This window comes from Centropristis striata, chromosome 7, assembly GCF_030273125.1.
Source record: "Centropristis striata isolate RG_2023a ecotype Rhode Island chromosome 7, C.striata_1.0, whole genome shotgun sequence".
NCBI classification, from domain to species: domain Eukaryota; kingdom Metazoa; phylum Chordata; class Actinopteri; order Perciformes; family Serranidae; genus Centropristis; species Centropristis striata.
Genome location: NC_081523.1, coordinates 25,278,285 through 25,331,608, shown reverse-complemented (window position 1 = coordinate 25,331,608; position 53,324 = coordinate 25,278,285). Strand labels below are relative to the sequence as shown.

Genomic DNA, 53,324 nt, shown 5'->3' with positions numbered 1-53,324 from the left:
AGAGCGTTTCATGTCTGTGCAGTTGAACACTCAGCAGGACAAAATGGAATCAGAAGCGCAGCAGCATAAAGGCACTGTGTTATTTCTACAAGCCAATAGAGGGAAATCCAAGAGAAACCATGAGCTGACCACTTGTTTTTCAAAGAAGTGTCCAAAGGTCCAAACAAAAAAAGTCCAGGCAGGAAATGGAGGGCTGGTTGACCTCCAAACACCAATCAGACAGTTCATCTATCAGACAGAATCCAGTAGCATCCAGAGGAGTCTGAACTGAGGGGGCAGAACCAAGGGCAAAGGTCACACAGTAGTGAGGGCACTGAGGGCAATCTCGTTAGTTTGTTTGTTCAATGCCCACAGGTTCAAAACACACACACACACACACGCGCGCACACATGCACGCACACACGCACACACACAAGACTCAAGACACAAACAAAAGTGTCTTGATATTTTAAATAAAACAGCAAATTTGGTATGAGGCATTAAAGGGATAGCTTGATTTTTTTTAGGTGGGGTAATATCTGAGTTACTTTTCCGCAGTCAGTGTATTACCTACAGTAGATGGTGGTCAGCACACCTGCAGTCAAGAGCAACAGGCAGGAGTACCAGCAAGCACAGAAGCTAAGCCAAGCCCTCTAAAGACTGAGGCAGCAGCAAAACCTATTTAAGTATTTACAATTTTATAGCATTTAGTATTTATTATTTTAGACCCCCCCAAAAATAAATAAATATCAGTTTAATTTTACACTATATTAAAAAAATGTTCTTTGCTTTACCTTGCTGTCAGACAGCAAGTTTACATGAGGGGGAACTAAAACCATTCTCAATGCTCTCATCAAAGCCACCAGACTCCATTGACAAAAATAGTTATTTAACCATGCAGAACATGGGATCTGCTGGTCTACAACTGCCTAGATCGTTTAGTGAATTTATGTTATTGTGTGATTTTGGTGAACCAGAACTGACCTTTTAAAACACCAAGGTCACACAATAACAAAACAGACCCCTGTGTTCTGAAAGCTAAAATTACTGTTTCTGTCAATGAAGTCTGGTTGCTTTGACAATAGATAACTGCTTCAGTTTCCCCTTCATGCACCTAAACAAGTCTGTTTGACGGCAAGATAAAGGTATGAAAACATTTTTAATATAACGTACACATACAACAGACATACTTTTTTATACCAGCAAAACCTGGTAAAATAGGTTTTGCTGCTGCGCCTGTCCACAATTAAATATTGCTTAGCGTCCGTGTCAACACTACTGTCTGCTTCTTCAAACTGAGGCCGTGCGTACCATCATCTACTGTAGGTAATACACTGACTATGGACAAGTACCTCATGTGATCCCACTTTAAAAAAACCTAAACTATCCCTTGAAGGCAAAAATGAGACAAAACCGATCCACAGGAAGTTGTTACTGAATAAAGCCGTGGATATATTTGTTGAGTGTTTGTAGTGTGCATCGATGGAAACAAACGCCTGAAAGATGGAATTAAGCACATAAACAGTGTCATAGTTTATCAGGATGTGAAATAAAATTGGTAGCAAACTGAATAGAGGAAAACAATGACATGAAGTTTTAAAAAGAAACTTTTTAAATATGATATTTACCAGTGTTGCCACTTTTAGATAAGTATGTTTATGTTGTGCCAAATCTGAAGTTCAGCTGAAAATGAGCCAGCCCTGATACTTTTCCAGCCTTCAGGCACTCACAAAGCATGTGAACAACAATGCTCACATTTCAGCTGCTTGTCAGTTAAAAAAAGAGGGCTAAAAGTGTAAAGGAATGTTTTCTGGCCAACAGCTTCGTCTCCAGATTCAGTGCACACGGACATTCATTCATCCTCACAACAACAAAAAGCCACTCAGTAAAAAAAAAAAAAAAAACAATCTCTGTGCTTGGTTCTGCTTGTTCATTTTGATCCACAACCAGCTAAAAGGTCAAAAAGGTCACTGTCCGAAAAATTAGTTCCATTCAAATCCATTTTATACACATTAAAAATTGTACATAGTTGGTGAAGACCCCACAGGGATGGAAGGATGACCTAGTAGTTGACCTCGTAGACAGTTGCCTTCTTATCTCCTGAGCCCGTCACGATGTACTTATCATCTATGGAGATGTCACAGCTCAGCACTGACGACGACTCCTTCGACTGTAAGAGGAATAAAAGATGTGTGAAAATGTTCAGAATGTACTTGAGACTGAGAAAAAGCAAAGAGAAGACGAAGGCCATTGTGTGTATAGTTACTTTTACTTTTGAAAATCTAACCGTCCTCCATAGAAAAGCTGATAGGTGTTTAATATCTTTCTAAAAAACATTTTCATACAATCAGAAACCTGCTGGCTATCAGACTGTATTGTATTTGTTTATGTTCTCAGTTGTTCGTTCTTCGACACTTACCTGGAATATGCTGGCTCCATATGGGGTTCTCCATGCGTTGAGCAGATTGTCTTTTCCTGTGCTCACAAACCACTTCCCTGGAAGAGATGGCAAACATTAGGCCACATCAAGGAAAAACATCCACCCAAAATTTGTATGTTTTAATTACCTGAGTGATTTAGACCACTGGTGGTTAAGGCAGCTAATCATTATAATTATATATATATATATATATATATATATATATATGTATGTATGTATATATATATATATATATATATATATATATATATATATATATATATGTGTGTATATATATATATATATATATATATATATATATATACATATATATGGTGTTAACACTAATTACAGTCATTAGTAAGTTCACCTGTGAAGTAGATCTATGTCCCCTATGCAACGCCTAGTTTGATACTCAAATACTCATCAGAAATGTTACCCATAATTTCAAAATTAATGCTTAAAACAGCCCAGTAAACATGACTGGGAAATATTCAGGTCATCACATTTATAAACGCACAAAAGGCGCTTTTGTTCCGTGTTTGGAAGAATCATTAAAATGTATATATGATTTTACATTCATCACAAGAAAAGTGATTTTTTTTCCTCACTGTTTTTTTCCAGAGCTTGTAAAAATATACAAGGTGCCAATAAAACTCTGATCTAGCAGCTTGAGGTTCAGTAGCGAAAATAGCATAGTTACAGAAGTCCTGACGGCTCATTTAAAGCCATGGTTTCTGAATATTTCTCATTAAATTATTGGAGAACATTATTTACATAGCACCTAGACCTACTTTAAAATAAAATAAAAATATGGAAACGGCACTTTTTAAAATATGGGAGCGTTTAAATCATCTGTTTGTTCCTACAGATAATTCACATTGACTACTAAAAAGTCATCATTGGTTAGGATTTTCATATCTTGGTCCAGCACGATTTCTGGCAGCACAATGCAATCCTCTCAAAAACCAACTTCATTTAAATTGTAAATTTTGTGATCACGTCTCCTACACAAAGCTGACACATTCAGTCACATTCCCTTATCCTTTACTCACCATGTAGTGCTGTAAACCTGCTGCAAATTGTAATTTCCCCCACTGCAGCATTTCACTCAACACATAATAATTCTCATCAGTTCACACACAATTTGAGCAACAAGTAATTTCCCCCAATACTTGGTACATTTTCTTCCTTTGAGACATTTTGACTGTTTGAGGTAAATTTGCAGATTCTTACCACAGTGAGCGAATCTGAGTGACAGCACGCAGCTTTCATGCAGGTGGAGCTGGTACTTGTCAGGTTTGGTGACGTGTAAAACCTCCACATTATTGTTCTCCATCCCGACTGCCAGCCACTCCCCCGTTGGACAGTATCCCAGTGAAAAGATCTGCAACAAAACCCAGTACATCTCTTATAGTTTATAGAAATATAATACATAATCGTCTCTTATATTAGTCTACTCTTGGATGTTTTCAGAGCATAAAGATTGTGTTTGTCTGCGGGGGTGGCCACTCATATTAGCATATCTATGGATGCTGGCAAAAGTCCACTGTATGCTTTTCTACACCATCATAAGCATTTCATACTAATCTGTCAAAACAGATGGCTGTTTCAGTTTTGGAAATCTTATTAAGTATGCAGCAATCCTGCCAGCAGCAATTATACATCATGAAATAAGGTGGTGGGTGAATGATCTAGTCAGTTTGCTTTTTTTTTTTTAACAAATCAGAAGATTTTTTTTCAGGTGATGACGACACCTGATGGCTGTTTAAACCTGCTAAACACATCAGATTTTTTCTCTGCCAAATCGCTGGTGTTAAAGTTGCTGAAGCTGTTTTTTAGGGGGTGTAGGAAGAGATATTATTGGATAGCATTAGCACTCTCTCCCTGTCTGCCCTGGCCTCTGTGGGCTCTCTTTAATGCACACTCACCTCCTCCTGTGCACACTGAGATTGTGAAATGGGTCTTTTCAGGAAAATTGCAGTAATGGTCTATTATTTCTGCTCTTCTACTCACCTGAAAAAAGCTAAATTCTAACTGTCGGTGTTATTAGTATAAAAGGTATTTGAGCAGAGGGCAGGAAACCAGAGCTCAGTCTGGCCTTTATGGTGGGTTAAATGTTCTGAACCGAGCTTTTAAATTACTGCAATAAAGTGAGGCCAGAGAGTGTCATCACACAAACTGTGAATGACTTGTCCTGAGATGCACAGTTTTTAACAATCTGAGCATTTTACTTTAACCACCAAATAATAATAAAAGCAGTGCAAAAGTAAACCAACTTATTGCTAAATATATATGGTAACCAACAAAATGAAACTAAACAATTATAATTAATGTTATAACGTATGTTATTTTAACATTTTTTTTTGTTGCACACATGGTAATATTTTATATACTATATTCAGCAATTGTTAATAAATACCATGTGCTTTGTAAATCATCTATAAATATTATTTAGATGTTTATTATAAAGTAATAACTGATGATTATAATATGTTGTTAAATGGTTAATAAATATTTTGTAAAGCATCTGTAAACATTATTTAGATTGGAAAAAGTCAATAGCAATAACTCATTTTTATAGGCATTGCAGTTCTATAATGGCACCTAAATACTATTTATAGATGGTTTATAAATGATTTGGTAATCATTACTTAATATAGTGTAAGGATTAATGCCTACTGTGGTGTCCATTATCAGGAATTAAACAATGATGACGAGACCATTAATTCCTGATTATGGACACCTCAAAGGGCATTAATCACCTTATACCATGGTCACTGGCCAAAGAAAAAAAAAAGTTAAGACTTTAAATACACGGTCACCCAGAAAGTTGGGGGAAAAAAATGCTTTCAAACATATTCAGTTAATTGTGATGATCATTGTGATGTTTGGAAGAGACTGATTAATACAGTTTTGAAAAGATATACACTTTATCTTTCAGGAATAAATCACATTGTCATAATCATTTCATGGAAAAAGGTAAAAAATATTTTAAATACATGGAAAATAACACTTTTTAAAATATGGGGTCTTTAAAATCATCTGTTTGTTCTTCAGATAATTCAGAATGACTAATAAAAAGTAATAATTGGTTATTTTATTCCAGCTTGATGGGTGACTGTATACATATTTTCATGCATTTTGCAATCAAAATGTAAAGTTTTTCACAAGCTACATCTCTCATTACCATCCTCAGGCAATGAAAACGTTGAGACGGCAGTGTATGGTATGGATCTTTGGTGTTCAGAGAAAATATCTGCAATAAACTGTAGCCTGAGGCTTGGACGGCGTCCCTTTTGCTATGGCTACTGCGAGCACATATATTTACATCAGACAGTGAACAGATGGTTTTAATTAAACTACTTAGTAGATGTACATTGTCAGGAATGAATGTACACCCTGCAGCCAATCAGAACTAAGTATTCACCCAGACCAAGGTGTAAAAAATGTTATGATGTGTGCAACAAAAAACTGTTAAAATAACATAAATGAATAGCATTATTTATACTTAACAAACATTATTGATTGTCTTTTCATTGTTTGTTAATAGTAAGATAACTAGATAAATAGTAAGATAACAAATCAATATACCTTTTAACAGTGATGGCTATATTAAATCATTACTACAAACTATGATCCACACAGATATTAAGTATGAATACAGTGACAGCAGCAGTCCAGCAGCTGGTTTAGGTGTTGCAGTTGTTATAACAGTGGGAGGTGTGGCTGCAGCACTAATACACAGGGTGTTTGTGTACCTGGGAGGTGAAGTCGTGCTGCTGCAGCTGCCGTCCCTCTCTCAGGTCCCAGGACCGCACGGTGTTGTCCAGCCCTCCAGTCCACAGCTTGGTTCCGTCATTAGAGATGTCTATACAGCTGGCTCCATCGGTGTGGCCCTGGAACTGCCTGCAGAGAGATACAGAGTCAGACGAACACATACGGCCTTCATTAAATCAAATGACGTGTTTGTATCTTGTCTTGTGGAGAAGCTCTTCAGACTGCAAAAGGACAAAGTTACAGATCCGGTATGTATGAATTTAGCCAAGTCAGCACTCTAGTCTTTGATAATGACACTTTCTGACGACTAATTTGTAAAATTTGTAAAATTCTAATGTTTAACTAAAATTCTTTATTCTCTATTTCAAATTCTTTTTATGAGAATATGTCAGATAAAGTCAAGATTTGGGGTTACGCAGTGAGAGCTATTATTTGTCTTTTCACCACACGAACACAAGTAAGGGTTTAAATTAGAGCCAGACAGATTTAACGGACGACCAACTTTATCAGCTTATATTGGCCTATCATAAACGTATCAATCGGTATCGACACCTATGTTGTCCGATATGTGCCAATATAAAAACTTTGTTTTTATATAATGCAGAAGACAATACTTGGGTGATTTAGAAATGGTGTTATTTTATTTGCACTTATTCTGTATTTAAATGGTCAGTTATTGACTGATACTCAACATACAATACTTTCATTTAGCTCCTTTTTAAAAAAAAATCTATTCTTTTTTTTCTCAGTGTTCATTTCTAGAGTTGGTTAATAATGTTATAACATTGTACGTATAAAGTATCATGGTACAGCAATATTCTTACGTTATTATTAAAGTTATTATTTTAAGAAAGCAGCCAAAGTACCTTTGCAGCATCATATCTGTGCAAAATCGCAGCACAATCCACAATGTATTTTAATTCAAGCTCAATAACTCACTATATTGGCCACTATATTGGTGTGTCCAGTGAATAAAAGCAGTACACAAAAGTGATTTTTACTTTTTTTTTTTAAACCATCTGCCATGTCTGGGTATGTTTTCTTTTATGTTTTGGTGGTAGACCGATCATTTGCGGACCTCTGGACCAGACTGTGGATTCAGAAGTTGGCATTCATCGTTGTAGCTATTTTCAGTTTTATTGTATCAGGTTGGGACAACTGGCTTTAAGTTGGTAAGACATCAAAAATTTGGTTTATCGTCCAGCACTTATGAAAACCCTGACAAACCGCCTCCCCAGCTCCGTACCTAACCAGAGTCTGGTTGTGAAGATCCCACACGGCTATGTTTCCATCGGAGCAGCAGGAAAAGCAGACCTTGGAGTCGGGGCTGATGGCCAGAGCGTAGCAGGCAGGTGCTGACGAAGTTAGTTCAGCCTTGATTCGTGGAGTTGGTGTAGCCAGATCCCAGATTGACAGAGTACTTGCCTCGCCCCCGACGATCAGAGTCCGCCCATCCGGAAGTAGCCGACAGGAACGGATGTAGTTATCTCTGTTCTGATGTCACAGACGCACAATTAAAAAAGTAAAGATTAAACTAGTTGCTGTAAGCAGCATGTTTTTACCACTGCATGTAGTATGTAAGATATTTCACTCACAAGGCAGTCGAGCTGGGATACAGGGGTCTTGTTTCCCGGGTGACTGATGTCCCACACCTTGACGCAGCCCTTACCGCCGGTGTAGACATGACGCGTCGGGTTACTGATGGTGACAGCACACACCACCTCCCCATGGCTGAGAGTATTGATCTGTCGTGCGTGGCGCGGGATGCCTGGGCCGATCAGCGCGTCCGGGGGAAAAGGCACAGGCTGCATTTGTCCATCAGCGCTCACATGAAAGGAGTACGCTCTACAGGACAGAAGAGAGGTGGCAGTGAGGGTAAAGGTACATGTCAATCGGACAAAGAAGAGGAAATAAAGAGCGATCTATTAAAGAGAGAAGAGACATACGGTTTTCCACCAGGAATGCCTGACAGGTTGGGAGGAAGGCCAGGGACACGTATGTGATGGTGAGGATCGAATCCCACCTGGAGAATATGAGAAATAGTTTAAAATAAGATTTAAACATGAAAAATATACAAAAAAAACTAGAGATGATAATTTTCTGTGTCTCTGTTACTCAGTGGAAGAAAATGTCATGAACTGGCTGCTGTTTTATATATTAAGTGCACCATAAACAATAAAGTACCAGGGTTATACTAGATGTCTAGGCATCTATGATAGTGCCAGGCAACATAAAAGTAAGATTTTTAGACATCTAAGTTATAAATGTTGCTGCATTTTTCAATGTGAGGCAGGTTTTAACCACTACAATATGGTCAACTGAAATTTTGTCCAGTTTTAATTTGATTGTTTTTGACCTGAAAATCACCAAATAAATGCTGACTGAGCATCCAACCAAATAGGTGATATTTCTGCCAGCTACCTAATAAAATAATACTCTTTCACTAAAGGCACCTTTTTCCATATGTTAAGGACAGTTTTTAAACCGTTTAAATAATTAACACACATATGGTGCCAACAGTTGTAAATTATAATATTTAAAAGATACATAGTATGATCATTTTCAGGTTCAAATTTGTATTTTGGGTTCCTGTGTGTGTGTTTGGGTACCACTTGTGTGCGTCCATAGGCTGCCACTGCAGCAGCAGCCACCGCGCTCATCTGTGGAGAGATGTTATGCAGGCCGGTGTAGGCTGCTCCAGCTCCACTCAGCTCTCCGTTCATACCTGGGTGGGGAACCATTGCAAATGGGCTGGGGTATGAGCAGGGCACTGCCAGCGGCGTGCGGAGACCAGGAGCTGCAAGACAAAACAGCTGTGACATTAGAGGTCCTATTTTTATCTCATAGAAGCTCCAAAAACAGGTACTTTAATCAAACTTCTTACTGATTCATAATCAATATGTCAGTGGTGCACACAGAGAAGGTTTGCAGCACTCACCCAGCACCTCGACTCCTGGCGGTTTACCAGGTGCAGACCTCAGGCCCGGGGTGGCGGTGCTGCTGGGTGTCGGGGCGTCAGAGCGGGATGTTGGGGTGCTGGACTTGGATACCGGTGTTGTGGATTTCTCGTTCTACAACACAAAAAAATCACGAATGTAAACAGCAGCTTCAGATGGAGCAGCTTTCTCTCTGCAGAAGAGTTTTAGAGCTAAAAGACACAAGCAGCATAACAACGAGCACAAACATTTATGACTCATAAAAATGCCTTTCTACAAACAGATATGTAGTTCCTGCTCCTGATAAAATCCAAGGTTTTTATACCATACTTACAATAATAACATTTTTCTGAATGCCTAAAAATAGAAAACCACCCTGAGAAATGATGGAAAAGAAGATCAGAGGGCTATAATTACCCCAAATGACTCACCAAATTAATCTCTTTGGATTTGGATGAAGGTGTGCTGCTGGAGGAGGCGATGGAGGACGGACTCAGCGGAGCGTCCTTCTTCAACAGGCGACTCTTGTCCAATCCGTTCTCCCGAGGCGAGTGGGCAGGACTTCCTCTCGGAGACGCTGGATCCTGTGGGGGGTGAGCACAGCCAGAAGAGATGAGATGAGAGAGATTTATTTTTTAACACAAATGATGCTGTGCTGCTCAACTGTGCCGTACCTCGTTGGAGACGTCCACAACCAAGTTGTCATCGCTCTTCTCTCCATCACTTTCCTGGGAGGACACACAGAAGTCACAAACTTGACTTTTACTCTGTGGTGAAAACATCTTTTATCAGAATTTGTGCTAGATTTACACAAAACAGGGTATAGTTTATGCATAATGTTCATCAGCCGATATTAGATTATGAGAAATATATCTGTGAGATATCAGATATATCATGTTATATCATGTTTCCGATATGCACCAATAAGGAAACTTCTTTTTGTAATATAATGCAGGAAAAAGACATTTATGTTAATGTAGATGCATATAGTATCTATATCTATATATGTATGAGCATTTCATGCGCTCAGTATTTTGTTTTATTTTGAATAAAATGGCTGGACTTCAGGGGTTTAAAACTTCTACTGTATGTTCACTTTCTGAGGAGTCATAGGAAAAAACATTAACCCAAATTCTCCATCAGTAAAAATAAAGATAATCAGTTCTTTCATCAAATGAAATATCCCTTTTATTTGATAGTATAAAAAATCGAAATGACACAGTCATTAAAAAGGGTGATCATAAAATCGAGGTTTTAATTAATGCTTTTAACGAAGGCCATAAAGACTATTTTAATCATTCCTCTGAAATATCTCCTGTTATATATAAGTTTTAATTATATGATAATGAGGTAAAAAAAAAAATCCACTGTGGATCATCCAGATGGCTCATCTGGCTAAAGCACAAGTCATAAACTGCAACACACTGAGTTCAAATCTGAGCTATGACCTTTGACATGACAGGTCTCTGATTTAATGGCAAACTGTCCAAAAAGAAAAAAAGTGTGGGTCTGAATGTTTCTCATGTGACATAACTTCACATACTGTCATTCAAGCTAACTTTTTGGATTTGTATAAAAAGTTGTCACTCCTTTTCTTTCTTCGAGTCGAGACTCAATATGGCCATGACTTTGATACCAAAACATTCAAATCAAGAAAATCTGCCTTTTCTTCAGAAATAACACATTAAAATAAAAATAAAAATGCACTCACTGAGTCAGAAAAGAAAACTTAATATTGACTCACATAGCGCGTAGAGGCCAGCTCCTTATCGTCGGTCTTCTGTTTCTTGCTCTCGGAGGAGTAATCGCTTGAACTCCTGTGCTTCTCTCGGGTCCGAAAACTGGCCGAAGGAGACACAGAAGAGCTCTGGAAGAAACAAGAACCAAACACTTAAAAAGGAGGTGAAAAAACATTAATCATCATTTTAAAACACGAGTGTTGGAAAATGTCTCATTCATGCTGCGTGTACATTATGATATACTGTAACCATCTTTATCTTTTTATTATGACCATGAGGGATGAGAAAGCCATAAACTGTATAATCACCATATAACAAGAAATATATGAATAAATCATAACTAAAACAATAGTACTAATAATAATAAATCCCAATTGACGATAAAATAAAAGGAGACCAATCCAAATACATCACACAATCAGGTATTCACAGATGGTCTGACATCTGTGATTGGGGTTAGGTTTATTAAAGGGACATAATCCGGAAATTTGACAGCTTTTCTTGTATTTTGGCCTTCTACTAGAACATGTTCTGTATTTTTCTCACTTTGTCTGTCTGAATATCTGAATATTAAAGGCACAGGCAAAAAAACACATGAAGATCTTGCTTTTTAATTACAAGTACTCCAAAAAATGAGTGTCCTTTCATCACAAAGTGGACTGAAAAGGGAACATTACAAACACAAAAAAAGCAAACCTCACTGGTACCAACAGTTAGCTTAATCAAATTAGCGTCCTTGAACGCACCATGACTACATAATAGACTGTCTATATCGACATTCAGTACAGTCAATCAAAGGAAATTAGACACAGGAGTTTCAAGGCAAATCATTATTTATTTTAATTAACACAGGCACACATTGGGTCTACTTTAGAGAAAAAATAGGTTTAAGTTGTGCAATAAAATCTACTGATTGGATACCTAAATAGCCTCTCAAATAAATGCAATGTGGGAAAAAAAGCTGAAGTGAGTCTACCAAGCAAATAACAGGGACTTCTTATTCCTTTCTAAAGTCTGTGATAGGTTGAGGAAAATGACGGACATCTTAAGCCCAGGACAGAGTGAAAAGCACAGAGTAAGCTACAACTTAAATGCTACAAATCCTGGGAATGTGTCAAGACTTCTTCTTTGAGCTAAATTAAGACAAATCTGGCCCCAGCGTGCATCCAGACAGCAATGCAAACAGCACAGACACAGAATGACTGTGATCCACTCCACGGCTGGATATCCACATCACTATACCCCTTCCTGTCAAAACCATTTCATCTCGACTGTATCACACAACACCAAAGCCGGGCTGCATCCTCGACAGTTTGACGACACCCTCATGGCTCCAACTCAGCAGCATTATTTTTTGAAATATAGAAAAAGGGGGGGAGTTGATCCATTGATGTCTCTCTTTTCTTAATCAAATATGGCATCCTTTAAATACCATTAGTGAAGGATTAATCCTCTTTGAGAGGCAAAGATCAAAATAAGGTCAACTAAACATTTCCCCTCTTGCTCGGCCTGTCCCTGCTGATCTCTCGCTCTCTCATTGGGAGGCTCTCCTTACCCGGCACACGACGGACAGAGAGAAGAAAAATAAAGCAGGACCTTTAACTCGACCTTTCCACTAACTCACGCTTGTAACCTTTCCACTGCCCTTTGCCGTGCTGCAAGTGTTGATGACAAAGATTCTGTGGGGGAGGAGTGAGGTTTCGGTGTGTGTGTGTGTGTGTGTGTGTGTGTGTGTGTGTGTGTGTGTGGTCGGCCAGCACTCGTACCTGTTTACATTTTAGTACTCCGTATGTGCAAACAATGTTGAGATTTGAGATGTCAGTGTGTGCACAGGTGTCTCTTCTTGAGTGAGACAGAGCAGGTTGAGCTTCCTCTCTCTCTCCCTCTCTCTCTCTCTCTCTCTCTCTCTCTCTCTCTCTCTCTCTCTCTCTCTCTTTCCAGACTGATTAGATTAATTAGCCTGCAAATTAGCTCTTTGAAAAACATCAAGGCAAATTAATTTCGCTGCAGAGACAAATGAAGGCTCCGCTGGCAGTACAAGCACTGCGAGTGTGAAGAAGCGTGCGGTGTGACTGGGTGAAAGTATTAATTTACCAGCACAACATAATTATATTTGCCTCCCATTTCAAATTGATTTTGCAAGTCCTGATAATGATACCTGTAACCTTCACTGTTTTGCTTAATTTTCAGTTTTGCTAAAACTTTTTGGTGTCTTTCTTGTAATGAGAGGCCCAGAATGACCAAGTGTCTCCTTATATAGTATTGTTGTTCAGTACCATAAAGTGAAGGCAATCCTTTAAGGAGGATGTTTGGGCTGCATTACAGAATAAAAAGTGAAGTATAAACAGTGGTGGAATGTAACTAAGTACATATACTCAAGTACTGTACTTAAGTACAATATTATGGTTTATACTGTACTTTTTACTCCACTACATTTAGCCGACAGCTTTAGGTACTTTTCAGGTTGAGACTTAACATAAAAACATAAAGTGTTTAGAATTGTTTTGTTTTTTTAATTAAACCACATAACAGTATATTAAGTAGTTAAAATAAGCTCTACCTTGAGAAAATTAAAACACTGCTTACATAAATGCATCAATAATTATAACAGAATAATATATCAGGAATATATAAAACAGTGGGTCCATTCTGCATAACGAGTGCTTTTACTTTTGATACTTTGAGTACATTTTGATGCTGAAAGTTTTGTACTTTTCCTTAAGTACATTTTGAATGCAGGACTTTTACTTGTAATGGAGTTATTTCACAGTGTGGTTATAGTGCTTTTACTGAAGTAAAGGATCTGAATACTATTTCACTTGGATAACATTCTGTACCTTTACTGTGTAATTTTGTGTTATTTCTTATATTGCTTTCTGTAGTTCGTTTCATTTGGTCCACTCCAGAGCCACCAGAATACATTTTGGCATTGTATATTTCTGCAGATCATAAAGTTTTGCAATGCAAATCGCATTCCCTCCCATAGCGTTAATAAAGCTTTGAGGGAAAAAACTAAACAAAAATAAAACATACCAATGCACTAGGTCGCCGTTTTAATTCAAACAAAAACTACCTGGTTATGTTTAGGTGACAAAACTACTTGGTTCAGATTAGGAATAAAATCAGGGTTTGGGGTAAAAAAAAAAATTTTTTAAAACTACTGGATGCAGTTACAGTCAATAGGTCACATAGAGTGTGACGTTAGAATGTGACACATTTATGCACAGAACTTTATTTACATGTTTACTTAAAACGTAACAAAATTAACTTCAAATTAACTTTAGGTTTCACACAGGGACACAAACAGGACCTGAACAGTGGTGTGCTGGGTAGTGTCTGGTGTCTGTTTGACTCATCCAACTACTCTGACCTTCATCCACAGACAGAGATGTTATTATACTGTGTCAAATGGTGCTGAAAATGCTTAATGTCAACATATCTGTAGTTTGCAGAAATGTACAATGCACACATTGTTTTTCTGGCGACTGGGCCATGCATTTTAGTTTTGGTCCAACTTTTTACAAATGAACTAAGAAGAGTAAACATGAAGTTAGATCAGAATATAGATCAGCAAGAAACTCAAATGGACAGTTCTGGACATCAGGGCCCACATGGGGAAATCTAATTCTGGTAACTGACAGAAGAACAGCACTTTAAGGCTTCTGATGTCTACGTTTATGTTCTTTGGTGTCGTAAAGAGCTCAGTTTTATTAGACTGCAAATGTTATGAATAATGGCTTACAGGTAGAACCAGGATGGAATAGAGGGGTCTTGTACAGTAATGATTCAGGTTTATTACTGTTGGATTGCTGTTGCACGCTTTTTAATAGAGTTAATGAACTGACAAAGTACACAGATTTGGATAGAAGCATAGCAGATTTAACAGCTTTTCACCTATTAATCAGGGAAAATACCCGCGCTGACATGCATATGAATTACCATGCTACCAAATGATTTGCATAAATAGGTTGTATACACAGCTTTATACATATCAATTATAAGATTGCTTCCTGAAGAGATTTCATGATCAGAGTACATGGATGTATTACTAGTTTAGCTTTTGAAATCAGATATGTAATATCATTAAATTATGAGGTTGGTTTGTTTGCTTTCACACCACAAACAAATGATTGTAATGCACACCTTTTTTCTTCTTCTTAGGAATCTCTTGTTCATAATCACAATTCACATCTGAAGGCTGTCTGATCTGATCTGCTTAGGGCAGCTCCACTGCAGCTGGTGGAGGTTAGGGACTTTGCTCAAGGGCACCTCAGTTGTGGTTGTGAGAGAGTTGCACATTCACTTTCACCCAGCTCTATCCTGGCTGTCTGCTGTCTAAGGATTGAAGCAGCAACTCTCAAATCTCAAACTCGCTTTTCTAACCTTTCTGCTACCAAAAAATGTCAAAATTTACTCTCAGATGTGAAATATGATGCTGTATGTTGTTGTTTCCAAGGTCAGGAATCATCTCTGATTATGAGACTGACCTACCCCAAAGTGTCATTTCTAGGGCTGTGTTTAATAATAATTTTTGCTATCAATTAATCTATTGATACTTTTTCCAATTAAACGATTAATATATCTATTGATTAGTAAAACAATTGAATTTATCCCAAATTAATTAAAACAACTTTGTCATTCATATTTAAATATTAGATTTTTTACAAAAACAAACAAAGTATGCACTGCAGGGCATTATTCTTTGACAGTATAGCCTGGTCTTAACTCGTAATCTGTGTCCAATATACAGTCCAATATAAAGTCTAAAATATATATAAATATATATAATAATAATAATATATAAAATATTTATAAATCTATAAATAAAATTCATGCAAGAGCTTGTTCCATTCACTTAAAATGAATGTAGTGCAATGTTCCCTCGTCTATGTCTATTTGGCAATCAAACAACAAAATATAGAAATTATTTAAAAAAACAAAGTCAAAATTCAAGTCACTTTTGAGAGGAATACAAAAACAAGTTTAGCAGTCTATGAGAAAATCAACAACACTAAACACTAAAAAATAGTGTAATATAAGTAACCCAGAATTTTTTTTAAAACAGGAATAATAAAACTAGTAGTTTAACCAACTCTCAGTAACAAACACAACAAAGCACATACATAGTGTCCCCTTCTTTCTCTCCGCTGTCTCTTTTTTTTTTTTTGCTTTGCCATGCTTCATTACTGTCAATAAAATCTTTACTATCTTCATTCTTTATTCCACCTTCCTGGTTGTCCTTATAAAAAACATCACAAGTTGCTTTTGACACTGTGTGTGAGAAAGAGATGTGTCTACTATTTGGAAATCCTGTATTTGATGTCCTTTGTTTCTCAGCTTCTTTCGTTCACTATCCCACAGAAACTGTGGCTCTGTTCACACCAAAAAACCTTTTGAACGCTGGGTTCAAGTCAGCTGGTTTACTCTACCACCTCTGATCCTTCTGATCGACTCAATTTGTTTCTTATTCTGCAGCCAACACAGCATGGCAAGCAGGACTGCACACTGTACACAAACTTTTTAAAAAGAGCATCCCGACATCAACAAAAGAGACAGACTGCAGCTTAACAGAGAAAAAAAAAAAGTACAAAAAAGAAGAGTGACGGCCACCGCAGCGGCAACGCTAACAACAAGCTGCAGTATGTTTACTTTCAACAAGTGATTCATTCTAAAGGTCAGTCTAACCCTGAAAGCTGCCTCATTAGAAAACCATTCTCAAGCTTTTTTTCTAAACATGCGGTACATAATCAAGGATGCCGACTTTGTTAAAGAGTGATCTTACCTTGAGTGATTAAATTTAAGGTCATTGTGGATTCAAAAAGTCTTATTAATTGCAACTACTCCAAACACAGGTCTCCTTTCATCACACAGTGGACTGAAAAGGGAACATTACAAACACACACAAAAAGCAAACCTCACTGGTACCAACAATTAGCTTCATTAGATTAGTGCGTCTGACAGGCCTGAGGAGGTGCAGTCCTTGAACGCACCATGACTACATAATAGACTGTCTGTAACGGCAACAATAAGTATGCAGACACACATGTACATCTGCACCCACATACCTTTATCAGTGAGCGAGGTGCTAAAGCCAAGGACATTAAGGCACAGATGTTCATGCAATTCACATACACTGTACCCTGTGGACTGTTGCCAAGGCAACTGTAGACCACTGACAAGGGGCTTATTGGTTTCATGAAGTGACTGTTGGCTGTGTGTGTTCTCACAGGGCGCTAATGAAAGGCATTCATCATTCTGGTCTCTCTATCTTTACCAGTGATTTCTGACGACCTCACACACACACACACACACACACACACACACACACGGGCACACTGCTAATCGCTCCCATCATGGTGCCTACAGCTGTGTGTGTGTGGAGGAGGATATACTACATGGGGGGCAGGAGATAACATATTAAACATTCCTCCTGTCTCCACCTCCTCCAAAACACCAGAGAACACCCACAACCTGCTAAACTCATGCATGTGTGTGTGTGTGTGTGTGTGTGTGTGTGTGTGTATGAGCTCGGGCTGCCGGAATAAAGAAATGCTAATCTGCTCATTGAGTATTCAACAAACCAAATGTTTGCCTTGGGAAAAAAGCTCAGCTTAAGGGACTAATTACTACAAGTGCTGGATGTAATGTTGCTCTGTTGAACTGCCTCTTTTAGCCCCCTCCTTCCCTTCACTCAGATGTCGGTGTGCTTTTTTCTTTCTTTTTCTTCAATTTGTCTCTATTTCCACGAATGAAAATGTTTTAAAATACATGATTTTTTTGTTTTTGACGGTTAATGTGGAACACATTAACAAGAAGCAGATCAGAGGATGCTAATCTCCTGAAGCAGAAGTCTACGGAAGCCCTGAGAGGCAAGTGAGAAAAGATATCTGCTAATCCATTTTCTATGTGTGATCTAATTTTTTCTCTTGTGTTTATAACCTAAGAACAGGTGAAAAAAAAAGTTTCGCCAGGATAATATTTCTAAATTCCTTAATGTTTTTCATCCGGGAAATAGGTGGGAAAAAAGTTATGTCAGCATTTTTTTATTTTTATCCCACGATTTTTGTAACCCATTTAATATATCATGATCCTGGGCGCTACCTCATCTCTGTCAGCCTGGGGAGAGCCCTGAACTGATCTCATGCTTCCTCCTAATACATGACAGTTAGCAGACCGCTTCTTGTAACCTGACAGGGGGAGTTTCCCCGGTGGGACGTAGGAGGGTCACGTTATTCCCACCGGTTCCTCTCCCTCCTATCAGGCGCCCCGAACGACCAGATGGAGGTCTGTATAGCGACCAGGATCAATACATGTTTTTGTGAGAGGTCCCTGTAACCTGTAAGAGGTTACTTGGGGGCACAAGGGGAGCACATGCAAACTCCACACAGAAAGGCCCTTTTGCCAACCCCGACCAGCCCTGCAGGCGCTGGAGACATGGAGGTGGCAATGCCCACAGCGTCCCTGGCGGGGATCGAACCCAGGACCTTCTAGTTGTGAGGCGAGCACCACTAACTGTGCCACCGTGTCCCCTTCAGCATTTTTTATTTTTTTTATTTTTATTTTTTTACTTCAGATGCACAAAGTAGCCTTTAGCATAGACTCAACAACTAACGTGATAAAACGAGTGTAAAGGTCCATTTAGAATGGGCAGGGGTGTGGGTGGTAAATTAACTTCCGAATTTAGATACATCCCGTTCTATGTCAGCTACATAACTGTGTCCAGTAGTTATGTGCTTAATTAGTTTTAACCCAAAGTCAGTTCTTTTGATGCCTAAACCTAACAGTACATTTTCTGTGTCAATAAAGTTTATTTTGAAAAGCCTCTATGCATGTAACAAGTGGAAACTGACACACCGTTCCTGACACGTTTATAACTGACGCTGGGCTGGGCACCAAGTGCGCCATTTTTTGAAACGCAAGGCAACTGTTGGGAATGAGAATGTTTTGTTGAAAACAGATAAAAAGAAAAAAAGAAACATATTTTTGCAGGTAATGTTATTTTGGGTCAGGATCATTCAGTGTGTTTGTTTAACTCCCCCAAACAATCAGATTAATGTATTACTTATTATTTAATTATCTTATTATTATCTAAAACTCCTTTATACATAGTAATGGCTTTCCACACCATACTGCTCTTTAATTGTTTTCCCAAAAACATGCTGTAATATCACATAAAAACATTTTTGGTAACATCAGAATTTTATAATGGTAGGCTACTATTAACTTGAAATATAGTATATATATAGTTGACCAAAATATATTTGAATAAATGTTGCAAAATAAATGGCAAGAAATGATATGAACATATTTACAGTAATACCGTAAGTTTGTACTCGCTTTGTGTTAATTTTTCCTTCATAGTTGAAAAAGTTGTGAACCAGGAAGGCAGGTATATATACCAGTCTTACTTCATGTTCTTTGCATATGATATGAAATATTAGCCTTCAGCCACAAGCAAGTATGGTACGAATGAGAATTAATGAAATATCTTGTGGGGAATGTTGATGGTCAGAGAAGAAATGACTAAATTGCAGGTTCTGTCTTCTGGAATTTCAATTTACTTTTTGAACGTTTGAGTGATTAGAATGAGACGGTAGCTAACACATCTGCACATAACAGAGAGAATGAAAGGAAGGACTTACCTTGACCGAGTCTCTGTCTAAAGGAGGAGACAGAAAAAAAAGAACTTAATGTCTCAGTAACAAGCACAATAATGGATTTAGACAAACACACAAAAGAGACAGGTAATGAAAAAATCACACATAAACACGCACATATACAGAGAAAGGTGGTTGTCAATCATTTCTCTTCTGGAGAAACACTGCCAAAGGCTGCTTAAAAGCCACAAGAAGACATTAGGTCACATTAGCTACAGTTTCTTTTTCTTTCACAAAATTACCAATGGAAATTATGTGATCATCAGGCCTGTTTAGATTAGACTGCACATACTACATGATCAGCTGTATACTTTGAAGAGCAACATTGTTTTATTAACACAAGTAAACTTTCCAAATGAAAATCACAAATATGTATATATGCAGTATTAATAATCACAAGTATACACGTTACATAATCATCACAAATGATTGTGTAAAGAAAACATAAAACTGAAGGTAACTAAAGGGCTTAAAATACTGGTTGGGCCTTAACAAATTGCTGACTCATCAAAAAGATAACAGGTAGGGGACGGGTTGAGAAATTGTCGAGCCAGCAAAAAATGGTTTCAGGCAGATTCTCAGAGGGAAAGTCTGGTTTGCAGGAAGCTCCGCCCATAAATCCTTATTTGTGATATGTGAGTGTGAAATTCAGATGATGATACCAACTTAGTATCAAGGCAAAAAGAGCTTATTTTGGAAATCAGGGAAGGTTGTTTTTTTGTTTTTTACCAGAAATGGCAGGGTAAATAAGGATTATGCTATGTAATATTGATATATAAGCAGATGCATAATGTTAAAAAAGATGCGAATTAGGGACGTTTCCATCAACTGGTTTAGTAAACAAAGCTGCATAAAGATACTCCCGTCAGAAGATGGCAGTGTAATGTGTTGCTGTAGGCTAATCCGTCACTAAACAGTAGAAGAAGAGATTGCGTTTCTTCTTCTAATTTTGGGTTTTATTTGGAAAAAAACCTTTCCATCTATCGTTTAGCGCATTAACTATTTTTCGAGAAAGACAAAAAAAAAAACCTCAAGCGATCGTTATAACATTTATGCACATTTTTTGGAGAGTTTTATCGGATGTTGTTTTTCCATCAAGCTTTCCTCATGCAAATCTTCAAAACGCACATAGAAATTTGTTGATTTGTTGATCTCCGACAAATTTTAACACTTATAAACTGCTCACATTCTACATCTGCCTGAACCAGTGTGACGCTAACTTCCTTGATCTACAATAATACGTCATTACTGCAGCACTATTTACTAAAAAGGTGCTCTTTGTTTTTGTAGATTTAGGAGCCCAGGGAGTCAAAATGGCACTATATTTGGTAGCAAAGTGACCTAACTGGCAACAGCATGCACTAAAACAAAGAATTGCACTTAAAAAGAGAAATAGGGAACGCTTATTTCCTACATATCCGCCCATTCACAGGAACTCAGCTTGAGGAATTGGATTATTATTGATTGTGCTCCTAATGGAGGGTAAGTATTACCTGAGTTAGCAGCTGTTAGCTTTAGTGCAGCTGCAGGGCAAGGTTAACTGCTCTACTGCACTGTAAAAACCCTCACAGTCATGCTGCAACAGAGTAATTAAGAGCTGGCACACACTGTTTCTACACACACACACACAAAGACAGTCTCTATGTACTGTAATTAAATGCTTGAGCTCAAAGTCAGCTCACAGAAGAATTAGAGGCGTTCTGCATTTGCAAAAGAAAAGAGGCATCATGGTGGTTGTGTATCGCTCCCTATTAGGGCAATTAAAACAGCATAATGACAAATCAGTTTTTAATTGCTTTAACTGCTGTTCATCCAGAGTACTAACAATTAAGCATCAGCCAGTACAAGTGGTGGTATAATTCATAACTTTGACTGAATATTCCAGACATGTAAAATTAGTTTGGGATCATTAACTGAACAAAAGATAAAAGCTTTAGTATGTATGCCTATGCCTACATGTTTAGCATCTGCTTATGAATGACATTAAACAGCAAGAGTTACGCCATTTTTATTAAATACTGACATTGTAAAGGTTTGTCTCTATTTATTTTTTTTAATATCTGGGATAAACAATAGGATGTTTCAGCCTGGTATGTGCACTTTATTGAGATAAATAATCTGTCAGTGGATGTAAGAATGAAAAATAGACTGAACATTTAAAGATTTATTCAAATCTAATGAAGCTCTTATGTCACATTCTTGCATCATAATAAATAACAGAAATTTCAACAATGAAAAGATAAAATAAAGCACTGAAGATTTATACATGCCCCTCTCATGAGTTTGCATCATTCCGACAAGTGATGTAAAGTAAAATTAAAATTAAATGTTTGCAGTGTAACAAAAACCAAACTTCACATTGTGACTGTTTAACACATAAACATCCAGTAATGCACACTAAGACTTATTACAGACATGAAGACACACACACACACACACACACACACACACGTAAACTCATCAGCAACTGCACACACATGCAGAGCAGGCCTTACCTCTCGGGTGTTCGCTGTTGTTGTTGTCGTGGTGTTTCCTATCGTCTTTGAGCGGCAGCTGGTGGCTCAGGGCGGAAGACAGAGCCAACAGGCTGGCAGTACCGGCCCCGGGGGCCAGGGGGGGCTGGAGGCCCGCAGGGTGTGGTGTGAGCGGGATGGGGATGGCATGGCCGTGGGAGAGGTGCTGGGCCTGGAGCTGCTGCTGCTGAACCACACAGAAATAATGATTACTGTGATGCTACATTTTGACTCGAAACACTTTGCATGGATGAAGACAAAGAAGAAGCTGGGATGGAGAGACAGACAGGAAGGAGCTCCACATGGTGCCTGAAACATCTATTGTCTGACCAGCTGGATAAAAAAATGAAAGTCTTGCTGGTACCTTTCCAAGCATACAGAAAAATAAACAGATGGGAGGGGGGGAGGGATAATAGGGGAAAAGAAAAATACACGGTCACCCATAAAGTTGGAATAATTTTGTTTTCAGATACAATCCTCTGTTAATTGTGGTTTCATTTTCATTTTGATATGTTTGGAAGAGACTGATTTTTAAAAAAGTTTTGAGAAGATATACACTATCTGTCAAGAATAAAATATTCAATTCATGGATAATTCATAGTGAAAAAAGAAAAATGTGAGAGACATTGGTTTCTTGGGAGAGCAAGCTTTTATTATTATTATATTTCACATTTTTCTTTATTTTTAATCACAATTCTATCAAATGTAAAAATTATAATATCAGCCCATATTCCTGTTTTTGTTGTTCTTGTTGTTGTTTGTTTTCCAAAATAAAAGTAAATTACTTTATGAAAGACAACTTTGCCTTTGGTGGACATATAATAATAATAATAATACATTTAATTTATGAAGCGCATTTCTAAACACTAAGAGATGATTATACGATACGATATACAGTATTTCTGGCAGTTCTGTGCTGCAACTTCTTGTTATTTATTTGCACATTTATGCTGATACTCATAATCTGATCAAATAAAACTGGCTGATAACATGCCATGCCGATTTAAATCCGCGTCTCTATACCAGCTGCAGAAAGCAATCAACAGGTGCCTTTTTTGGAAATATCAAAAGCACATGAAACTCTGCTGTGATGAACAAATATTGAATATTTTCACACTGTAAAACTCAAAAGTTGAAGCCTCTTTGCAGCTTAATAATATTGGCCAATTCACTGAACTGTTGTGAACGAATAGGGTAGAAAAATGTTCCTCATCTTTCTTGTTGCATTCATGTGTTTCTCTTCGTAAACAAGCAACTAACTGGTTCACTCATTTAGCATTAGGCGTTAGTGTTTAGATCCAGTATTAAACATTTTCTTTCAATTACTCTCTGTGAAATATTTATCTCTGTTGGATCTGTCTTACAGCATCTTTTATTACTCTGTGTTTGACTTTGTCTGTGTGTGTGCAATACACCCACTCCTATGATGGCGTTGAGTTCAGCCATGGTGACCTGCTTGGCCCGCTCCACCGCCTGCACCACCTGCTGCTGATGCTGGGAGAGACACAGACAGACAGGCAGACAGGGACGATCAGAGAAAGTGAGATATTGAAGCAGCAGTTTAGAGGGAGAAAAAAAGATCTGTTAAATTCAGACATCTGGATTTTATGGTGGGGATTATGGAGATTATGACCTGTATGGGCAAAGAGAAAGGGACCGCAACAACACATTTATTCCTCCTACACAATTCCCTGGAATAAATGAGGATGGTGATATATACTGTCTGCACATGTGACATCAAAGTGATGCTTTCTCCATCCAAAGGCATCAGTTTGCTTTTATATCAAACCTGAATCACAGCTAAATGGCAGCTGTCATTTAGTCACACACTGGAACATTACTCAGCCCAACACTTATTAGGCTTGGGCGGTATCCATTTTTTCATACTGTCATACCGTCCTGACATTTCACCGAGGTATACGATATGTGACCGAGCAGCAACCTCCAGGGCTAAAAAGTAAAGCCAATGCGGAGTGCATTATGAGTGGGGTCACTTTGAGAGAAAGGTGGGTGCCCTCACAGGTGGCTCACCGCTAATTTCCCACACCTCAGCTCATCCAACCTCCACCTCTTTGTCCCTTCTTTGCATTAGCTGGCAGTTTGGAGTCTGCAAGAAGGCAATGTCCGGAGACACAGGAGCCACCCACTTTGAGCTCCATTTTGAGTCTTCAAAATCGTATGGGTGACTTCACAGACACTATACTTGGCCTTTTTCTGGTTTACTCAATATTGGTAGAGACACAGAATGAAAGGGAGAGACATGCAGAAAAGAGCTTTCAACCTGAGCCACTGTGTTGCACTCAGTCTTAATAGTATGTGCTCTACTGGTGAGCCACCAGGACAAAGCCTATCAACATTTTATACAGTTTATGACGGTATTGAAGTATAAAAAATAAAAAAAAACAGCTGAGGTGATAAAGTCATTGTAGTTGACAAGCTGTATAGAATACACACATCTTGTATAGAAAGTTTTGTTGGGTCTAAAAACTTGTAGGGAAACTTTGCCATTATCCACACAGCTCTATGTCACTTACATGCTGCTGCTAGCTAAAGCTCCATATCAGTCAGTGTAGCATGAAGCTTGCATCTTTATTTTTTTTTAAATCATACTGTTGGGGTTCCTAAATACCCTGCTATACTGTAACACTGTGATACTTCCCAGGCCGAACAGCATGCACTGAATATAAAACCTGACAAACATCTCATTAAACCAGCCAAAAATGTGCAGTAACAGAGTGAGCTCCAGGATTTTATTGTACCAGATCCAGTTTAAATGCCATCAGTTATCAAAGCTCTTTATTTGGGAAATAAATGCCCCTCCTCACAATCTGATTCTTACCAGTGCATTCATTAAAACTCGCTGGATAAAAAACATGAGCAAGTAATTGGGGTGTACCAGCTAGTTGGTCAAGTGTAACTTGCACAGGCTAGTTAATTCTGTCTCTGGGGAGTAGAATTTGAAAACCAAACAAGTGGAAGTCCAAGGGGGCAAATTTAGATTCATGTTTACTAAAGGGTCCAAGATATACTGTAGCACAAGTGGCCAAACATACTGATACAAACAACTAAAGTATCTTAAGGAGCGCAGTATATAATTATGTACTGTATGCTGGAGATGATGTTTCACTTTTAAGAGTAGTGAAACATTAATCATCCATCAGTTTTATAATTAAAATGTTTATGGCACAGCATTTATAACCATACATTCTATGCAGTTCTGTTGTCTATTTTCTGCCCACACATCTCAACAGTTACACAAACCAGTATAACTGCAAAAATCTCAACACACAGAAAACAGAAATATTTGTAGAGAGAAAGAGACAGATACCCAGAGAGACAGACAGCTAACAGGGCAAAGTCATCCAAAGGGTACAGAGCGAGAAACACAGATCCAGACGGTGAGAGAGAGCAGCAAAGACTCATCCAGGAGCGCAAAACATCAAAGTAGGGCAGAGATGAAAGAGTTTATCCGGTGTGGAAATGAACCTGACCATCAAGCTCAGCTTCACCTCTGCAGACTCCAGTCCAACCTGCCTGATCGTGACTCACCCACATGAAAAGATCCATCACTCTGATGAATATTGGCAAATAGGCTTTAATTTTCCATTGTTAACAATAATCTTAATAATTATAAAACTGGGATGACACCTGATATTCAATAACCAACTGTTTACTTTGACATTTCATCCAAATCCGATGCTTTTCTTTTAATCATATTGCCATTTTAGTCCGTCACATGACAGTTGACGCAGGAACAAATGTCTGCAAAAAAAATTAAAACAAAAAATAGGCAATATTACTTCTGTCATAACTTAGTTTAACTTATTTGCTGTTTTGTTTATTTCTAAAGTGGGTGGATCACTGAGGCTTCCATGTAAAGTACTGACTGAAACACTTTTACACTGTTGCATAGAAAAAACAAGAATGTAAATCATTTCAGAAATGTTTAGAAATTCATATTCAGAAATATATTAAATTGATACATTTAATAATTGGCTAGTAATTGTCACTTCTTAAGTCTTAAGTCTAGCAGAAACAGTGCCAATTGAAAAAAACCTGAAAATAAATACAAAATAATAATAAATAGAAACACTAGAAACTTGCTGCGGAAGAAAAAATGTGCTGCAGGAAAAAAAAAATCAGTAATAACACGCTGCAAATATAGAAACAATGCAAAGTTAAAACCACACTAAGGAGAGAAACTGCTGCATATGGAGTCAACTCAGAATCAGTTCTCCAGGCCTCCAGAGGGAGTGAAACAACTTGATATTTTAATTTTTATTTCTTTTGTTTTCTGAGGGAGAGGGTAAGGATGCGACAGTAGCATGGATATATTATAGAACATTATAGATCCAAAATTGTTCATGTCATCATCGACATCCTCGTTGCATTTGTTTTTGGGATTGTGTGTTTTTGACTTTGCATAATTTCTCTATTTGTTTGGTATTATTTATACAGTCTGTGGTGTGAATGTATTTGTTTTGACTTTCTGGAGCACATTTTTTCCATTTGCAGCACATATATCTGTTGCTGTACAACCTTGATTCGACATGTTTAAAAAGGTGACCATTACATTTAGGTATGAGGACGTGTTCTTCTCCTGCCACCGGTAAGGGCACATAGTTTGGAACGCTGCTGTGGGTTTTATTAGAGGGTAGGAACAAACAACATATATGATCATACGGTTTGGAGGACTTGTTTCGGGTCGTTGTGTACTGCATTTTCTTCAGGCAACATTATTATGATTTAAGTCAAGACGAACTAGACTGGATTTTACTGGATTTAGTGCCATTATTTAATAATAATTTTAGTTATTTAAGCTGTGAAACCCAACGCTTTATATATAGTATTTACAGCATTGACAATTATATGTATTAGGCATGATTCTGGTTAGGGTAAAATATTTGTGAGCAGTTATTGAACTCAAAACAGTAGGTTGACTGATGCATCATCCTATTAATGACAACAAAGCTGCTGTCAAACAAATTCCCAAACTGTGAAAAGGAACAAAATCAGAAAATGACAAAAATAAAAATAATAACAAAGAGCTTTCACAAACACACGCACAAACACAGTCGACGTGATTTGCTGCACAATAATAATATGATTGTGCTAAATTTCATATGCACACCCAGTAAAACGAGGCTGTGCATCAAAACAAAGCAGTGAAAGCCGTTTCCTCTCCCTGCCTCCCCTCTCTGCGGGCCTCAGGGCTGTGTAGCAGCACCACAGTCTAATGCCATTATTCCTAATCCACCCTAAACCCTCCTAATCCATGGCTAATCTGGAGGAGAGCTTTGGAGTCCACACTCGCTTCTTCCTGCTGTTCCCACCCCTCAATGCACGCACGCGCACACACACACACACACACACACACACACACACATTTTAAACTCCTCCAGAGAAAGGATTTACCAGCAACACACACACACACACACACACCTAGAGATTCCATAATAAACATACGGTATGAAACACACCTCTCACACCCACTACTGTACGTGCACACACTTACAGTGTGCATGCAGGTGGACAAATACACACACACAAAGAATCTTCTCACACACACACTTGGCTGCTGGCTCCTGCATATGTTAGTGGGAGACATTTAATAACTTCAGAGCATATCTGCCTATCCCGAGCAGGGAGGATTAGCCCAGGATAATCTGTGTGTGAGTGTGTGTGTACATGGCAGTGTGTGTTCGTATCTGTCTGTTTTGCCTCACAATCCACCACACACACTTCTCCTCCTTCTATGGGTGCTATCTGTCTTCCTTCCTCCGTCTCTCTCTCTCTCTCTCTTTTTCTCACCCACCTCCTTCTTAACTCGCAGCGACAGGCATTTTGGAGTCTTACCTCTTGAGAGAGGAAGGGGATGACTTGGGCGCAGATTGCGTTCAGCCGTTTGACGATCTCCGCCTGCAAGAGAGGTGGGCGCAGACAACACAATCATTTTTAAATTCAGCAACAGACAAGAAGGCGTCGTCTTCTTCACACAACCTACAAATGCTCCCAACCAGTCAGTGTAATGTGTGTTAAATTAAAGTAATAGGAATATGAAACAATAGTAATTTGATGCATTCTGAGTTGTTCAGAGCTTTTAGATTTCCAGTTAGAAAGACAATCTTTTGGGTAACAGCCAGTCGGGCCTATAAATGTACTTGACATGTTTGTTAGACTTCTAGAGTACAGACAATGTGTTTTAATGAGAAACATTAAACAGAACTTTTGTTTGTTGACAAGAAAACTCCACAGGGCTTCTTTGAGTTAATGACAAAAAAAGAAAGAAAAAGAAGAAATGGGACTATGAGCAGTATTGGTCATGAAAACAGCAAAACCACCAAAAACTCAAACTTCATCTGCAGAAAAATGCAAGATAAAAGACATCAAAGTGCCACCCACACTGTGTGTTTTAAAGATGATCTCTGGAAAGTGCAGCACAGTAATGAGCGCTTAGCACCGATGTCATCAAAACAGATAAAAAACAAACCCCACAGAGAGAGGTAGCGCTCTCTGAAACTTTATTATTGAGTGTTCAAAGTAAGGCAGATTGTCATCAAAGAAATCTGACTAGAGAGAAATGATTTAGAGTTAGAGATAGTTAGTAAGGCTTTATGGCCTGTTTAACCTTTTCAGGTTACTGATAAAAAAAATAATTAGACAAGAAGTAAATTAATTCATTGGAAGGAAATTAATCTGCATCTATTTTGACAATCAATTAAGTCAAATTATTCATCAAACACAACTGTCAAATATTACCTGGTTTCTGCCTGTCAGATGTGAGAATTTGCTGACAAAATAGGAAATCCGGAGAAATTTGTGCTCTGGTATTTTTAATTACTACTTGCTTTTGGAAGAACAATCAGAATAATCAATAGGAAAAAATCATTAGTTACTGCCATGGTTGAGGGTGATCTTTAATTTGATTACGAGTAAGATAGACAAACACTCCTCGATGGTAGTTACCTAATCAGTCCATCAACTGATTTTGTCAATACATCCCATTTTCACAGACACATTTACAATGCAAACTAGATTATTGTCAATTATCATATTACAGTGATCATCACTGTTGATGTAGACCATTGCATGCGTGGTGATTAAATAATGCTGATATTTTTGTCTCTGTTATCGATCAGTTCACACACCGAGTAGCATAAACACACAGAAGCAAAATCAGCTGACTCAAAATTCACAGGTTTTTAAAAGAGATGTCAACATTCTTTAAAACTGTCCCCCTTTACAACAAGGAAGTGATTTTGTTTAATCATTATTAAAAAAATACTGCTCCATGCTGTCAATATCATTCAGTGCTGTAGAAGTCCTGTGCACCCTGGGGTCTAAACCATTCACGACAGAATAATGGAATAGAAAAAATTGACACATTGCTAAGTCCCACCCTGCCTTACTGTTGCTTGGCTTTCACACCCAGTACGCCAATATGGCCTTTTCAACAATATCAGTCAGAGACATTCACATATTTAAAACCTGTAAAAATGTTCTGAAATAATAGCTCTGAAATGTCAGAGAAAAGTAAACAGAAAATACTACAAAATTAGAAGTATTTCAGAGCTACATTGTTAATGAATATTACATTAAAACTGCTCAGAAAAGCCCACCAATCCCAATGCAACTACCAAGCACCGACCAAACTTAGTTGTGAGTCCCTTTAGCGTTAGAAAACTTTTAGCCTTACACCGTTCACAACATGTGCTGAGGATAACGCAACAAGTGGATTGGCATTTTAACAAATGAAACACCAGGATCACGTCCAGCTACAACAGCAACGGAGAGAGAGTTGTATATAAGACAAGGTCAGTGCATCAGCACTGTGCCACTGGTGTCGAGTATGTGAATAAAAAACACATCCAACATGCTAACACACATTCCACAACACAACACAGACGAGGATAAAGCAAACCAGAGCCCAACTACTTATCTCCACTGCATTCAACTGACTCCAAGTGACTCCCTTTCTGAGTATTTTCTGAAATGTGTAGTGCATTCCAAGACCTTCACTGTTTCACAAAACATAGAACAACATTTAACCTTACAACACAACCATACTGCAAACATCATCCATCCATCCATGTTATTCCAGTTATCTGGGGCTGGGTCACAGGGGCAACAGGCTAACCAAGGTATTCCACAGGTCCCTCTCTCGAGCAATGTTTTCAGCTCCTCCTGGAGGACCCAGCGGCGTTTCAAGGCCCAATATTCCGGGGTTACCAAGGGGACTCTCATCACCCTCCAACAAGAGGCGCCCAGGAGGCATCCTGATCAGATACCTTTAATGTAACTCTCTTTGGATGTCTGACCTCATCAACTAATCTCTATGGGTGAGCCCAACCACTCTACAGGAGAAACTGATTTCAGCCACTTGTATCTGCAATCACATCAGAAATTATTTCACAATTTAATTTAAATCAAACCTCTTAAATTTTAGCAAGTGAATACAGAACCATCTAAATGATGTGTGAATGTATTTGTGAAGTTATTTCAGAGGCATTTTTGCAGGAAAATATCAATATCAGACTCAAAAATCCAGTCTGGGTCTGTACCACTTATCCTTCAGTATCTCTGAAAGTTATTCTACCGCTGCACTCTCTGAACATCAATCAACATCAGCCTAATGGGTGATTTGTAAATATAAACCCAGGATTTTATCCTCTTGAGAATTTGGAGGACTACAGAGAGAGGAGTCCACTTGAGCAGACAGCTGAAGGAAATCTTGTCAACTTAATCATCTAAATTAAAAGCAAACTGAAAAAAACCCCTCATGGACTGAGATAATTCCTCCAAGTCCAACACAAATATAGGAGAAGTTACATGTCAGGGGCTTGTTTCATGTATATAACCTTGACAGAGGTGAACTTTGCTCTGGTATCAGTGGTAACAGAAGCCCCCGGAGGCCATAAGAGCAAACCTGCAGACTCACACTGATACAAACCCTTCAGATAGATGCACATGCAACACTGCGGCAGGATGACACACATAAACACAACCATGTGCACACTGCAGGTACACACCTCCACTGCCTTCTCTGTATTCATCAGATGTTTTTACTGAACCCAAGGGTTGGCTTTTAAAGATTATACAGCACTCTCTCTCTCTCTCCACATCAGGTAGGGTTTTTTTAACAGGAAATTGCCTGATCCACTGTCCCAAAGGGAGTGCTCGTAGTGCAACTCTAATCCAAACACAAACATTAAAAAAGACACATACTAACTGGCACACAGGGATACACATCACTTCCTTTATTTGTAGGACTAAATATTAACAACTATATAGCAAAGTCTTTTCTCCAGAGGTCATGTGACCTACAAGAACAATAGTCAGGGACAAAACTTAGACTTTTGTCGTATGAGCTACATTAAGTGTCAAGCACCTGTAAAACCTTGTTTGACTCAAGAAGAGATAGCTAGAGATAACTAGAGATGAGTTAAGGTTGCTATAACAAGACTCAAATGACCTGCTGCGGAGGCACATTCAGAACAACGCAAAATTATTATTGTGATGGCAGCAAACCCAACTGGCTTCTATAGCTCTAAAACTAAAACAGCGTGAATCCAGGCTTTCATTGACTCAATGCAATCTCCTATTCAAGATCTGGTTTCAGATCTGAGGAAATAAACAGCACCTTTCAAACATACATAAAGTTGCAAGAAAAAAAAGTGAACTCTTTGAAATGACCTAGTTTTCTGCATTCATTTGTCATAAAATGTGATCTCGTCTACATCTAAGTCCCGATTATAGACAAACACAACGTGCTTAACCCAATATTATGCAAACAATTACAATATTTCATGTTTTATGCATGAAAAATTCAAAATGCTGGTAGAAAAAGCAAGTGAACCCTTTGGCTAATGACTCCATTAAGAGCTAATTGGAGTCAGGAATTAGCAAACTTGGAGTCCTAACAATGAAATGAGATTTGAATGAGGTGTAGAAATACTTTGACCAATAACCTCAAAGACTTTAGGTATTCACCAGTCCACAGTTAGATAAATTGTCCACAAATGGAGATGATTTAGTACTGTGGCGACTCTCTCTAGAAGTCTGTGCCCAGCCAAGTTCACTCCAAAGGCACAACGCAGAAAGCTAAGTGAGGTTAAAAAAATTGTGAGTAACAAGTAAAGAATTGAAGGAATCATCGGAACTGGTTAACATCTCTAGTCACCACACCCACAAAATAGAAAATGCATTGTGTCCATGGCAGGACACCAAGGAGGAAGCACTGATTTCCAAAGAAAGAGGCTGTTTTGCTGCCTCAGGGCCTGGATCACTTCCTATCATTGAGAGGTAAATTCATTCCCAATTTTTTAAAGGTATTCTACAGGTTATTGTCAGGGTGGCTGTCTGTCAGCTGAAGATCAGTAGAAGTTGGCTGATGCAGCAGGACAATGACTTAAAACATCAAAGTAAATCTACTACAGAATGACGACAAAAAAGAAAATCCACCTTTTGGCCCAGTCAGAGCCCAGAGCTCAATCCAATAGAAGTGCTGTGGAATGACCTCAAGAGTGCCACCAGACATGACACCAGACATCCTAAGAACATGACTGAGTTGAAGCAGTTCTGTCAGGAAGAATGGTCTGAAATTCCTCCTGAACGTTGTGCAGGTCTGATCAGCAGCTATCAGAAGCGTTTGGTTGAGGTTATTGCTGCCAAAGGAGGTTCGACCAGTTACTAAATCAAGGGTTCACTTACTTTTTCCACCATCACTATGAATGTTTAATGGATGTGTTTTATAAAAACATGACATATAATTGTTTGTGGGGTATTCGGTTAAGCACATTGTGTTTGTCTATACATGGGACTTAGATGCAGAACAGATCAGATTTTATGACCAATTAATGCAGAAAACTAGGTTAATTTTAAAGGGTTCACTTACTTTTTCTTGCAACTGTACAAAGATTTGTAAACATCATGTGGTTTTGACTCAGAGATGTGTTTCCACACGATCCAAAGACTGCAATATTTTGTATACTTCTGGGCGCTCCTTTGGGCTGTATTTCAGACCTCAGTTCATTTTTTAATTGACCCAGGTGTACACTGGAGAGCTACAGAAACCAGATTTCAAACAGAACATTTCAAAGTGCCAGAAGTCAAGAAGACTTCAAGAGGACTCTAGGCTAAATGCAAAACAAATATTTTTCTTTAGATAAACTTACACCCACATACACCCATTTATGTCTTTTTAGTGGGGGCAGGGGATCTTTGGGGTACATAGCAGCAGATGCCACATAGTTTACATCATCTGAAAGTGGAGAACCTGGTGATGAATAAGAGATACTGTGTGTAGATGTGTTTTTCTAGTTATACACCTTTAAACAACATTGTTTTGGTTAGGTGTCTGATGAAATGTTTTGTAATTTTGTCTCATAGGCAATGTTATGTTTGATAGATAGATTTGACAGATGTTGTGCTGAATTAAACATTTTTGAACACTCAAGAATTGATAAATGGTCAAAGATGTCAAGATCTTAAGGGAAAAAAATACTTTTCTTTAGCAGCAAGTCATTTTATACAGTTGGGTCAAGTTAAAAAAAGAAACATGGTCTCACTACAATGAAATTCTACTAATAGAGCTAAAATCATCTCACATGAATAAAATTAGGCTTGTTGAATCCACAGGAGTCTCAGCTTTCCAGTGATACCTAATTTATGCAATTTCAAGATTGCTGAGGTATGTAGGGATACGCAAATACAATAGGTCAAAACTAGAAAATTTCCTCTGGGGAAATTCTGAAAGGGCCACGGGAGCTACTGCCGGTGTGTGTATACTATGATGAGATTCTTCAGAGATTTCAAACTATGCCCTTTAACCTCAAAATATGTGTGTGTGTGTGTGTGTGTGTGTGTGTGTGTGTGTGTGTGTGTGTGTGTGTGTGTGTAGGTGTAATTAAAATCACATAAAGTTACCTGTGTGTGCATGTGTGTGTGTGTGTGTGTGTGTAATTAAAATCACATAAAGTTACCTGTGTGTGCGTGTATGAAGCATGTTTATGCATGTGTGAGGAGTGTGCGCACTTTAGTGCATGTGTGTGTGTGTGTGTGTGAGTATCTGTAACTGTAATCACATCAAAGATCAAAGGCAATCAGATCAAAGCAATCAACAGAATTAACTGCAGCTGTTAATGCCCTGAAAGAGTGACAGCAGAGGTGGACAGACTCGAATTTCTGGCCTCGAACAGAAAGCATTTTTGGCAAAACCATAATACCTATCATTGATCCGACTTCATTTTGAGCGTCCTGAGTTCTTCCTGAACGTCTACATATGTTTTTTTTTAAGAAAAATGAAAAAATAGCTTTGTTAGAGCGATCTAAAAAAACTTTAAAATCTCACTTCTTCCGAAATCTTCCTGCGTTTTTAATATGGGAGCCAATGAGGCTGTTGGTGGTGTTGATGGCACATCTGTGTGTCGTACGCCCAAACTATAACTCTGACAGCTTTACCAGAGGATTGTGAGTGAGAGGACAAATTTTCCTACATTTCTATGTATAAATTATTTCTGTAGAGTGGAATTTGCGGCCTGGAGCGCAGTTTTCAAATTTATTTTTTGACAGTTTTTTCTCTCCCTCTACAGTCTGGCGATGATGTCACACACTGTGACACGAACATTCCGTGCAATACACACCCATTATAATCTCAGAATTTCTCCAAAAATGATCATGGTCATTGAACATGGATTGATAAAAAACTATATGACCTATCGAAACGTGGATTAATACACCGATACACAAGACTTGTGTCTACTGTTTAAAGTTAAAATGGAGTCTCTAGGTGAAATTATGCCGGAGGAGTAGACGTTTAAAAATCTCCAATTATTGTTCTTTTTCGCTCATTTTTTGCCGGCCGTCCCATTCATTTCAATGCAAAATTTTGGGCAGTTTTTCGCGACTTACGTTGCAAAAAATTCGTATTCTGTAGAGAAAAGTAATAGCACACCGATCCCGATCAAACCGCACGTTTTGATATATAATTTGTCCTGCAACTCTTCAAGTTGTATGACTAGTAGCGGGACGAAATTGCGTCCGGAAGAGGAATAAGAAGAAATCCACAGTATAACAGTAGTGCTCGGTGCGATTGCCCCGAGGCCCTAATAATACAGTTATACTGCATGAGAAAAACTGCATGGTTCTTGCCCAAAAACCTTCATGGGACTTGCATAAAAGGTCTGTAATGGGGAAACTTATGTGTAGCCTGTAATCCATTTTCATTCAGATGTCTTGAGGTCAGAGGTCAAGGGATATCTATGAAAATAGCCATGTGAAGCAGCACCAGCTCAGGTGAAGAGTAGCTGCTGCAGAGTAGAAGAGCAGACTTAATGCAGCCATGTTCTCTCTAGCTTTAATGCATAAATACAAAAGAAGCAAATATAAATGCAGAAGCATAATTTCAAGCTGAGCATTATTCACTCTGCAGACACTTCCACAGATTTAAGGGTTAATGTACTGAAAAGATTCCACATTGATTCAATGTTCACGCTTGATGATTCACTTACTGACGACTATCTCTGTGTCAGAAAATACCCTTAAACATCTTTGACATCCAAGAGCTCTCATTCTATCTGATGATGTGTTTTTATTACTGAGTGTTGTGCTGAGCTTTTCAGACAAGACTTCAGAGGTAATAACTGTGGATCTTAAAAATATCTTTTGTAAGACACAGGATGTCTGAGCAGCAGCTTTAAGTAGAGTTAGGGAGCCCTTTAGTGTCAAGCAGATGGGGAACTCGAGGGAGGGTTACAGTTCAACTTACCTGTGATTAACACAGTGCTGCAGCCGCTCACGCTCCCACAGACAACCTAAAACACTGACATTTTCATTTTATATTTAACGTTTATCCAGGGAAGACTTGCTGTGCACACATGCCCTTTTTCAGCTCGGTTCTACTTCACATTCATGCACACCGGGGAGCTGCCCGGTACATATTAGCCTGTGAGAAACTCCACTCTATTAGTTGTTTGGGGTTTAAGTGCCTTGCTCAAGAGTTCCTTAGTGTGATGTGTTGATGGCAAAAGAGGCCATGCTCGCTGTTTGCACTTTAAGAAGTGAAATGAATAAAAGAACTGCTTCCTCTGGTCTACCATCAGGAAATGGATGTTCAAGGACACAGTGAATGGATGGCAGCTACAGAGGTTAGGATCAGGCTGTATAAGGTGCCATATCTTGTTGGACATGAGATCATTGCTAGGCAATGCCACAACATTACCTATCTAGCTCCCAAAGTTAGCGCTATAAGTAAGGATGTTGGCGTACCTCTATTAGAGAGCTGGCAGGCAAATCAGAGTTGACTTTTTAAAATCAATTTGCTTTCAAACTTCGACCCCCCCAAACCATGATATAACTTTGGGAGAAGGTAATCCAAACTTTATGCTCACTGTAATTGTATAAACTGGTAAATCTGCTTATTAAGTTTCCTTTAAGGTAAAGTCTCCAATTCAAATGAAATACACTTTTTGTGAAATGTATCAATCACTCACGGACAGCTAGCTATGTGTGTGCACTTGAAACAAAAAATGTTGTTCATTGTCTGTTCATGCACAGGACAGGATGGATCTATGAAGAGAAATGCAGTCAGAGCAACAGGAACGGTACGGCTAGTGTTCTTAATGACCACTGCAGGAAGGGTGTATTTGTTTGGGTGTTGAGTGCAAATATCAACAATCTTTCTCCAGAATATCAGACTCCACCTTCTGTTAATTCTTTTTTACATCATACAGAAATTAATGAAAACTGATTGGAAAACAACTGTATGTTGTTGTTTTTTTAAGTGGCTGAAAAATGAAGCCGATTCAGAAGTTCCAAAAACTGCAGATCCTTGAATGGCCACTTGAGGCCCACAGAGTCTGCCAGGGGAATTGAACGCAGCAGGTCATTTTAGGCCGCCAGGTCGGCTTAGATAAACCTGTAACGGATGGAAGGCGGCTCAAGGCTTTACATCACCCCTTGCTCAGACCTCGCCACTTCCCAGTGCATTGGATCCAATGCTCCCTGCTTGAAGACACCTGCTTCCAGTGCTACTGTCAACCTGGCTCAACTGTCCTCAGTGTGAATTTATATCTTTTTATTTCTACAGATGGGATTTATTTTATTTGGAATATAATAAGTACATAAAATAGTAAATTAAAAATACATGGTGATCCATAAAGTTAGAATAATTTTGTTTTCAGACCTCTGTTAATTGTGGTTTCATATTCATTGTGATATGTTTGGAAGAGATTGATATTTGAATGAAATTTTGAGAAGATATACACTTTATCTGTCACATTGTCACAACCATTTCTTGGAAAGAGATAAAAAAAAAAAACAACATTTCATTCCAACTGTGTATATGCAATTTAGAGGTGAGACAATTAATCAGGAAATTAATTGTTGCCAATAAAATCACAGGCTCCAGGACCAAGCCATTCATTGAAAAATCGTGAAAATATTAAACAATTGATAATGACAATAATGATTCCATGCAACCCTAATTTACTTTGTAGCCAATAGGTTAAAACATGCAAAACCACTAATACAGTACTTAAAAGACAAAGGTTTATTTTTTTTAAAAAAAGAAACATCAGAAACCACAGAAGTGTAGAAATAAGGCCTCTAGATCTGTAAAGATGCAGATCTCCACTAACAACGTTACAAGCTGAACCTCCAATCGATTGGTTTTGAAGAGTTAACCCTGAGATGTTGGCACAGAAAAGGAAACAAAAGCACTGGAGCAGAAAAGGAAATGGAGATGCTTTTCCACGAGGCAACACAACCAATTTCAGGTGACATTTTACATCAATGGCAGACAATCGTGACTGTCGGCCAGAGTGCAGGGGATGTCAGCCTGTTTGGCCAACACGTCTGTTCACACTACAGAGACTAAAGCAAAAAAGCAGAGCTCCTTTTTTTACTCAAAAAGTGTCCTACAGTCTGTGTAAACCTAGAGATTTTTTTTTCCTGCGGCGAGCCAGCTTCGACTTCGACCTGCACCTGTCACCGTCTCAACAGTGAATAAATAACAAGAAACGACCTGCCAGAGAGTCCTTTAAGGTTAGGACTCAAACTCAGGTCGATTCGTGGAGCTTACTGCTAGATTAGAGGACTCTGTGGTCACATAAAGCCCAGTAACCTCAGAGGCGAGATCATTTATTTATCTTTGACCCTCTGTGTGAGTCGCTGGAGAAAATGTTCGTCCAGTTAAAAAGGAGAAAAATCAGTGAGCAGTAGCGGTGTAATATCAAACATCCTATTCTATGGTTTGCCCCTTGTGAACAGATCAACAACATGCACTAAATGGTGTGATGTGCCTGAGTCACTGACTTTTCTGAAAGAGAAAAAAAATGGAAGTTGCCACTGAATATGCTTCTATTATTTACCCGAGAGCACCTACTTTATCTTTTAGCTTCTTGGATTACGGTTCTCTCTTTCTGTTAACAGGAGGCCAGCTAGCGCAGCAAAAAAACACCCCAGCAATAATCACTTTTCACCAAAGATGTTGCCCAAAAGAATAAAAAAACCCAGCTCAAGTACTCTTACTTTAACTCCTAACAACAAAGAAATTAGATCAGGCAGGAGCCCTGGAGTCAGATTGGGTCGGATAGAAGATCAAATGTCCATCTCCCCTGTGGAGCTTTGTAAGCACCACATCAGCACCACTTTTCACCACCAGCTAATACACCTAATGGACCCCACCATATAAAGGCTGTATTCCCTTGTGATGGTATGTGTGTGTATGTGAGTGGGTGTGTGAAAGACACCACTAGATAGGTAGGGAGGAACAGAGAGGAAGAACAAAGGGCGCTATACAGACAGCTCAAGCTGCAAAATTAGCTTAATGTAAGTGATGCAGTATTTCTGCACCTTCTTTCAGTTTGAAATAAACCGTCTCTTTCTACTGACAGGGTTACATATAAGCAATATTGACATAATTACAAATTAAATCAGGCTGTTCTCATTCACTGTTTGTACTTATACCTACGAACAGTAATGCATTGTTGTTCATGGATAACCCATGTAATTATGAGCTATGAGGTGCAGCTTATAACCACCCATATTGCTTTTTGTCATTAGACGGCGACCCCTAGTGGCTGCAGTAATTATGACGGGACAGGAGAAAAGCAGTAAGTGAAGCAATTCAGTATTAAGGCAGAAAAAAGCTGTGAAAACACAAATAAATGAATACTTTACAATAAAATAGCTAAGATAAGATAAGCGGTTAAAAAAAGACAACCAGCTGAAACTCACTGCATTCAGCCAACATAGCCCGCAAGTTATGTTGCATTTTATTGCTCAGAGTGTTTGGGTTATGGAGTGACAACAAAGTATGTATCAAAATTTTCTGAATTGTTGTTCTGACTCAAGGGGGCGTTTACGTGAATTCACATCTGCTCAAAACTGTAATAAGAGCTTCCTTGGTCCGTCATTTAAAATCATATTTCCTGTAATTTAAAGGTTCCGACGTGCTATTAATCTGGTTCTAAATGCATTTTCTAGAAGAAAGATATTACTTGACCCAAATCCTCGAAATGAACCAAATGGCTCCCTATCCGCCGCTGTAAAATGAGTTGTCAGACCTTGTTGGAAACACTGCCATTCTTCAGTATCAAAACGTCTTATTACTTCCTTCTTTCACCACTTTCTCCTCCCTCCTCCTTCCCTTTCCTCCCCATCCTTCGCTTGCTTTATTTCTCTTTCAGCCTCGCTAATTTGCAATTGATTTGCTGTCCTCTCGCAGCTCAGTCCCATGCTCTACACCCCTCGTACCTTCCTCCCGCCTCATCCCCTCCTCTCTCCACCTCCCCGCCTCCCGTCCTCTCCTCCGTCTATGAGTCAATTTCTCTTTAACGAGGGCACCAGAGCCCTTCTGTGTAAATAAAACAGAGCAGAGCCAAAAATCAATGGGCCTATTACCCTCAGAAAATGCTAAACAAGCAATATTAGCAATTCGCTTGGTAGCGGAGGTCGACTGCCTTAATGGGAGTGGAGCTCGACAACATCACCCCCACCTCCTCCACCCCCACTCTTCAATTTCGGCATCCACTCAACGAGCCACACACGTCGTATCGTCATATCAAACACTGTGGATGGAAGACACACATTGACACCCATGCACACTGGTGTACAAGTGCACACAAACACAGCCTGCACATCAAAATAATTAGCTTCCAAAACACAGACACACAACACACACACATACACACACACACACACACACACACACACACACACACACACACACACACACACACACACACAGTTTTGGCAGAAATTAGGGATTCACTCTCCAAAACTGTTTTCTGACAGAAATCATTGGGCACCACACAGAGCCACAGGCCACATTTTACCTCTTTTTATTTATACTCCCTTTCCCACAACACACACACACACACACACACACACACACACACACGGCAGCAGCAGCAGCAGCAGACAGCAGGATTTATAGTAGACACCCCGTATTTCATCAGACAAGTCTGATTAGTGTGCCAGTAAAAAGCTGCATGTGCACACACAGAAACACACAACAGAAAAAAAACACAAAGACCAATCCATGCAAAGGTCTACAACATATGAAAACACACACCCAACACGCACAAATAGTACACACACAACTAAATAAACAATTATAGTGTCCATACAGATAAAAAACAGAAATACACACACGCACACACACACAAAGTAAACACGTACAGTATACATACAGGCTGTTATACAGATACTCTGCAACACACACACACACGCACACACACACACACACACACACAGCAGAGTAAACACACAGTATAGATACACACAGATAGACAGTCTCACACACAGCAAAACAAAGGCCAAGCATTTATCACTTCCTCTCATGCGCACAAACACACACACATTGGCTCATACACACTACACACACCATTTCTCTGGGAATGAACGTGTAGCTGGTTAGCTGTGGCCCATTTAGCCTGGCAGCTGATGTGTGGTTAACACAGACATTTATGCTAATGACCTTGCGCGTTTAAAAAAGGCAGCAGTAATGTAAAGGCTCGTTAAAGGCCAAATCCTCCAGTCATTTTTCAGCCCATTTTCTTGTTCAATTAAACTGATGAAATCATTATTCACACGTGGAATTACTTATTCAACCTCACAAGGCAACCAAACTGCTGCCTTTTTTACCCTGTACATCACATTTCCACTATGAAATCTAACACCTTTAATGTATATTCTGGGATGGCTTTCCTTGAACACTCGCCCCAGTTTGTGCCTCTCATGTTTTACCATTACATTCAAGTCACAGCTAAGCGTCCAGTTTTCCTAAAAATAATTACCCGGTGATCTTTGAAAAACCCAGAAGGTTGTTTGATAAAACTGACCGCTGTGCTGAAGGTATGTCCAGAATCTTCAAAGACTCTTCGAACCATCTGGATGAAAAAAAGATTCTGTCTGTTGCACTTTTTACCTCACTTCTCAAGCTGCAACTGTATTTCCTGTTATAGGCAGACAGAGCTGGCTCTTTTTGTTCAACACAAGCACAATAAAATGCATTATTTTGTATGAAAATAGAAAACCTTGGGAAGAAAAATCAATATTGCATGTACACGTTTTTTATTTTGGTTTACGTTGTACAAATAGATGCATTTTTCTTCTTTGTTTGGATAAGAGATCATCGATATTTGAAAAATACAAAGGTGTAAACACCTTTTTTTAATTTAAAGTGGTGACGCCATTCTGTAGCTCAAATGTGATAAACGACAGGACCAAACTGGGCCCAACACTAGAATATCACTGGCAAGCAATATCCTGACCAAAGAAAGGCCCAACAGATTATTATAAGGAGAAAAAAGCTATTAAAACTTAAGTGGGGCCTTGAAAAGCAAGGTGGGACAATTTGAAACGTGAGAATGTTTAAAATTCAAAATCTGCATCAACTGACTGGGCCTATAGTGACCTTGTAGCACTGGTGTGAATAAATAAATCATCTTTAAATTCAAAGGACTTGGCTGATGAATGAAGAGTTCATTTGCAAAATCAGATAAAAGCTATTCTTAAAATGAATAAACCAACGCAATTTCTGATTGATTTTCCCTTGAGTGCACAATAAAAATACATAATTTAAGAGAAAAAAATAGAAGATTTTAAAACTTTGAGATATCTTAGTGGAGCAACCAAAGAGCAAAGAGTTTGATTGATATTCCAAGGACCACACCAAAAGACAAAAATGTGATTTAAGAAAATAAATCAAAATGGAGATCTGTTTTTGCAAAGGCGCTCATGTTGATCCATCTGACACCTATACAGTGTGGTCATCAGTTTTTCTCCTTTTTGACATTCAAGTAAAAAGCGTTTCCTACCTGCTTGTGCATCTCGATGTTGAGTCCGTACGACATCTCATAGTACTGAAAAGAAAAGATCAAAGCAAGGTCAAACAAACGTGTGTTTTCTGTTCCTCTTTTTGCACACACCAAAAATACTGATGCAATCATGCACACACACACACACACACAGGGACAATGAGACTCACCATGACATAGTGCCTCTGCATCTCAGTTTTCTCACTGGCCAGTTTCTCACACTCCAGTTTCAGACTGTAAGGAAGGATGAGAAAGAAAATTTTAAACACACTATGTTAGAGAAAATTAAAAAAAACACCAGAAATCATTTGACTTGAAATGATGACTCTACAACAGAGCTTACATGTTTTCTCACATGAAACACATTCACAAAATATGGCTGGTGTCACCTGCAGAATACCGAGCCTGTAAGTGACTACATCCTGTTACTTTAAATTTGCATTTCTAAATTTGAGTGCAACAAAGAGAAAAAGCAAGAGAAAAAAAGAGCTGCTTGGATCACACCGGTTTGCCCTGCAGACACAGACACTTACTCAGCAGGTGCAGCGCAGTAATTAATGGATCAATAAACGACCACACAAACCTCATCATACATTCTTTACAGTGTGAGTGGATGCCCAAACTGCACTGTCAACAAAAAAGCTACCATATAATGAGGATCCATTTTACAACTGTGGTTACACAAAAGCTTAACTCTTTCAAATGTTGTCTGTTACTGGAAAGCCTCCACATATTCGTAGTTCAATTACAGCATTTTTGTAATTTATGAGACAAGTAGCAGGTATAGAACAGGTAAAGTTAGAAAATTGACGTGCCAAATACAGACAAATAGAGTTTTTTTGTGCATATTTTAGCATTAAAACTTTGTATCTTAAATACATTAATATAAACTTTAATTCAAGCTTGATGATGATGCATTTTCTAAGTGTCCAGTTGGTTTGGAGATGTTACTCAGCTGCGATTGATATTTTCAATAAAATATGAAGGGTTTCCAGATATTTTAAATCATATTACATGTGATGGGAGATTGATAATTACTTACAAATGGCTAAAGAAAAGTTTCAGAAGACATTTCACTTCCTTTTCAATAAAGCCTGACATCAATAAAACCTAAAATCTCCAAAGAAAATGATGATTATATGAAGGCATATCTGACCGACTCTTACTTCCTTTTTTTTTTTTTTTTTACTAAACCAGTGTCTCCCTGCAGTTTGGATTTCACGCATATGCAGCAGTTTGATCACAGTATTACGCATGCAGCATCCTTGGTTCAGCTCATTCAGCTCCAGGATTGGCCAGCAAACTGGACCGCTGGTTCATCTCACCAAGTGATTGGGCAATAATTACGAGTAGGCCAGAGGTGGGCGATTATTATGCATTGGTATCGTGCTTATGGTTCTGCCCCCAAGCAATGTATTTCACACTTCATCATGTCGGGTAAAAAAGTATTTCACACCACTTGCGTTTGCAGAGAGAGACGTGCATACCAAGGTTGATGGGGTTTACCTGTGGTTAGTGATAGATGGACCTGAGACAAATGTAGCAGCATGTTGGCTCTGCTGAGGGTCTGAGGAGAATCATTACATGGGATTTCCACTTGGATATTTCCCTCAGAATATTTTTTATAGAGTTTTATTTCTCAATCAAATCCTTCAAAAAGCAGTTTCTGCACGTATTTCATGTCATTGCATCATGAATTTGCTAAAACATTTTGGTCATACTGTGTGATTCATACATGACTGGTGCTGCAGGGAGGTCAACATCACAGAAATTACCCTTTTTTCACATCATCTGGAGGTTTCAGTTAATATTATGGACATGGGCTGTAAGTGATTATTATTTTCATTGAGATTAATCTATTTTTATTGATCCATTTTCTGAGATTCATCTTTCTATCATTTGAAAATGTCCATAAACTCATATCAGATTAACATTGACTCTTGAATCCAATGCAAAGTTATAAGTCAAAAGTATTTTTTTTTTTTTTGCATGCTCCTTCCTAACTCTCACCTGTGGTACTGGGCTTGCAGGAAGTGGAACTCCTCCTTGATCCGGTCGCAGGACTCGGTGACAGTGAACTTTAACGGCTGTCCCGGCTGGTGGGGGACCTCGACCCAAACCAAACGACGTGTGTTGGGAGGGAAGAGAGGAAGAACTGAGCCACCAAAGTGCAATGCCAAGACGCGCGCGCGACACACACACACACACACACACACACACACACACACACACACAAGCAAGACGACAATAGGCCTCTGTGATGGGCTACGGATGGCCTTTTGGTTTCTCTCAGTCTCTTTACACGTTAACCCACGCACCCTCACAGACACACACACAGCTGCAGCACTTTGACAATGAGCGCAATTGTCCGTGCGAGCGCGCAGTGGCACGGAAACTTGATCTAAACTGATTACGCATCAGGCGCGCGGCTGTTAATCTGCGCTGTTTTGACATACTGCCTCGGCTGATACTTACCGGATGCCGTGCCGGGGGGTACATCTTGCTCAGATCTCGAATCATTAAAAACGTATTGCAAAGTTCATCCACATAAAAAGGAAAACAAAACGTGTGGGCACGGATCTTCCCCCGTGCGTAAAAGGTCAGTCAGTGGCCGGTCAGCGGGCTGTGTGCAGGTTCCGTGAAGAGTAGAAACATCCTCGGACCTCTGGCTGGCCGTCAGTCTTTTAAACAGTATTTCAAAAGTCCATTCAGTATGAGAATGAAAGCAGGAGTTGTTTCAGCCTTCTCCAAAATCTCCCGCGCGTTATTCTATGCGCACACAGCTTAAATAGTCTCCTTCTGAACTAACAACGAATCCTCTATTTTCTGATGATTTTTCCTGCTAAGCATCGACTTTTGACACATCATGACCTTGCTTCTCTGCGAGTGAGCTTGTCCACGGCGTCCCGTCGTCACGCATGTATCGGATAATTTCCTACAGCCTCCGTTAACGTTCACATCCTCACACAGCAGCACCGGCGGAGCGACCACCTCACCGACTGTAGCAGCCTGCCGCTGCGAAGCCAAATTTAGAAGCAACCAGTCGTACGAGCGCAATTACATATTCACAACAATTATAAGAGCCCGTAGCGTGACGTCGGGACGTGTAGTTTAATTCATATTAGTCGATAATAAGCACTACAGATGTGCGTCTGCTGTAAAGAACTACAACTTCCCGGCTCCTCCGCGAAGCCCCCCCAAAGCCAATAGTGTGTGGTCTGAAGGAGGAGCGGCCATTAAAGACAACCAATAGCTGCAGATGAGAGTGTTCACTGGGCTCCATCCTCCTGCCAGTCATCGATATGTTGTCCAATCACCTCCAACAGGATGCAATTTATGCGGACTCCCCACGTGGGGGCTCGGTCTGGTACTAAAAGATGTCACAGGGATTAATCTGGAAACTATCTGTTGACTTACGTGTTTTTTTAATGGAGACTTCCAGGCAGAAGCGAACATATGGCCCCTAGGTGTCTCATGTTTTTCCTGTTTTTTTTAATTGAATCGACTATTAAAACAGTCTGATATTATGTCCACAGATTGCACTCACAACCCTGCAATTAAATTCTCACTGAGCTCCCTTGTAGGTACCTCCGCCTGATTGTATAGGTTGTGAATCATATGGGGGTGGACAAAATATTGTAAACACTTAATGAATGTCAGTTTGAATTATTATAACTGCTACAAAGGTGGGTTGTATTAGGCTTTCTCAGCACCCTTTATTCTGTTTCGAGTACAGGTTTTCTAGGCCAATGCACCTGCAGTTTAGCACAGGTGGAAGAACTAGGGGAGACTGGGGTTGGCTGGCATGCTTTGCACTCTTTACTGCATTTCTCTCATAATGCATAAAGCACGAAATTAAAGGGTACGGTCTCAGCTATTAATAAATATGTTTTTTAGTATGTTTGTATGTCTGTGACAAACTTGTATTGTGCATTTGTGAAAACCGGCACCACCATATGGTTAGTTGGCATATCTTATGAGGATGGATGGCAAAATGTTAAAATACTACAACTAAAAAAATATGAACACTGTTTTTAACAATATAAACATTGTTTCAAGTTTAAAATACCACAACAAAACAGTTTAGACTATCCTTCCCTAAAAATGCCCCCGTATGTCATTTGTACAGCAGCTTAAAATTACACATATTTATGTTTGTAGTTAGCGTAACGCCATGGAAGAAATGAAGTTATGTGTAAAATCAGCAGTTATCATCCTATAAGCAATATATCCTATAGCGAGTAGGGGCCTACTTTACCTGTTAGTAGGTGCAGCAAGTCAGCGAAGGGGGAAGTAAGGGAACATTGTATAAAGCATGAAATATTGCTGTTTAAGGTGGGTTGGAGGAGAGGTGGAGGAGTCAGGCAAACCTTGGTCTTTCACCCAGGAGCCTAGTTCTCGTATCCTATATAAAAATACAACTTCACTTCAGTGTGTCATGTTTTTTACTTTACATGCATTTATTTTACTTTTTAAATTGTCTATTATAACAGCTTACCGGGAACTTTTTTGCCCTAACTTTAAAGAAGTAGCTTTGTTGCCTAAACTGAACAAAATTGCATCCCTATGTGCCCATAGCGCTGAAAAACGCTGATTCAATTGTGTGATAACACCCAGCATTTTTGTTTTTGTGACCTTCAAAGGACCAGAAAATAACTGTGCCAACCAAACCTGGTCTTATTCAGATATATTAGTTAATCAAAAGCAGCAATACTATGTTACAATTTAAAATCCTGCAATATGTATATCTGCATTAAACACAATGGCCCATTTCAGAATAATATATATTATATACCTCACATGTGGAAAAAAACACAATATTCACCTCAGAATTATAGCAAAGTAGAAGTTAAAAATTAAAATTGAATCAGGATTAACTTAAATTATATTTATGCAACATTTGTCTACAGTCTAGTAAATTTAAATACAGTCTGTTATAACAATAACTACCTCTTCTTCTCTGCCTCACAGATGCACGCCCATCCTTCAGTATGTCAGCCTACATTTGCAGCTGTGAGTAGATGTTTAGTGTGGGTAGATGAAACATGCTGTTGCTGGGTCAGCAGCTCGCTTAACCACTGTGTTCAGTCATTTAGCTGCACTAACTGTGTCGAAAATCTTAATCATCTTCTGCTGCACAACATATTCCTCCTCTCTTTCTCTGAATTCGTTATCACCTCTTAGGACCAGATCTGTTATCATATGTGTGCCTAATTGTGTCTTAGAGCTGCCGTGCTGCTTTAGCACGATAAAGGAGGACTTCTAGCATTGTTTCATCTTTTATTTTCCCTTGCTCAAACAGACACACACGGGTGTATAAATGGTTATCCACAATATGACACCACATCAATCCTCTTTCCTCTAGTCAGTCCGTCCGCCTCTGTCTCTCTGTCTTTCCTGTTGTCTCTGCCTCTCGCTCATACATACACGGTGCACACATACACACCACCTCAGCCATTCAAATACACATCTCTATCTACCACACATACAAACTAATATCTCAGGTAAGCACAGGGCCTAAAGTGACCTGCTGTCGTCTGCGTGAATCCACTAAGGCTCAGAAAAGGTAATATCATGCCCTCCCTCTTTCCCCTCCAAGGGTTGAGCCGTGATGTGGGCGAGCAGGGGAGGTGCAGAGGTGAGGGAGGGGGGCAGGTGAGGAGGAATAAACAGATTTATTTGCCTGCGCCCCTCTCTGATTATTTTGCCCCTGTCTTTTGTTCCAGACCTTATGAAACCCAAATGTCAAGTGAGGCGAGGGCCTCATATCGAGCCCTGTCAATCACATCCCTCCGCGCACCTGAAGCCCTGACGCCGGATTATTGGCTTCAACACAAGGGCTGCCTTTGCCGCCAGCCACGATGCCTCAGACGATTCCACAGCCAAGTTTTTTTTTTCTAAAGAGGAACTTCATTTGGCAGCTGATGCACAGGAGATTGCACAGGAGCGGATTTTGAGGGTAGATGGGTAGCGAGCTGAATGTGTGTGAGTGTGTGTATGGAGGGGGGCTAGGGGCGAGGGGCTTATCAAGGGAGGGGGGATTAAGGGGGAGGGGGTGGGCTTGACGAGGGGTTGAGGTGTGGAGTGGGTGGCGAAAACCCCCGGCCTTAACATCTTGCTCAGTGCACTGATCCCAACCAGCTATCAGCACCTGTACATATGTCTCTTAATCTCACTGCAGCTCTCTCTTTCCAGTCCTCCCTCCTTTCACTCTCACTCTCACACACACTGACACACACATGTCTGCTTATCTCTTATATTATACTCCCTCACTATTACTAACTTTGACATCCATGCACTCATACACACACACACACACACACAAAGCCCACTGGTCGTCGTATTTACCCTCTGTCAAGCTCCACCTCTTTAGCTCTGCATTCCTTTAACATTGTCACATAAAAGGATGAAAACTAACACAGCAGAAGAAGAGATATTGTCTTATATTGTATGTAACTTCACTGCTTACAGTTAGATCGAAATGTACGTGCTAGTAGTGGCTAATGAAGCCTTGCTCATTTTTCTCATTTTCAGAGTAACACTGACTCAAATGACATCACTTTAGGAAAGCTGGTTTTCCGCAGCTGTCTGGAGATAAAAAGGGAAGTACAACTTAATTCCAGGCTGTTCTCATTCGCTGTTTGCAGTTACACCTACAGACAACAATGCAGTCCATATAATTTGTTGATAAATACCATAATTGCAAGCCCGGAAGTGCTACAGGAAATGCTAATGTTATTAGTCGTTAGGCATCAACCTCTAGTGGCCGTAAGGTATGACGAGAGAAAAGGAAGTGAGGCGACTTAACAAAAGACGGAAAATGTGCTTCTAAGCGCAGGTTGATGGGGTGCTGGATGGCTCCAACAAACTGAGGACTTCGACCCAGGAGATCAGTGTATGTCTGTTTAATCTAATAAGATAACATTTTCAGCCTGTTTCACTCCTGTTTTTTTTATTGCAGCAAAATGGGATTGTCAAGCAGACAGACTGACTGACACTGTAGTGCCAGTAGAGAGTACCAGTAGAGTGCCAACATGTGTGGACTACTCTATTTTGTACAAGAGTTATGTAGCCATTTCAGCATGTAAATGACTGCTAAATTGTTATGAAATAAACAAAAAGTGTGAAGGTCCGTTGAACCCCGGCCCAGGAGACCAGTGTTCATGTCCTCTGTAGCCCCTTCCATAGTACTGTTTCATGCTGGGACATTTACAGCTCTGTAATGTCTCACCAGCACTATGAACGCGCCCGAAGCGGGATGCTGGGATCAAGTGATCCCAACAATTTTCCGCCTCCAGAGGTAGTCACAGAGGTGGAAAATTGGTGGGACTGTTGGAAGCGGAATCACTATGAACGGGCCATCCCGGCAAGATGAAATATTTGATGTCGCACGTGACGTCTCTACTTGGTCCGACAGTCATCAAATCAATGTTCAGCTCAGCAACATGCACAACAACTGCGGCCGCCGTGTCGCTAACTGTGCACAGCGTCAACTGCTTACTGTTTACTGCATTGTGAACAAACCGGCATGCTAACTGTACACGTGGTGTCCGCCGCTGATCGTAAACAAACCGGCTTCGCTAACTGTCCATAAAGTGTCTGTTGCTTGTTGTAAAAAAACAGAGGTTGCTAAGTAAACACATGCTGCTGCAGCACATACATACTGTACTGCTACTGCTACAGAGCTATCTTTCTAGCCTATTAGCACTGTGCTACTTCGCAGCACTGCTGCTTCTCTGTCGCACGTCACTATCGCCTCCTCCCACATAACTGCATCTAGTGTTTAAGTATGGAGGTAGTTGTTTTCAACCCAGTAGTTTTCAGACCCATTAGTTTTTTTTCATAACCAAGTAGTTTTGTTGCCTAAACTTAACTGTAAAAGTTTATTTTGAAAAGACACCAAGCATATATTGAGCGGAAACTGACTCAACATCCCTGATGTGTTATTATGGATCCTACTGCTGTTCAGAACAAGACCAGTCAGCGTTACATGCAGCGTCACACAGTGTCGTGTTGCTGCTTTGGGTCTTCTCGTCCCCTTTGGAAGAAGCTACCAAAACACAACTGTAGCATTCAAAGATGTTTATTAACCAAATATTTCACTTCACCTCCTGATTCATTCTACATGACACCTTTGCGTAACTATTAGTCAACCCTAACCCTAAAGTTACCGTTACCCATTAGTTTTGCAGATGATTCTCCGCAGCACAGCATCAAACCCCCATGACTTCCAACCTGAGCTAACCAGCCAGTCGAGAAAATAACCCTCAATACACTTTCTAACCTTAACGTTAAGCCACAAGAATGTAAGGCATGACCCTGACCAAACCTATTGTCACAGGGTGGGTCTTGTTCTGAACTACATGAGGATCCATAATAATGCATCCCTGACACTTGAGGAGTACCTAGGGCATTTGTATCTGACTCAGAGGGGCATCAATTCAATTCAATTATACATGGAAAAGTTTTGAGCTATTGTAGCACGTTTGTACACCCAAACAGCATGTACACTAGAGTATTAATGAACCCTTTGAACACATTAATGATCTACTCCTTGTTCCTATTCTATCGCCTGGGATGTTGTTATCATACTGTAGGTTGCTCAAATGCATATCTGTCTCTCAAGGTTTACATGTCACTTAGATCCTAACATGCCAATTAAAGTTTGAAGAGCTTTAAATATCCAGGGAAAATAAGTCACAGCAAAAAAAGATTAAGACAAAACAAGTTTATCTATGGAGCCCACTGTTGGTGCAAAGACTCGCTGTGGCAATGATCCTGCAGACTTCTGTTGTTGGGTCAGCAGAGCTACAGAGGTATATTTACTATACGACAAGCACAGTGCTATTGTCCTTTCTCCACACGGACCTCCGGGTATATAGAATAATAATATAGCACCTGTCTGTCATTGTCTGTGAGTGTGTGTGTGTGTGTGTTGGGGGTTAAATGTCTAACTAATCATACTTCAGTGAGCACTAACCACTGGTCCGTGTTCTTAAATCTCCTGTCCTTACAGCAAGCTGCGTCTAAATCCCTCATGCTCGCCCCTTTAACACGTCATTAATCCCTGACGGCCGCCCCTTTGAACAGGGAGCTTGTGTGAAGGGATAACCAGGCCTCCTCAGACACAGAGACAGAGAGGCGGAGGCAGTGCTGGATTTACTCCGCTACCAGCAGGTTAATCCTGCCTCCGCACTGAGTGAGCAAGGGTGTGTGTGTGTGTGTGTGTGTGTCTTTATTGGAGACAGTTAAGGATCGGCTCCATCACAGTAACGACTCTGGGGGAACATCAGCATCTGGTGCTCAAAGTCATCCAGTCCCCCGAAAGGAACATACAGATTGCTGCCATTTCTTTATTAGATTACAAATGGATGGATGCAAGTGTTTGTGCTGATAAAAACCGAAATAGCACGCAGCGACCAGATGACAAACAGACCGAGACGCTGAAGGCAGAAAAAGGGAGACAGACCTAGATGAAGAACAATTAATTAACAGGGAAGTGGTGACATCGAGAACAGCTGAAAAAAGTAATCCTGAGGGCCTAAATAATGCAGCAAGCTAATCAGAGCTACAACATCCCAAAACGTACATGTTACAGTTTATGGCAGACATTGTAGAACAAAGTATCATGTTCTACATATTATCAAGCTAACACTTTACTTTAAGTCCACATATATATATATGTATATATATAGGGCATTTTATCAGGGTACAGCATTTGTCCACAATTATAAGGTCTCTTTGAAGACACCTTTTTATATTACATTATGTGTTTATATTGAACTTATTCTCTGCCTGAACTGGGGCGTCGTTTTGTAATCTTACTTCCATTTTAAGTCGCAGTAAAGTAACATTACTTTTTTTGGCTTGGCCTCTCCAGCTTCATCATCCTTTACTTGCAAAAAAAAGCTAAGTTCTTAAGCTTACAAAAAGCTATTACAAAGTTTTAATATTTTTCCAGGTGTGAAAGTAACCATTTGGATTTCCAATATGTGATCACTTTTTACAGTTAGCACCTGTTTGGAACTTTCCACACACAAGAGCACATGTTGAGTGTGTCTTTTTATTACACTCATTGCCAGAAGGTGCTGTGGTGGTACTGATATGATTCAGTACTTGTGCAGTTTGTCATAGTGTTCTCCCCCTTTCTGTCCACCCCTGTATACTGCAAAGTACTTCCCAGTGTCATCAAATTTGATTACAGGACATTTCATATGTCATCCTCCCAGTCAATAATGGAACTGGTACTGTACAGCCATCCAATCGGCAAATTGTAGCTGCTGAATGTTCTCAAATTTCATCCATTGTTTACACATACATCCATACCTAAAAATCAAGAATACAATGTGTTAGAAAGATTATAAAAGGCAGGGCAGCATAAGGCGTATACATCCAAAAAAAGGCACCCACTTATGGGTGTCCATTGGGAGGAGTTACAGTTATATCCACAACTAGATAACAATGAAAATTTGAACTTTTATATATGAACTTAAAGGCATTATTCCACCTCAACCTACCCATATTCTTCTCAATTGTAGCAAATCAATTCCCTAAATGCATGCTTAAAGCAAAAATAAATATGTGTGTAATGCTGGTGAATTAAACTATAGTTCATTTCAGTGCAGCACATTCACAAGGTGACAGCGAGGCTGCCAACTTTTCTTTTTAATATAAAAAGTCATTGCCTTTGTCTGTTGTGCAGAAGAGTCTCCGATATGCAGTCGGACTTTTAACATTCTGTCTCCTCTTCAGTCTAAAAGACTAATCAGCCACTCGGCAGGACTCTGGCTGCTAACCAGGACTAATTCTGCCTCCTGCTGGCTGGTGACACACACTGGGACAGCCATGATTGGCTGTTTAGCACCAGGGGGTACACCTCTGATTGTCTGCTTAGCATATTTTCTCCCCTCATTCTGATGGCACATACTCGCTCTTATGCTCATTGCATGGCACACAGCTCTGGGAACGGGGAAGTTATGG

General features: G+C 39.3%; 1 protein-coding gene across 1 annotated transcript; it reads right to left on the bottom strand.

Moving 5' to 3' along the window:
• Positions 1 to 223: 223 nt before the first annotated feature.
• LOC131974495 (transducin-like enhancer protein 4) lies at positions 224 to 45,400 on the bottom strand. Its single transcript, XM_059336817.1, has 20 exons — positions 44,820 to 45,400; positions 44,355 to 44,452; positions 42,515 to 42,578; positions 42,345 to 42,389; positions 27,880 to 27,942; positions 23,443 to 23,517; positions 22,006 to 22,207; positions 19,496 to 19,512; positions 10,859 to 10,981; positions 9,789 to 9,842; positions 9,546 to 9,698; positions 9,117 to 9,249; positions 8,788 to 8,975; positions 8,125 to 8,201; positions 7,774 to 8,023; positions 7,425 to 7,672; positions 6,160 to 6,307; positions 3,635 to 3,785; positions 2,399 to 2,475; positions 224 to 2,149 (listed from the first exon to the last, which is right to left on the bottom strand). The coding sequence occupies exons 1-20, from the start codon at positions 44,862 to 44,864 to the stop codon at positions 2,042 to 2,044; spliced, it is 2,319 nt and encodes a 772-aa protein (XP_059192800.1). The 5' UTR covers positions 44,865 to 45,400; the 3' UTR covers positions 224 to 2,041.
• Between the last annotated feature and the right edge of the window lie 7,924 nt (positions 45,401 to 53,324).

Coding starts and splice junctions, on each gene's coding strand:
- LOC131974495 (XM_059336817.1), bottom strand. CDS start 44,864: ATGATTCGAGATCTGAGCAAGATGTACCCCCCGGCACGGCATCCG. Junction 9,699..9,788: donor TTGTGGACGTCTCCAACGAG/GTACGGCACAGT, acceptor CACCCCCCACAG/GATCCAGCGTCTCCGAGAGG. Junction 8,202..8,787: donor CCTATGGACGCACACAAGTG/GTACCCAAACAC, acceptor CATATTCTCCAG/GTGGGATTCGATCCTCACCA.